We start from the raw sequence: 72,089 nt of genomic DNA, 5'->3' as shown, positions 1-72,089 counted from the left end.
GCTCAGGGGAAGTGAAATAGCAAAACACCTCCACAGCCACCTGGGAGATCCTGGGCCTGTGACACACACAGGGGGCTGCACAACCTTGGTTCCCCCAGACTTGGAAGGAAAATTGCTTTTGTGATGACAACAAAGACACAAGATTCAGAGCTTTGTCTTTTTCCTTACGGAAATTTAAATCAACGCTTCCTTAACCAGATAAAAATATTGCCAGTGGTGGAAAGGTGCATCTCAGCTGGAGGGTTTCTTCAGAATGTGAATATTTCCATCAAAGAGAACATGAGAAATACTTTTATCACAGTATTTTGGCTTTTTTTTTCTCTCTTTCAGTTGGGGTCAGAAAGGGAAAACACAAACAATGCTGTTGCTACTGAGAACCTGCTGTACTTGAAGGTGTTCATTGTAGAGGGGTTGGACTTGAGGGGTATAAAGGTCCTTTCTAACCCAAACTATTCTATAAAAAAAGCACAATGTGCTCTTGTAAATTAGTCCTCTTCATACACATTCTTGAAAAAGCCCAGAACAGCTTGCATGGCCCAAAACCACGACCAAACTCCTCAGCTTTTCATAGGCATGAGGCTGGAGTGAAATGATACCCTAGGAAGTGAAAAACTTATTTTATTCAGACACATCACCTGGCTATCAGCTTTTACCAGAGCTGACAGAAGGGTGAGAACAGCAGACTCAACATGATGACTCTGGAAAATCCAAATAATAATCAAAATCCATGAGAAGTAATAGTGCATTAAGTAATCTACTCCAGCAGACTTTGGAGCATGCCACTCTCTAATCTCCACAAAAATAAAACATCAGTATTTATCTGTCAACACTGCTTAATCCATAGTCAGCACCCTCAGAAATGAGCCCACATGAAATAAAATCTGGCACAGAAACAGAGCTGCTTTCCATCCACACTCCTCAAAACGCCACGGGGTGACGTATGATTGTATTTTGCTGCATAAACCACTGCTGTCCAAGCACTGGGATTTAAACAGACATATTTATGTGGTATTCCTCATCTGGCCCATCAGCTAATTAATTTTCTTTTTTTTCTATTTCTATTTTGGAAGAGTGTTATAAAACTTGGGAGAATATTGATGGGTTTGTCGTGATGTTTTTATCCACTGACTCCACTGTGCTTTAAGGAATCTTTTGGCTAAACAATGCAAGAGAATGGAGGCTTAAAACTTCAATCCTCTCCATGCACGAAGCACAGAAATTATTTGGAGCCCAAACATTGTCTCTGAGTGTAATAGATGCAAAGCCAGAGCCCTTTGGCATCTCTGGCACTCACCAAATTTGGGCTGGAGATTGCAGATCCCCCCACACAGTTCTGACAAACCTGATTACTAAAAATGATCAAATCTTTCCCTGTCATGTGCAGCACAGCTATCAAATGTGAGCCTACAACAGCTTATCTGGCAAACCCTATTTCTCACCCTTATTAGCAAAGGATAAACTGCTAAAACAAAGCCCACCCACTTTTTAAATTTTTTTTGCTTGCTCTGGGGTTTTTGGATAAGAAGTTTTTCTATATTATTTTCTATATTATTATTTTCTATATTATTATTTTCTATATTATTATTTTCTATATTATTATTTTCTATATTATTATTTTCTATAGATCTTTATTATACAGTTATTTAGAGGGACAATTTTGAGAGCATGGAGTGATAGGACAAGGGGGAATGTCTTCAAACAGAGACAAGAGGTTTGGATGGGATTTTAGGAAGAAATTCCTCCCTGTGAGGGTGGCACAGGGTACCCAGAGCAGCTGGGGCTGCTCCTGGATCCTTGGAAATGTCCAAAATGGAAATGGACATTGGGGTTGGGACAGTGGAAGTGTCCCTGCAAATGGATGGGGTGGCACTGGGTGATTTTTAAGGTCCTTTCCAACCCAAATAATTTCATGATTATCTGAAACAAGCATGACTGGGGAGAGGAAGGGAAAGGAGCAATTTTAAATATGAGATTTAAAAAACTACTCGGCAAAAACTTAGAGCTACCTAAATTAAAACTCAGTGCCTGCTGTTTCCAGCTCAGGGCCCTTCCTTCTCCTCCATCTCCAGCCCCATCTGTGCCTCCTCTTGGATCTGTGCATTTGATGAAGGGTGATGCTCAAAGCAGAGCTTCAGCACCATTTGCTCCCATTAAATCCCACTGGTGTCAGTGGTGAGTCAGGGCAGAGCCATGAACCAGGTAAATGGGTGGCAAATGTTCTGTCAGGGGCTGCAGTCACACCAGCTCACTTTGCCTCAGCACTCATTTTTTAAGGAGTGGAGCTGGAGGTGTTTCAGCAACGTTTTATCAAGACAAATGGGCACAGAAACAATTTTTAAATTACCGGTGTTCAGGAAAGCTGCTTGGAGATAAAAAGGTGAGATGCATTTGTGTACTCAGGAATCAGCAAGGAGGATACAACTGCTAGGAAAAGCAGAATGAAGAAAAACAAACCCAAACAGTCCTTTTATCCAGGATCTTCCTTATAAACAGTCCTAGGTACATTTTTAAAGTTGTTATGAGAAACACTGCATTGCTGGACAGCAAAGACACAACACAGCTGCACTTTTTCTTGTTGCTAACCATCCTTTAGTACCAAAAAAGCTGAATCTTTGTCTGTTCTTTATTTCCTGAAAGCAGGTAAAGGAAATGCTGGAAATTTCACCTAAGGAAAACATTTTCTATTCTCTAAGCATGTTACTTTTCTGTCCACACAGACTGGTAAATCATATCCATTGCTTATGCAAGGCACAACATATCCCCCACATTGCACTCCATAGATCAACACTGCACTGATTGTTTTATTAACATTAAAATCAAATTATTAATGAACAATATCAGCAGCTTCTTTATGTTAATAATGATTAATTGCACTTCTATTTTGGAAAACAGCCGACCTCCAGCAATGGATGAGAATAACATTTGGTGCTGGCGTCTCTCCTGCAAAGCTTACAAACAATTTGGTAGAGCAGCTAATTATCTGACAAAGCCAATCAGTCATTAATCTCTTAGGAGATTACATGAGACCAACCTTTATAGAAGTCAATCATTATTAATTTATTTTTTGCTGTTTTTCACTGGGCAGAGTGATGTCTCAAAATCTGGGGGTGCTAAATCACGAGTTCTCCTCAGTCTGCCTGGTTAAATCCACTGAAGCTGCACCATTTTTATTAAAATTAAACATTTCTTGAGTTCTGAAGTTCTTAAAGGGAAGTGTGTGCAGAAATTAATTAAAAAATAATGTATATTATATGGAAATGTTTTTCATAGGAATTTAATGCTTAGTACATAATCAAGTGGGTTTCAGCCCAAATACCAGAAATTTAGTTTGGATCTGAGGTACACAAAGAGATTCAAAATAAGAATTATCAAACACTCATCACAGAACTGGTCCATGAAATAGTGGATAAAACTTCACAAAAACTGCTCCTCTTCTCAGAAGAACGCTTCCATATTAATTTCCCTTCCAAAATAGGTCACTCTTTGTTATTAAATAACTATTGCTTGATTTCTTTTTTTAGAGGACAAACTACAAGGCTGACATGAAACTTGGGAGGTATTTTTGACTGGAATGTGCTTTTAAATGAGACCTACTTCTACTCCTTCTATTTCTTTTCTATTTCTTGCACCAGTTCCTCTTGTTGAACTTTAAATTCAGGAGGAGATTATGCCCTCATTTATTCCCTCTTGCTCTGGGTTGCTTGCAGAACCTGATTTTCCCCACTCTTCATTCCCATCACTTTTTCAAAAGGAGGTGGGATGAAAGGGGTGTATTTATGGAATCCTTTGTGATTTATTATATATTTTTAAAAACGTGTGGAATACTGGTTTAGATCCATAGGTGCACATCTGCAGATGAGGAGCAGGAGAAGGAAAACGAGGCTGGCAGGTGGACAGCTAAAAGATTTACAGCATCTCGAGGGCAGGGGTTGTTTTTTACCCAATAAATATGCAAGAAAAGAGCAAAACACTGAGTTGGATGCAATGGAACATAAAAAACTCACTGATTTTATGTGTGAATATATCAAAAGATGCTTGGATGGAGGTTATCCAGGCTGGGGCTGCTCTCCAAGGGACCTGCAGGAGATGCTCAATCTCCATGCAGATCCCAAATTTCAGCTCCTCCAATGGGCACAGTGACCCACAGGCAACATCCCTTGGGTGCTGTCCCCACCACCTGCACCCCAGAGATGCTGATTCTGCTCCATCACAGCTGTTTGGAGCTGAGGAATGAATTCCCCAAGGCAGCTCTCCTGCAGCCCAGAGCCAAGAACATCCCTGCAAAGTTGGTACCCAGGGAAGCCATGGAGCTGCAGAGCTTTACAGCCCACATTTCTGACAAAGTGGTGGCAAAGTGTTTCCCATATCTCTTCTAAAAGCAGCAGTTATGGTATCTCCTGCACTTCAGCTTGCAATAAAACACCTGATTGTGGAAGTTTTTGGGAATGCCTACACACAGCCGCTGCCACTCGGAGTTTTTGGCCTCATAAACCCTGTCACTGCTCACTTTGCTTTGCATAACTGCTGGCCAATTAATTTGCCTGAGCAGGAACACGCAGTCCCCAAGGGAGTGATGCATTGCCTGCCCTCCCTGTTTGCTTCCCCAAATGAGCTGTGGGCACTCCAGGCGCCCAGTGCAGCTCTAAATCTCCCAAGCTGTTCAGGAGAGGTGGGCTGCAGGTAGGATGCAATCCAAAATTTCTCCTAAATGCACTGGGATGGAGCCATGAGGGGGAACCCTGCAGAGAACTTGTGTTTGGAAAAGGGAACTCAACCACATTCCCTGGAGGAATTCCAGGAGGTTGGAATGAGATGATTTTTAAAGTCCCTTCCAACCCAAACCACTCCATGATTTCTTGATGTGTTCTCCACCAGAATCTGTATTAATTCCAAGTGTTGTCAGGTCACTTTTATAAACAGGGGACATATCAAGATATGAACAAGGAGTTATTTTCTTGTACCTCAGCCATGTAGAGGATGATTGCAGAGCATCCATATGGTTCCTCTTCTGTGCCTGGTACAACTACACCTGGCCCAAAACATTTATTGGATGTAGTATCCCAGGAATTATATGGCCCCTGAGGCAGTAGAGCTGGTGTTTCTGCCAGGGTAAGTTATGTTACAGCTAAATAATGCTACAACCCAAAGTTCATTGTGCTACAGGAAGTGTGGGAAAAGGTTTAAAGGGATCTTTGCTTTCCCAAAGGAACTATGTTTCTTCACCTTCCATCCTTGCAGTCTAAAAATGTTATCTCTATTACCTCAACAATCTTTTTTTAAGGCTTTGCTGGTTATTTCTGTGTGCTTGTAGTTTTGGTGGCTTTTTTCCCTCTTTACTGCCTTTTATGTGTGCATGAAAAATGAATAAAAGCTGTGCAATAAAAGATATTTCATTAATAAAAGCTTTTCAGATCTTTATTAACCACTAGTGCCATTAGTCAGGGAGAGGAGAAAATTCCTCACAGTCAGAATTCCCAAGCTGATCCTCTGAGACAGCAAAAAAGGGTAAAAAACTGTTGCAATAATTAAAAAAAAAAAAAAAAAAAAAAAAAAAAAAAAAAAAAGTGGAAAATTCCAAGCTGCTGCCTTCACTGCTTCATGATTGTGTTACTTACATTTATCTGATGAAAACAAACCCTGGCTGTGGATGTGAAACAACAGGATCTGAGGCAGTGCTGGTGCCTGGCCCTCAGTGGAAGCATTTCCACCTCACAGGTTGCAGTTATTGCAGCACACCCTGCTCTCCCCCTTATTTTGTGTTTTTGTGACTAACCCCACACAAATGCTTCATTAAGGAACTTTTGATTAGTCATGAATGCTTTACAGCCACCAAGAGATTTGCTGAATATTAAAAATTTCTTTTCCACCTCACCATGAAAAAGATTGACATATTTAATAGGAACAAACAGTCACATCATCGTTTTGGAATCTAAAATCCAATATCACACTAAGAAATATTGGAATTAATTTCCTAATTAATTTCCTCTTTTACATCCTCATTATTTACTTAAACATGATGTTTGTTTCCTAAACACAGGAAGACACAAAGCCATCTCTTCACTTGTGATCCCTGCACCAAACTCTTTTTGGGCAATTCCTGAAGCCCTGTGGAGGCTGTGCAGCAAAGCATTCTCATAAAAAATTTGCAACTGCCCTGCAAAATAATTTTTCTCTTCACAGGAACTCTTAGGATGCAGGGAAATTCCTGAAAATTCTTTCTCTAAAGGAAGAGAGATACCAAAGGTTGGCTGTTCCATGAGCTAAAGAAAATGTTTTTTATGAGCTGGTTAATGTGGCAAAGTTAACTACAGTTAATCAAACACAGGCATGAATGACCAAGGTTTTTTGGGGATAATTCTGAAGAAAATGAACTACAAGTTGTCAAAAATTTGGACTTAGGCTTCAACCTCTGGCACAGGATTTGGTTTTAGATGAAATGAGAGTCTTATGATGATTCTTGTCATGATAGTTGAAGTGTTAAGAGAAGAGCCATAGGAAAAATACTGTGAGGAAAATACTCTGGTGCTGTAAAAGTGAGGATTATATTGAGGTTCTGCAGGATGAAGAGAAGAGTTTTCGACAAATTATTCTGAATACTTCAAACAACCAATCTTGTAGGCACTGATCAAATTATAGTAAGGAAAGAAACCAAATATTTGATTTCTCTTGGCAGTTTCCCCTACTAGAAGACTTCAGACATCTCTGGTGGTGCTCCCTGACCTTTTGTACCATGGACAAAATGTTGTGTTGTGCTTCAGTGGAGGTGAACACACACATTGGAGACACCTCACTCTGCAGAAACAGGAGCTGATTTCCCACTAACTGGGATAATTCCCCCAGCTTCAGTGGAGACCCACAGTGTTTGCAACAAACTTTGCTTTTTGCCTGAAATAAAGCAGCCAGTGCTGCATTTGCAGCAGGAGCAGCCCCAGCCTCTGTCCCATTGATTTTCCATGCTGTTGCAGGTCAGGAATATTGCCTGCCCTGCTCAGCTGGAGGTGCTCACTGAATTTCCAAGATTTAAATATTTATTGCTCTTTCAGTAATTTCTCAAAGTTTCCCTGAGTGTTTTTTTTTTCAATTTGTCTGATCTCCTCCTATGGGGAAAAAAACTTTTAAAGCTGCCAAAAGCCAAAGTATTTTTAGGGAGGGCATCAGGTATTGATTATTGCCAAATCTCCATGGACTAAGACACTGTGTTATTGTCAGCATTTTTATTGCTGCCACTGCCTTTTCTTTTTTCCCCACTTTAATGGTTACAAGTGAGTCTAATATATTTTAGGTCAAACTCCTCTACCAGCTAGAAGCCACTGAGAACTTTCCATAAGAACCATATCCAGCTTCAAGAGGCAGAAAAATGAATATATGTGCTGTGTTTCTGTTTCTATCAGCCATTGCAGAGAAGAAGAAATGCTATTTCTGTTTGTTTTGACAAGCAAAGAGAATAATCTCGTTCCTCTCTTGATCTCAGTATCCCTTCACAGATTACAGTTATCTCATATGTAATGTAAAAATCTTATAGGAATTGAAATGCGTGAAGGGGAGACAGGAACAGGTCTCTCAGGATGCATGGAAACAGGAATTTGTCAGGGGAATTGGGCCCAGAAAACACAGGGATAATTTGTGAACAACCAAGAACCTGCCCATCTGGAAAATGCTACAGAAAGTTCAATTGGATGCAGATCAGAAAGGCAAAGCCCTCCTTGTTCTGCTCCCCTCTCTCTGCAGCTTGGTCAATATTTACCCTCTCAAAACCAGCCCTGCATGGAGCACAAAGACAAAAGAGACACCAGGTCTGGGGCTCTGGGGTCATTCATGGTGCCATGGGGTTGAGGGAGCTGGGATGGGGCTGGAGAATTCCTGAGGGAGCTGGGAAAGGGAATCAGCCTGGGGAAAAGGGGGATCAGGGGGCTCAGATTTGGGATTTTATCCCAGGGAATAGGGATAGGAGAGGGAACGGCCTCAGGGTGGGCTAGGGAGGCTCAGGGTGGAAATCAGAAGGAATTTCCCCATGGAAAGAGTGCTCAGGGATTGGACCTGCCCAGGGAGGGTTGGTGCGACCATCCCTGGAGGTGGCACTGAGAGCTCTGGGATGGGGACAAGGTGGGGATTGGGCACAGCTTGGGCTCCATGATCTTGGAGGGCATTTCCACCCTTAATGATTCTGTTATTTTATTATCTTCTTGGCCAGTAAAATTTTATTTCTGCATTTATCTTCATGAAGCAGCTTTTTATCTCTCCTGCATTAGTTTATTTTAAAAAAATAAAATCATATCAGAAATGTTCTCCTTTCTTCATGCCATAATTTGGCACAGACTCTGACATTAAGCAGACCTTCTTTTTTAGATGCTGATAGCACATTTCTGTTCCCAAACATCCCAGATAACCATGGCCACTGCTGATGAGAGGCTTATCTGTGGTGTTTCTGTCAGAGAAAGTGCAGTGTAACACAGGTCAAGCAAGCCAGGGTTTGTGTGAGAAAAAGGGAAAATTAATTGCAAAGCCCAGCTTACACCATCTCCAGTAATGAACTCCTTCAGCTCACTGTTCTCTCTGATGGTGAAATTCAGGAGGCTGGGGCTGAACCTGCTGTGCCCCAGCTGTGTGCACAGCATTCCTCCCCTCAGGAATAAATGGGATTTTTATTCCTTGCAGCCCTCCCTGCAGGTCAGAGCAGGGGATGTCAGTGGGGATGGTGTGACAGATCAAACAGCAGCCTCAGCACTCCCGGATTTCCTGCAGCTGGGACGTGCCATCCCTGTCCCATCAAACACCCTGGGACTCAGGGAGTCCCTGGGACAGGAGCAGGAATGCTCAGCTGCTTCCCAGGGCACGTGGAGGGAGCAGGAACCACCCCAGAAATGAGGTGTGAGGAGAACCCAGCGCCACTTGAAAGGACTGGGAGAAAACTCAGAGCTGCTCGAGTTACTGGAGCTGCTCCATGCCAAGGCAAATCCTTGGAAAATGGGGTGGGAATTGCCAGGCACACACGTTACCAGCACTGGAAAATATTTCTTCTCCCCTTCTCTGGTGTTTCCTAAGGCTTAAGAAAGGGGAAGCTTGGAGTGAGAGCTGGAGCTGTGCAAACTCCAGGGATTTTAAAGCCCATTTGCTGATGTGCTCTGGGAGCACCTTTCCAACACCTCAGCAATATCCAAACCTGGCACTGTCATCGTGCTCATCCCTGTAAATAACCCAGATTATTTTAACCAGCTGGGCAAAATCTAAACTCCTCCATGAATTTTACACACCCTGAGGGCAGTCCCAGAGCCAGTACCATGGCTCACATTGTGAGTGTCCTCACTAAACTCTGCCTTTTGCACAGCACAGGCCAGCAGGACAATTCTGAATTTACTCAGCAGAGTTCTCCTTTCTGCATTTGTTACGCACAAACCATGTACAAATAACATTATTTTATTTTTTTTCCCTTTGCTTGTTATTCCCAGCGGCTTTTTTAGTGCTATTTTGGCCATTTCTCACAAGTTTCTCTGTGCTGTAATTATGCCAGTCTGCTTTCCAAATATACTTTTTTTTTTGGTGCTGAAATAGAAAGTTTGGGACTGCACAAAAGAAGGGGGAATAATTTTCACAGAATTATTTCGGCGGCTTCAGGGACTGCACGCGACGTTTTTACAGCTTTCCATAGATTTCCCTTCTCCCTCCACTTGCACATGTTTGGAAATCACTCAGGCAGCACGACATCCTGACTATCCCAGCCCAGGCAAAGCAACTGCTGTGCCTGCAGGAGTGGATATTTTACATGAGACAAGTGGTTATTGTCAACGGGACTGGGAATAACTTGCCTGAACATTTCCAAGCTGGCTCCGGCTCTGTGTATGCAGCACGAGCAGTGATGGAGTAGCTGCAATATTTCTGCAGCAGCACAGCTCCCTGCAGACATCAGCAGGTTTTATCAGGCTCACAGGGAATGTTCCCACTGTTTATTGCACTGGGGAACTTCTGCCTCCAACAGCTCAGCCCAGATTAGGCTTTTCAAAAGCCCTGATTCTTAAATTTTGTATTTTAATGCTTTCTGACTGGAGGGGTTGAAGGGGTTTTTTGGTGGATTTTTATCTGAAGCAAACAAAGAGGCAAAATATTTCCCAGAGACTGCTAGAACATCCATAATTTGATATCATTTTGGGGCTGAAATGTGCACACAACATGATTAGGCAACATAAGAAATGCCACATAAGATAAAAAACCCAAGAACTAAGTTCCTAATATTCTGAGATGACTTTGGGGCTGGTGATATTTAAAGCTATGAACTCCAGCTCTCTTAAGATAACCAAGAGAAATCCACTGCAGCTGTCTGCACCAAGGTGGAGACTCAGGGATATCTCCTTTAAAATCTCTGTTCATCAGTATGGAGGCCAGCTCTCCTGCCTCAGCTTGGAACTCTCCTCCAGCAAGGTTAGAGAGTGGCATTACAATTTCATAATAAGCCACAGGATGAGCACAGCATTCCTGATATGTGCAGGGCTGCTTGGAACTGAAGGCACGAGGAGATGCCTCCAATTAAATGATGGCAAATTGCAGAGCCCAGTTAAAACACTGACTCAGAACTTTGTGCAGCAGAACTCCAGCTCAAGCCCAGCCTTTCCCAGCAAAGCACTTATTTCTGGGGGCAGCTCTCAGTTGATTTTAGGATGGCTTTGCTGCCTGGATGTTTGTTGAAACTAAAACCAGGGGAAGAGTTTAGCAAAGGCCACCCAGCTCTCCTGGCAGAGGGATCAGCTCTGACATTCACAGGGATGAGATTCTGCATCTCTGCCTCTCCCTGAGCTCTCAGCTCGTTTGCTGGCCGAGGGACAGGTCTGTCACCGTGCCAGCCTGGGGAGATGTTTGTGCCAGGGAAATTCTGTGCTACGTGACCTGAGCGTGGCATTTCTGCCATTCCCTTCCATTTCCCAGGATAACTCTGTCAGCACTCCTTGCAGCACAGCAGGGACAGAAATCAGATCTCTGACCTCATTTCCTTCCAGGCACCTGCTCGAAGCAGGATTAGAAGGATAACAAGCTAAACCTTCCCCTGCCAGGACAAATATTCTGTCCCACACACGGTCCAGGATTGCAGTGATCCTGCCCATGGCAATTAACTCGCACACATAAGATAATAAAATGACCCAATGAATAAACAAAAATCCATATTTTGAAGCCACAGCCCAGCAGGTGATGTCCCCAGTTGGCACACTGGGTTTGGCAGTGTCACACATCCCTGTTTGTGAGATGGGAGAAGTTTGGATTGTCCCACCCTGGGGTTTGTCACCTCCACTCCTCCTGACACAAATCCTCAGGAGAAGGATGGAACTGCTGAGGTCTCTCTGGTCTGTGAGACCCTTCTGCACCTTGTTATAATATATTATTAATGTCATAGAATGGTTTGGGTTGGAAGGGGTTTTAAAATTCATCTCATTCCATCCCCTTCCACCATCCCAGCCTGCTCCAAGCCCTTCCAGCCTGTTCTTGGACACTTCCAAGGATGGGGCATGAAGAATTTAATGTGTCTTTAAAAGCAGAAGACTCGCCCTTTTTAATAATAAACTGCTCCAAAACAAATGAAACCAATGAGAGGCAGATCTCAAGAGTGTTAAATCCAGATTATCCACCCCAGATGAGCACTGGAGTTGCTGATGGCAAAAGATTTTGGTCTCTGAGTTCTCAATTGGAATTCCCTGGCTGAGTTGGTGGCTGTATTAGAGCACCATTTACAGGCATGGTGTGGAATCAGGCATAATAAATCCAGAGAAAGAGCTCCCGAAATCGAGAGGGGAATTTGCACTTCATTGAATTCAGTGTCAGCTTCCATTAAATTCAAAGGGACAGGAGAGTCTTCACGGGGTTACTGAGCATCTGTAAACACTTCCAAGCATGCCCCAAGTTACAGGTTTATTTTTCAGTTCAAAAAAATTGTCCAGGCGAAGAACATTTATTCTTATTACAGAAATAGGACAGCAAAGAAGAACGAGCCAAGAGGCTTCATAAGTGAGCAAAGACATCCAAAAAATTCATCTAAATATTATTATATTTGGGGTGTTATGCAGTGTAGGAACTTCATTGGATGTGGGAACCTAATCTACTACAATTTGTTTTATTATTTGTCACTGCTCTTGGCAGTGCATTTTCATTCCAGGGTGGCCTCAGAAGCACTTGAATCCTCACATCTCGTGTCTGGTGTGCTTCACCTTGAGGCTCTGGATTAATTCACCAGGATGGTTCAGGTCCTCCTGATCACTTTGTGCAACCCTTCTGCTCAAGCAGGACCACCCAGAGCCAGCTGCCAAGGTCAGCTTGGATGGGACTTTAGGGAACTGGGTCTAGAGAGTGACACCCTGCCCAGGGCAGTGGGTCGGGACAAGATGGGCTTTGAGGTGCCTTCCAACCCAAAATATTCCATAATTCTGTGACTGTGTCCAGATTCCTTTGGAATGATTTCATGAACAGAGACTCCAGAACCTCCCTGGGCAGCTGGTTTGGCCATCCTCACAGAAAATATGTGTAAATTAGTGTAAATTAGTGTAAATTTGTGTTTGGTTATCCTCAGTGTAAATGTATGTAAATTTGATTTTGGTCACCCTCACTGTAAATGTGTGTTTGGCCATCCTCACTGTAAATTTGTGTAAATTTGTGTTTGGCCATCCTCACTGCAAATGTGTGTAAATTTGTGTTTGGTCACCTCACAGTAAATTTTGTGTAAATTTGTGTAAATTTGTGTAAATTTGTGTTTGGTTACCCTCACTGTAAATGTGTGTAAATTTGTGTTTGGCCACTCCCACAGTAAATTTGTGTTTGGTCACCTTCAGAGTAAATCTGTGTTTGGTCACCTTACTGTAAATGTGTATTTGGCCACTCCCATAGTAAATGTGTGTTTGGCCATCCTCACTGTAAATATGTGCAAAATTCGTGTTTGGTCACTCCAACAGTAAATTTGTGTTTGGTCACCTCACAGTAAATGTGTGTAAATTTGTGTAAATTTGTGTAAATTTGTGTAAATTTGTGTTTGGCCATTCCCACAGTAAATTTGTGTTTGGCCACCTTCAGACTAAATTTGGTTTTGGTCACCCTCACTGTAAATGTGTATTTGACCACTCCCACAGCAATTGTGTATTTGGCCATCCTCACTGTAAATATGTGCAAATTTGTGTTTGGTCACTCTAACAGTAAATGTGTGTTTTGTCACTGTCACAGTAAATTTGTGTTTGGTTACCTCACAGTAAATTTGTGGAAATTTGTGGAAATTTGTGGAAATTTGTGGAAATTTGTGGAAATTTGTGGAAATTTGTGGAAATATGTGTTTGGCCATCCTCACGGTAAATATGTGTAAATTCGTGTAAATTTGTGTAAATTTGTGTTTGGCCACTCCCACAGTAAATTCGTGTTTGGTCACCTTCAGACTAAATTTGTGTTTGGTCACCCTCACTGTAAATTTGTGTTTGGCCACTCCCATAGTAAATGTGTGTTTGGCCATCCTCACTGTAAATATGTGTAAATTTGTGTTTGGTCACCTCACAGTAAATGTGTGTTTTGTCACTCTCACAGTAAATTTGTGTTTCCTGTGTCCCTGGGTTTCAGGTTTTGCCCACTGCCAGGCTCTGCCACCTTTGCACCCTCCCTTCAGTGATTTACAAACTGATCCCACTCAGCCTTTCCTCCTCCAGGCTGAGCAGCCCCAGATTTGTTTGGACACTTCTTCCTCCTCATCAAAGGCAAAAACTGTCAGCTCCTCTCCAGGCAGGGGCAGCAGGATCACTGGGATTTGTATTAATTAATCACAACTTTGAAATGTGGGAAAAAACACTCTCCCTGTGATGAGGTTAAAGAGCTCTTGTTCAAATAAAGCTTCTTGCTTAAATATCACAGGGAGGAAAGAGGAGGGGGAAGGTAGGTAAATATTTCCGTGATAAACCAGGTTTAAAGGCTGTGCCTCTCCCAGCAGAAATGGGAGAGGCAAATGCTGCAAAAGGGAAGTTGGCAGCTCGCTCCTTCCTAAATCTTCCTGGGGAATGCTATGGCCAACAAAGCATTGCAATTCCTGAGCGTGTGGGACTTGCTCAAACATCCAACTTCAGCTATAAATAAATGCTTAATTGTTCTGGAGTCTGTGAGTGCCTCAGTCCCGCTGCTGAGAGGGCTGGGCTGGCTCAGCTGGTGAATCAGGGCTCGCTCCAACCCCAACTGCAAGGCTTGAGGGCTTCAACCACCTTTAGAGGAGGTTTTTAGTGCAAAATGTTGGGGTAGTTGGCAGCAAAAAAAAAATCTTAGATAGTGGCATCAGAAGGTGGTTGGAAATAAAACCATAAAGTTTTTCTTGAATCTTGGGGTTTCATTGCTATTGAGAGCTCAAAGGACCAAGACAGAGCTGGGGAAAGGGAAAGCTCTTCCAGGCTGAAGCTTGAAGAGTTATAAACTACTTGGAGTGGTAGGAGAGGCAGGATGAAGAAATTATTGCAGCTGAAGTCTGTTATGGGAACACCTTGGCTGGCAGCTCTATGGAAAATCACCTTGTCTTTTTTTCATCATAAAGGAAAAGGACAGAGAAGAATTGATTTTTCAAAATTCCCTAACGCTGAATAACAGTCCAGGCAACACAGAGAGGAGACAGAAAGGAAAGGGTAAAAAATAAATGAGTAACTGAAGCTTACCTGATGCAATTTACTACAGGGATTAAAAAGAAAATAGAGAGATTACTTAATGATTGGTGAGAGATATTAATTAGTGCAAAACAAATATTACCTAAGTGTTTTTATTATGTGAATTTGGATTGAAACTGAAAATTAAATTAAATAAACTCTGGATTCTGATGGTAGAAAATTTTGTATGTGTTCAGATTGTGTATCTTGCTGGATTTTAAAAATCTAAATATTGACCAGGATAAGTATTATACACACACATTCACAAAAGAAAGGCTGTTTGATCCGAGAGAATGGTTCTTCCCTCTGAAGATTTTCTTGATAAACGAATTTCTTCCTAATGCACATTGCATGTTGGTCACAAATTTCAGGTCTGGAGTTCAGGAGGGTTTTTGGTGTGGTTGCTGGGGATGGTGCAGCTCAGGTTGGGGTATTTGGGTTATTTCAGATTGGGATATTTGGGATATTTCAGGTTGGGATATTTGGGATATTTTAGATTGGGATATTTGGGTTATTTTCAGTTTGGGATATTTGGGATATTTCAGGTTGGGATGTTTGGGTTATTTCAGGTTGGATATTTGGGTTATTTCAGGTTGGGATATTTGGGATATTTCAGGTTGGGATATTTGGGATATTTCAGATTGGGATGCTTGGGTTATTTCAGGTTGGGATATTTGGGTTATTTCAGATTGGGATATTTGGATATTTCAGGTTGGGATGTTTGGGATATTTGGGATATTTCAGGTTGGGACCAGCCAAGGAAGCAGCAGAAAGGAGGTGGAAGAGAAGGAAAAAGCGAATTCCCTGAAGAGAGAAGGGAAGGTTGGTGTGAGCAGCTCTGTGGTGGTGCCATCAGTCAGGACTGAGCTCCTCCTGTGCCTTGGAGCCCTGGACACCACCAGGTGAAGCCAAGCAGCCCAGCCCTGATCCCCAAACAGCTCCTGGGAAGTTCCATAACTCACCCAGAAACACCCTTGGAGCAGCACTCGTATTTATTGCCAACCACAACTCATTTCTTTGTGTTTTATTTCACAAATTCTCCATTACTTGCTTCAGTTACGCTGAAATGGCCTCCTGTATTTCAAAGTATTTCAGGCTGATCCTGTACTTGGCTTTTCTGTGTCGAGAAATCTTCAGACAATTGAACAATCAGATTACTGAGAAGCTGTTAAGTGCCTCGTGATGCAAGGAAGTGTGAGCTATTTAAGAACTAATGTGAAAAATGGCAAATTATATCCTCCCAGCTAGGTCTGAAAGGGAAAAAAGGAGGAATAAGTCAATATGATTAGACAGGACTATATTCAATAAGCACAATTTTGGTTTGAAATTGTGCAAGAAGAATTTTATTCCTTTGCAGATTTTCCTTTGGATTATAAAAGATACCTCTGCTCTGCAAGACACATTTTGCTTTTCCATTCCTCATATTTATAAGATAACCTGATGGAAAAGAATTGGATGCACAGAAATGAGAATTTCTTGTTTTTCACCATGCAGATATTAAAATGGATTCTCTGTATTAAAAGCTGCAAAGATTATTTATACAAGAAGTGCCCAATCAATCATTTTCCAAGCAGAAAAGCTGTCAAAAAGAAAAATCCTGCATTAATGATCATTCCTTGGCAAGTCTGCACAGGTTTCTCTGGAATGAGAAGTTGTTGAGTTCATTTGAGTGGACACAGCACAAAGCCATTACTTTAAGCAGCTGGTAACTTTGGCCAAAGGACTGAGTGAGCATTTGCAGAGAAAAGCTGAATAAATTAACTGCAATGCCTGTGTTTTGCTGCATTTTATTGATGGGGATCTACCAAGTTCTGAACGAAATCTGTGGTTAAAAATGTAAATATTAACAGAATAATTCCCTCAGCATCAGGTGGAGGTTTAAATGAGAGTATTCTTCTTTTGCACAAACTCTGGAGAAACCCAACAGAGTCAGAGTCTCAGGGATATCCTGGTCGCAATAAATTAATTAAATTCAGCTTTCAAACACTGAGGTTCTGTTCCAGCTGCCAAACTTTTGCTCCCCAGTCCCAAAAATTCCCCCTTCCACAGCACCATCATTTCTGGGTTGTACAAGTAAAAAGCTCAGGTTTATCTTCCTAAAATTCTTCCACTCTAAAACTTATTCAGGTTGTCTGAATCTGGCTCAGAAGGGAGTGGGAAACTGGAAATGCAGAATATTCAGCAATTTGTGGGTCATGTGCTCATGAAGTGAGAAAAGCTTTATATCAGAAAATATTTTTGTAATATTTATATATAGATATTATTATATAATATAAATATAAATATATAAATATGTATAAATATTCATATATTTATATTTATATTTAAATATAGCAGAAACTCTGTTTTTAATAGAATTCCCAGCATAGAAATTCAATCAATGTTTAATATTGGAGGAAGAATTCCAAGTGTTTATGGTATTAAAGATGGAATCAAAACAATTTACCAGACTCCCCATTTCCATTGAAATGTAAGTCAATGACAAACTATTAAGACATTTTCATGAAGCCCAAAGGATTGCAAAGAAAATGTAAAAACACTTTTAATTACAGCATTTTATACCATTATCTATATATTTACAGAAGTAGCTGCGCCCTAGAGAAAGATGGCAAGTGTTTGTATGAAGGAAGGTGAAGAAGGTCACAAAAATTGCACATTCTGTGAAAATGGGGAATGTGGGCTCTGTAATTAATGGATCAAATTGCCAGGGAATTGTAGAGAGGATCAGAGGGTAAAAAGATAATTAGCAGATCAAAGGGTGAGAAGGAAAGTGTTGAAATAAAGTGTTGGTAATAGAAACAGCTAAAGAGGAATTATTGACCAATAATTGTATTGCTTTGGGCAATGTCTGCTGTGATAGAGCTGTTATTAAGGAGGTTTTTAATGCACTAATCTGCTTTTATAAAAGTGGAGTTCTGAGTGTCAAATGCCATGAATTCACTGCAGAGCTCTGACTGCAGCCTGGTTTTTAGGAGTTTGTACCCAATGCCAGTGGGAAGAAAAGGGATTCAGGCTGCAGGGGTTGGACTTGTGGTCAGGAATCTTCCTTTAAATGGAGAAATAACAGAGTGGGATTTTCAGGGATTTTGGCATTTTTCTTGAATCAACAGAACTTTCAGAGTTTATTCTGCAGTGGGGGAAATGTTGGCTGAAAGCCTCCACTGCTCTGAGTTTTATCCCTTTCATTCCCTTCCCTGCAGGCTGAGTTTTGTCTGAGATCCCTCTTTGCACCCTGGACTAACAAATCCCAGCCTTGGGACCACCTGGAGAGATTTGTTGTCAAGACCCCTCTCTAGAAAGGAATTTTTGGATGTGTTGGTCCTGATATTTGAGATGATTCCTGCTCTGAGTGTGGAGGAGGATGGGAAATGCCACAGAGGATCAGATTTATGTGACAATGACAAAAACCTGTGGAGAGCCTTGGTGAGCAGAGGATCCTCAGGTGGGCTGCAGACACTGCCAGTTTCTCCAGGGATTGGCAGAGGATAATTTTGGTTTCTGCTTCCATTTTTCAGAGTCTATTTACTCACAAATAACAGCAGCGTGGAATATGTAAAGGAAATGGCATTTGTAGGCAACGCCTAATGGATTTTCCTCTGCAAAGAGGAAATAAACACAATTTGTTCACATCTTTACTCTCCCGTTTAGCTCATCATTAAGAGAAATCTGGGGGGGCAAAAAATGTGCATTCTGAGGTGTGGAATTTCTTTTGTTAAATAGTAAATACCTCCCAGATTGTGAAGTGATAAGGAAGATTGAAAATGTCACTCAGAGGAGCTCTTGTGCTGCTGCTGAAGGCAATGACAAAATTTAATTAACTGAAAGTCACCCAATGATCAAGAATGGGAGTGCTGTGTCATTCCCAGAGATAAATGGATAGAGAAGTTTTATGGGATGGAGGCAGTTGTGAGTGTTTGTGGATAAAATTGTGATTTGGTTTGTAAAAATCATTTTTATAACCAGAATTGTACCTGCAGTGAGAGCTCCAGGGTCAAGATCTTTTTAAGAGCAGAGATGGGAAAATTCTAACTGGGCTCATCACTGTAGCACTGAAAATGAGACATGAAATGGGATGAGGGTCTGGATAAGAATATGCTGAAAAATAAAATGGGAGCTATTTCCTTTTTTTTCTGCAGTTATAACTTAATTAAAAAATAAAATAATTAAAATATATTTGCTTTAGGTCATGAAAAATGAGGCTCGGTTAGGGTTATTTAATGACTGGTGTAACTTCTGCTAACAGTACCTATAAAATTTATATCTCTGTAATTAGAGAGTGAGAAAAGTTTAATATTTCAGAAGTATCCCTTTGGATGTGTAATTTCAGCTGGTTCTCACAGTCCTGAATTATTCCTTTGAATTAATTTCTAAACAATTCTGGATAAATGATCACTCACATCTTTTGTTGCTTTCTCTGGGTTGAAACCTTAATTTTCTCACGTGTGAGATGATCAAATCAGATCAGGATTAAAATGCAGTTGAAATGGAGCAGCTCTGTAAGAAAAGGTGCTGCACAGGCTGTGCTGAGAGAGGCTGAGGAGCTGATTAAACATCCTGCAAGGAGGAATTTCATTTGGAAGATTGAGAGCTGTGGTGAGAACTCCTCTCTGCCTACACACTTGTACCACTTCTCACTCTAACTGAAGATTTATAAAGAGTTTATAAATTAAAAAAATTAACCCCAGAACTCCAGACTTGCACCTTTCACACATGGTTCTATTAATAGTGGATAAAAATTAAATCCTGCAACCAGGGCATATATTAAAATGGAACAGAGTTGGAATGATCAGGAGCTGGTGTTCTTTTCCAGGCAAATATACAGATTTGGAAGGAAAAGATGGATAATTTGCAGTACAATGATGATTTAGTACAATAATAATTTCCTGGCTAGCTCCAGATCTCTGAAGAGGATGCCAGGCTTTTAAAAAGTGATACATGTCATGACCAAATTCAGTAAAACCCAGAAAACAGCACCCACATCCTCTGGAAGTGTCCTCAAGCTGTCAGGGAGGGAACTTTTATCATTGTTCACTCTGTGTAGAAGACCTTGTGCAGGAATTAAACTCCTTTTATTTTTTTTCTCCTGATTCTCCCCGAACCAACCCAAACCACCACGAGCCTGAAGCCTCTTACAGCACGCCTGCAAGCCTTAGCTAATCTCACCTGCAATCCAATTAAAAGCCTCTCAAAACTCTGCACCTGCACTAATTGTAGATTCACATCATTGCTTTGCAGTCATTAAGTCCACGAGTTAAAGTTTTGATGAGTGCAGCTAATCTGGTTTATCAACAAAGTGCTGCGAGGTTCCTGTGCTAAACCAGGGTAATCAGCAGGGGTCAGGCAGGAATTATCTTGTCTCGCCAAGCATTTCAAAATGGCTAATTATGTTTGTTCATAAAAGTTGGACCCAAAACAGCTGAAATACGAGGGAAAAGCTTTGGATCTTTTAACTGCGAATAACTCATTTGGCTGAGGTGTTGATTTGTATCAGAAAGTTCTGTGAGGGTTTTATTCTTCAGCCAAACAAAGATCCTGGGGTTGTGTTTTCAAAGTGCAGCAGGTAAAACACCATCCCCATGCTGCTGGACCCACATTTCTGTGATGTCTGTGTGCATGGATGGATATTCCCCAAGAAACACACAGTGTGGTCCTCCCACCTCACAGAGTCAAATATGAACCCTGTTGCCAAATTCCTGCTGTGCATCCCAAAGCTGCAGCATCCAAACTTCCATATTTTACCAGAGATATTTTTTTTAAGAAGTTTCTTTATGCTCATCCAGCAGCAATGGAAAACCCACCTAGAGCTGTAGATGAGGATAAATCAAAACAGAGCATCGATAAATAAATACTTGTAATTCAGCCAGGAAGGTGTTTTTTGTTTGGGTTTTTTTTGTTTTGTTTTGTTTTTTTCTGAAGGATTCTTACTCCCAATTCACCTGGAGGAGAGCAGCACACCTGTGGCACGTGGAACAGATGGAGCAGGCACGGCCAACACCTCCAGCTGCACAGATCTGCTGCACAGGTGCTGGGTTCAGGCTCTGCCTGGCCAGGGGCACTGGGGCTTTGGCAAATGCCCAGGATTCCAGGGGCTGGAGGAGAAAAGACAGGGAGAAAGGAGCAGCTGGCAGCAGCATCTTCCAGAGCAGCCCCCAAGGCTGAGCCAAACCTGCCCTGCTCATTCCTCACCCCGTGCTCTGAATCACTGTCAAATTCCTAAACTTATTTGGCAGTTCAGGGGGAGGAATTTTTGGCTGGAGTTATTGGAACAGAGACTCTGGGATACTTAGTGCCTCAGTGGAGGGTGTTAAACCTTCCATGGTCGATAATTCTGGGGCAGATGCTCTTGTGTGAGGTCTTTTCATTCCTTCCCCCTTATTCATTTGGGTTCTTTTGACTTTTTTTTTAATCACTTCTGTTTTCTGCCACACTTATTCCCTCACCTTGCTTGTGGGACTTTTTCCTTCCTTCCTTCCTTCCTTCCTTCCTTCCTTCCTTCCTTCCTTCCTTCCTTCCTTCCTTCCTTCCTTCCTTCCTTCCTTCCTTCCTTCCTTCCTTCCTTCCTTCCTTCCTTCCTTCCTTCCTTCCTTCCTTCCTTCCTTCCTTCCTTCCTTCCTTCCTTCCTTCCTTCCTTCCTCCCTCCCTCCCTTTCTCTTTGGTGCATATATTTTTTTCCTTTGTGGATGTTTTTCTTCCTTTTGTTGTTTTTGGTTTTTTTGTTGTTGTTTTTTGTGGTTTTTTTTGCGGTGGGCTTTTTGGTTGGTTGGTTTGGTGTGGATTTTGTTCAGTTAATTTTTATTTTCTCCTTTTTTTTTTTTTTTCCCCTTCCTAATTTATTTTCCTCTCCTTGTTTTTGGGATGTTTATTTTCCCACTGGTGACATTCCCCCCTCCAGCTGACAGTGGCAGTGCCAGCCCAGGCTGCTCTCCCCTCTCTGGACACTGCAGGTGTAACTCAAGCATGGTGATGTTTGTTGTGTCCCTCTGAACAGCTCTGCTGATGGTGCAGAACTGGTGCTGAGCCAGGAGAAATGATAAAACATCATCAAATCCCAGAAGACGAGGTTGTGATGTTGATAGAGACAAATTTCTGTCCCTCCTCTGTTATGTTCAGATTAATCCATTTGGTCTCTGTGTGTTATAGAAACCAAACCACTTGGTAATGACCTGGGACAGGAACATTAAAGGGATGATTCTTTTATCAACTAATTTTCTCTCCAAACCTCTAATTCAAATAATATTTTTTCTGTTAAAAAAAAAACCAAAATCAACTTGAATTCCTTGTGTTGAGAAGACACCCTTCTGGCTGTGAGCTGTCTCTACATGAGGATTTAACTGGGTACATAAATCCCTGTGTTTATAGAGCAGAAATCTCTGCTGTGTAAACAGACTGAGCCTCTCCTGACCAAAGAAGGCCAAACCCCAGCCTTGCACTGCCATAGAATTTGCCTTTTTTAGTGTGATAACATCAGGGTGACAGCCAAGGTTTGGCATGGCAAAGCCTGAACTTCCATTCCAAAAACACCCAAGCTATGAGGGGTAAAAAACTGTGGGGGTTTACAAGTGATGAGAGTAATATCTGCAGCTGGGAGGAAGCCTGGGGATTTTGGGAGGTTCTAAGTTGTGTTAGAGATAATTTTGGGCTCTGTTGAAAGCCAGAAATCTTCAACATTGGTTGGTCCAGCTCTGCAGACCAGGCCTGGATCAGTTTGACACTTCAGCAGGAGAACAGATTGGATGTCACACAATTAATGCTTAAATTTACTGAAACCTCATCTAACAAACATTTCTTCAGACAAAACATTCAGAAAGTGAAAAAAAAAAAATGCTGGGTTTAATTGCTGGGAAATGTCTGACTTCAGTCCTCCAATATCTAAAATAAGTGTGAAATATCTGTCATAAAACCTGGGAGATTATAAACCCAATGACAACTGGTTTAATGCCAACGTTTTTGTTGGCACTGCAGTTCATTTTGTTCTGGTCTTTCATCAGCTCTGTGGCTGAATTCAGAATTCTTGCTTTGGGTATCAAGGATGGTAAGAAAGAATCAACACATTTTCTCAGGTTTCACAGAGAAACCAGAGTTTCTTGGCTGTCAGGAGCGAAAATAAAGCATCAATTAACAACACTCCATCTTCAGGAAGGCCTGGGTGAGATATCCCTCTAATATATAATCATCATTTTCAGCAATCACAGTCTTTTTTTTTTCCACTCTTCATTACCTTAACCATTTACATCCAAGCACTTCAGGCTTTTCTTGGGGTTTTTTTTGCAGTTTTGAGACATGAATGACTACATGATGTATTGAGAAATTATTTCCCAGCAGGTGAATAAACACAAAGCTGGCAAGTCACACCAAGAAAATCAGTAAAACCTTCAAAAAGTGGTTTAAACCTTTGTTTCACTCAAACAAAAACCACCTTTGCAGCCAAATATTTCATAAGCTCCTTCAGCACCTTTCCAAAGGTTATTTGACATTTTAATTGGCTCAGATATTTTTCCCCCATTGATTAGGCTGATCAGACAGATGGATAAGGAAATGTTGCTGTGAAGAGGATAAAAATTAAATCTGCTTTTGCTGGGGTTGTCAGGACTCACTGTGGCACAGCAGCACCCATACCCATGGAGAACAGCACAGAAATAAAATGGGGAGTGCCAGAACTGCTCAGGGATGGGCAAAAAGTTCACCCTTCTGTGTTTATTTTCAGTATTCCATTGTTAGCCTGAAGAATATTTGATAAATACTATGCTAATCTATGCAATGAGCTAATTACCTGGTGTATGAACATGCAGTGATGCTTAAAGAGGAATTTTGGATCCCAGACCATTTCAAGTTTTGATCTGCATGCTCAAAACTGATCAGATTTTTTTTTTCTCTGTGCAGGTTTGACTGCAGCCTTTGAAAATCCTGTGCTAAAAGGTGGTTTTCCGTAATGTAGTCAGGGAAATAATTTTGTTCTCTTAGAAATAACTGGAAAGATGATAAGCCATCCTCTCTTGCAGAATGTGTCCTTCATTTATAAATAAATCCTCTCAGTGCAGGGATCCTGTGTGGTCAAACTGATTGCCAGGAAGAGAACACTCTCAGTTCATTATCTGGAGTTCTTCAGCTCAATCCAAGGAGGCATTTTGCAATCACTAGCACAGAAAATAGATGCACTGAGATGCTATTGCATTTACAGAAAGCTTCAGGATAATTTATTTACGAGATGGCTTGTTGCTCTTACATACTACTTACATTCATCAAACTCTTGGCATTTATTCTTCCCAGTTGGGCCAGTGAAAAGCAACCAATTAAGGTGGTGCTCAGGCAGAAAAATTCCAGCCCCATCCAGAAGCAGGGAAGCAGGAAGAATTATCCGTGGGTTTCTTTAGAAGTTGTTAATAGGTTCAGCAGGTGGGAAGGAGTGTGGGAGATGCCAGCTCACAGGGCAGGGAGCTCAGCTGGCCATGGCAGAGTCCTTGGGGTCATTCCCAGCAGCATCCCTCCAAAAGGATCCCCCTGCCAGCCCTCCCTCCAGCAGGGTTCTGGCCAGCCCCACTCCCCAGGCAGGTTTTGGGGCTGGGGATCTGCTGGCACAGAGACTGAGGCTCTTCTGCAGGTGTCAAACCCTGCCCCTGTTGTTCCAGTCAATCTGGGCTGTCCCTCTACCAGGAGGCAACCAAAGGGACAAAAAAAAAAATCATAATTAAATCTTGCCTCCATAGGAAGGACATGCCTGAGCTGGAAAGGTGTGGGTTCATCATCTGTGAATCCATAATTCTTTACTCCTTTAAAAATTAGGGTAGTGGGAAAGGCGTTGGGTTTTCCAGCTTATTTCACTGTAGCACTTGATTTAGGCTTTAATACACAGCCCAAATCCTCTCCTACCATGGCTTGTCCTACAGAAAGAAGCACTGATTCACACTTTTATGGCAGTCTTAAAACTTTTTTTGGTCTAACAAGCAAATATTGCCTGGTGCCTCCAGCAAAGTTATTGTATCTTTATGTTTCTGTCGATGAAATTATGTCTGAATCAAGGCTTGAGTGCGGCGGCCTTGCAGTTGAAGATTAAATCTGATTGTGTTCTGCATGGCAATGCTGTAAAACTGCCATTTCTGTTTTGAAAAAATTCCATTTCCCTCTAACAGATTTCATTGTTTCTTTGAAGGGTGAATTTAAACAGCAAGTATTTATAATATGTACATCATTAATCTCCAGCCTTTAATCTCCACAGTCCTACTTAACCCAGGGAAGCTTCAAAGCGTGTGGGTGCCTTATATTATTTTATTGAGAAAGGAGGTAAAATATAAATGAAAGATCTGAAATCAGAATTGTGTCTGTAATATTTCCTTTTAATCTGTATAACATATTTAGTGCTCAACATGTTGGGAAGCTACCTGGACATTTGCCTGATGAACAGTTCTAGGGACAAACTGGAAAGAGTAAACATATTAATTAGAGACTGCACAGCTCCTTCTTGCTGGTGTAATCATTAAATTGATTTTTCCAGTCTGACATGTAATTGTTCCAGCGATGGAATCCTGCTTTCCACTCTCGTTCTGCTTCATCAATATTTCCTGTAAAACATGAAATGGGTTACATTAATCTAAATTTGAATCTCTTTGTATGCTAATTGGAAAATAATTTTGATTATCAATGTCATCTGCTCCAAATACGTTATGGGATGGTCTTTTGCTTCTTTTCTTAAACCTGGAATGACTGAAAATTCAGTGATTAGCATTTTTTCCTTGCATCAGACAGGAAGGAGTGCAAAGATATCATTCTGACACAGTAATAAAAATACTTTGGATTTTTTTTAGTATGTATATATTAATATACATTTTGGATAATTCTGTCCATCATAATCATCATTTTAAAGTAATTATTTTTTTCCTTTTCTTAACCTCAAAATATTCCTTTGGTTCAATGTACCCTGAATTGAATCCCACACACCCTGAAGACTAAATAATGCAAAAGGAGAGAGATGTCTGTAAAGATAAGGTGAAATCACAGCTCTGTTTAACAACAGGATTTCCATTGTTTTAATGGGTTTTAATGGATGTCCAGGATCTTGACCTGCCATGGAATAAATCCCCAAATTTAAAGTATAAAGGACACAGATTTGCAGTAGGACACTGCCAAATGTGCATATTGTCCACATGAAACCATCTTCCCTTTTCTTTTTCATCCCCACCCTTAAAGCATCCTGAGTAATCCTGAGTCCCAAGGAGATATTTATTGCCAAATTTGTTATAAGCATGGGAGCAGAGGATGAGGATGAGAAGAGTCATAAAAACACAGAATTTCACAGGATTCCAAGAATATTTTATGGACAGGGATCCCTTCCTGCAGCCCCTCTGTGGCCCTGCAGGAACATCCCAGACACCACCAAAAATGTGATTAAACCTGCAGGCTCTATCAATCACTGATTGCTTCATTTTGTATCAGCTGCAGACTTTAGGAAAAAAAGTTCAGAACCACTGATGATGTGTGAATGCTTTATTCACTCTGGTGTCCCACCCTGGCACAGCTTAGCTCCAGAAAATCTTGGTGATGCTGTAACAGCTCCGTGGTCTCTTTCTGCTCCTTTGGTTATTATGTTCTGCTGCAGAAGAGCCTCTCCCTCCATAAATACACCCCTTCCCCCTTTTTCACAGTGCTGGTGATGTGAAAATGAAATACTTCTGTGTTTTACACATCGCTGGAGAAAATATTCGGGAGAGAGAGTTCACTGACTCCGAGATTTAGCTTGGAGAAGCATCCAGTAATTTGGTCGCTTATCTGCAGTTTAGCTCAACGTTTCCAAACCTTTTTGGTCTGGAAATCCAGATGGCAATTTAATGAGACTTTGAAATGAGATTTACTTCTTGGTTCCAGTGAGACCAGAAATAAAACCAAGATGCTTTATCTCCGGGAAGTCCTGTACTTTTACATGCAGTCAAAAAGAAAATTGTGAAGAGCAAATATGGGGAAAAATGTCAATAAATTAACCACATCCTTCTCCCTCAGCTCGAAGTTGTAAATAAGCTTGGTTGCAGCAGAGATTAAATGAAAGTTCAGATACTTTAAAAGTTTTTTTTCTGCAGGCCACAACTGCCATTAACTCAGAGATGATTTGGAAGTGCTGGTAACAATAAAATCTCATTTTCATTGCTAAGCTATGCAGATTGAACTCAGAAACATGGGGACAAAACATGCACAACATTCTGCTTTCCTGAGTCTAGGAACTCTCCTTTGCACATATTTAATTCAAAGATGCAGTCGAGGTCTCAGGCAAAGCCAAATTTTTCCCATTAAGTCAAATGGATTGGTAATTTAGTGTATGAAGCAGTAGCAGTATTATTTGGAGAAAACTGCCTGAACTGTATTTCTCATTCTATCCCTGATTTTGGGTGTTCAGTTTAATTTATTCAGGTAAAGCCTCCACTGATGAATTTAAAAGGACTCAAAAACCTCTCTTCTTCAATTATTCAGGCGTAGAGGTGTTTAAAGTCTGTCCAAAGACATTGGAAAATCTCTACCATAGACACATCTTGAATTAAAAGTCACCATTCTGGAGTATAAATTATGAGGCTTTTCAGTCCTTTTTAAAGATTATGGTGAACAAGTGAGCCAGCTAGAGGAAGAAGACATCAAAAAAATTCAGAGCAGCCACCATTATGAATCTAAAAGACAAAAGGGGATGGAAAACACTGAAATAAGAACTTGGATTCCCATTTGTTTGCTTTTCTTCCCCCCAGTGATAAGATCCAAATTGAAGTCACAAGTCAATGCATCCCATTATCACCAACATCATCAATCTCTGGGAGGCAACCACCCATGACTTGGATGAGCTGACAGCTGGGAGGCAGCAAAAAAAAAAAAAGATTAGAGAGTCCAAGCTGACCAATAATTGCAGCTCAGAGCCCTGGGTGCCTGCAGAGCCAGCTGACAGTGACAACAGGGAATTTTAGTGACAACAGGGAATTTTCTGTCAGCCACTGGGGCAATCCCAAACTTTACCTTAATTCCTGTGAGCCCCATGCAAAACCCAGTGAGGCTGACAGGGAGAAAATGGGAGATTCTGTAGGTGATGAATCAGTGCTCTGAAAGGTTCCAGTTTAACAGAACAAAATTTTAAAAAGGTTTTTTTTTTGATTCTTCAGCAATGCCAGCACAATCAGCTGGAATTTCCTCTCATTCCATCTATCCCTTGCTTTAATGGTGCTACAGCAAAGTTAAATTTATCACCAACCCATCCTTTGAACTGCTGGATGTGCCAATAAAGTGCTAATCTTGATGTTAACACCCAAAACTACATTTAGCATTGGGATAAAGGCCATATAGCTGTTAATTAATAAGGGATGACAAGTTAGAATTAATTTTTCCATCCTCAACAGCTCCTGATTGCAGGTACCTGCAAGGTTCAATAGTATGATAAAATACACAGATTTAGGCTGTAGATTCTCATGGTGAAAGTTTCTTCCCAAGTGTCCAGAAAAGAGGAAAAAAAATATATCTATGTTGAATGTTCTTTAATCACACTCTCTGGATATCAAAGCTCTGTTAGCCACAGCAGTATATTCATTTTCACATGTTTTTAAGGACTGCAAAATCCTTTCATTTGTTTTTTCAGTTCTTCCAGAAGTCAGCAGAGCTCTCTGGGAGATGAATTATTCTAAGGGTCATTATCTTTCCAATGACATGGAATGAAATGTTGGATAAAAATCAGATGGTTTAGGTACAAAAACTTCCTGCTCATGGGTGCAATGACTAAAGTCTTTGTTTGGAGGTGTGGTAGTATTGATGAGGTTACTTGTGATTAATTCACATTTCCAGCTCTGTGGAAATTTAATTTAATTCTGATGGTGAATTTTCTATTTAGTCAATTTTTAAATATTCTTACCACCCTGTGTATTTATCTCTGCAGAATCCAGATATTGGTTGGAGGATCACAGCAAATACAATAATTTTTGTTGCTTTTTGGTCGAGAGGTTGAACATTTCTCTGCCTCCACATTAAAAAATCTTTTTAGGGTGATTTTAAAATGTAATATATTTATATGACCAATCTTGATTTCTTCACAGATGATACATGATTCAGTAATATCAAATAAAATAGGAAAATGTGTATTAGGCACACTAAAATAGTAATGGAAGAGTAAATGGAAAGTTTGGCTGCCTGCAGCGTTCAATCAAGAGGAAACGGGCTGATATAAATAGGAAGGGCTTTAGATCCATTAAAGGTTGTGTTGAGGAGGTAAAGTCAAACACTGAGGCTTTTATAATTAACATATGATTGCTCTAAAAGCCACTTAAAAGCCACTTACTGTTTACTGTCCCTGCAGTGTCATTCTCTCAGCAGAAACTCTTCTGGTTTCAAAATGCAATGGGAAATGCTGAGTGCTCCCAGCTTGTCCTGGGCTGGGCAGGGTGCAGGAATTGGGGAAAAATCCCTGCAGGAATTGTGTCTGGTTGCAACTGAACTGGGGTAAAATTCCTGCAGGAATTGTGTGTGGTTGGAACTGAACTGGGGTAAAATCCCTGCAGGAATTGTGTCTGGTTGGAACTGAACTGGGGTAAAATCCCTGCAGGAATTGTGTCTGGTTGGAACTGAACTGGGGTAAAATCCCTGCAGGAATTGTGTCTGGTTGGAACTGAATTGGGGTAAAATCCCTGCAGGAATTGTCTGGTTGGAACTGAGAGCCAGGTCTGCTTGTCCAGTGTTTGTTATCAAGCTGGACACAAAACTTCAGGTTCTGACTCGTGTCTCTATTTATGGATTTATGAGTTGGAACTTGAGGAGGAGACATTGAGAAACCTTCTAAAATCACACAAACTACTCTAGAGGTATCAGAGGTATATTTTATATATGGTTGTTGCTCTTGGGTTACTGGGAGAGCCTTATTTTTTCCTTATTATTTTCCTACACCACAACCATAATAATTTTTAAAAAAATATCTATATGTTGCTTGAGGAAAATGTGACTTATCTAACAGTAAAGATATATGTTTGTAATATATTTAACTGCCTCAGGGGACTTGTCTTACCCAGCCTGTGATGGGAACAGGCTGGTTCAGATCCAGGACACATTTGGAGCTGGCCTTTAAAGGCTTTAAAATCCCTGTGTGGGTGGCAAGGCTTGGGCTAGGGGTGGGACAGGAATTAAACAAGGGGTTACCAAGCACATCCATGGCAAATCCTGATCACTGGAGGCTGAAAAATCATAATTTCTGCAAAATAAGTCGTTTTGATTGTCCTCTTTGGATTCTGATTCTGACAGAATTCTGCTTTGCCTATCTGAACCCTGCTTGAACTTGTAACAATGAGAACATAAAAATTCCTTACTTGTTCCCTGTCATCTTATATCACCTCATGTTAAAGCAACCTTCCTTTCCTGAGAATATTTCATGAAAGGAGTAATAGAAATGAGAGAACCTCAGAACAAGAGGAAATCTCTGCATTAATGGTGAGCACTGTCCTTTGGGCATAAAAGCAGAGAGAAAATGCAAAAGAATATTTCAGTGAAGAGAATTATTGTAACATAAGCTATTATATCACACTTGTACACAGGATTTTAAAGGGTTTTCTGTCAGAATTGGATAATATTGTGAAGGGAACATAATGGAAATACTCTGCTTTTATTATTGCAATGTTTCAGGGACTGACAGATGATCCAAAACAAGGCAGTGCCACTTGTTGACAGCATTCTTACCTCAGTTCTATATTTGGACCCAGACACGACGATTCTTCTCTTTTTGCTAAGAATACACCCATGAATTTCTTTTAATTAAATTATGCAAATTTATGTTGTGAATTACCAAATGTGGCACAGTGATGCATTTATGTCTGCTGGCACATCCTGAGTGTTGCTCCATCATCCCTCACCCCACAGCACCAGGCAGAGCAGCTCTGCTCTCCTCCAGGATCTGCTGAACTCTGATAATCTGCTCCCTCCTGCCCCACACGGGCTTAGTTAAGCTCAGCCCATTTGTAGGATCCACATTTTCCCCAAGGGTTTCCCAACCAGGTTAAAGGAATATGTAAAAGAGCTCAGTTCTCCCGGCTCAGCACAAAGTTGTCACAATCTTTGAAACCTCCCTGAAATCCACCCGTAATTGGGAACGCTGTGATTTTAAAATCACACAGTAGGCTTCATAAATTATTCATTTTACCTACTGATTCCACGTCTCCTGATTTAATTGAAAAGCATCTGTTGAACTGAGAGGGGATAAAAGTTGAGCCATAATACAGTCACAGACTCAAATGAGGAAGGAATAAATTATTTCAGAAGGAATCATCTGTGCACCATGACAGTTTACATATTTTTAAGGCTTACGTGTTTTTTAAGATGAGCACTCAAACTGAGTCTTAGAGAAAGATTTTAAATTACTAATTAACATCTTAAAAGTGTATCTCATTTTTGAAATGAGACTTTCCCTCTGTCAAGCTGCAGAATGTGATTCCAGAGCTGCAAAATCACTTTATAAAATCAATTCCTTTTGAAATCCAGAGCACAGAGGCTTCATCTGTTGCTGGTCTTTGGTAAAACAATGCCATTGGTCCTCAACAAATTTGGGTCTTTTGTGCTCAACTGACCTTAAAGTTTCACACAATTATACTTTTCTTGGCAGTGAAATCTGATAAATCCATTGTATCTATGGCCAGACACAAATCAATTCTGTTTTCTATAGGTAAATCCTGCAACTCTGGGCTGTCAGCAGTGACACTCCAGAAATAAAACACAGAGCTCTCACGTGAGCTGGAAACCAGAATCCCCTCTTGGCAGTGGCAGTGCACTTCATATCCTCAGGGGATCAGTTGCATAAAATAGAATCTCATAAATAACAGATAATATAAGCCAAATAAAACATCCTGTAACATCCCACAGTTTATACAGAACATCTAAATCCTCCAGAATTCCCAGTGCCAACTCTCCTTTAGCACTGATTTTCCTGCTCTCTCCAGCACCCAGGAACCCTGGTGGCACCAAGATTATTTCAGGGGGTACCAAAGAACTGATATTTCAGCACTCAGAGTCTCACATTGTGTCTGCATCTGAATTTTGGGATGAAAAACTCCACATCACAAAGTCCTGGCCCTTGGTGTGTCCCCAGGTTTTGTCCTGGTACAAAAGAGGGTGGTGACCCCAAAGCCAGAAGCACAGGTCACGTTCTGGGGTGCACCCTCAGCACATCATGGACAGTTTTATCCAGCACAAATTCAGTTTTACTCAACACCAATTCAGTTTTACCCAACATAATTCAGTTTTATCCAACAACAATTCAGTTTTACCCAACACCAATTCAGTTTTATCCAACACCAATTCAGTTTTACCTAACATCAATTCGGTTTTACCCAACACCAATTCAGTTTTATCCTACACCAATTCAGTTTTATCCAACACCAATTGGTTTTATCCAACACCAGTTTGGTTTTACCCAACACCAATTCAGTTTTACCCAACATAATTCAGTTTTATCCAACACCAATTCAGTTTTATCCAACACCAATTCAGTTTTACCCAACACCAATTCAGTTTTACCTAACATCAATTCACTTTTACCCAACACCAATTCACTTTTACCCAACATAATTCAGTTTTATCCAACACCAATTCAGTTTTACCCAACATAATTCAGTTTTATCCAACACCAATTCAGTTTTATCCAACATAATTCAGTTTTATCCAACACCAATTCAGTTTTATCCAACACCAATTCAGTTTTAGCCAACATAATTCAGCTTTACCCAAAATCAATTCAGTTTTATCCAACATAATTCAGTTTTATCCAACACCAATTCAGTTTTACCCAACATAATTCAATGTTACCCAACATAATTCAGTTTTATCCAACACCAGTTCAGTTTTATCCAACACCAATTCAGTTTTATCCAACACCAATTCAGTTTTATCCAACAACACCAATTCAGTTTTACCCAACATAATTCAGCTTTACCCAAAATCAATTCAGTTTTATCCAACACCAATTCGGTTTTACCCAACATAATTCAATGTTACCCAACATAATTCAGTTTTATCCAACACCAGTTCAGTTTCATCCAACACCATTTCAGTTTTATCCAACACCAATTCAGTTTTATCCTATACCAATTCAGTTTTACCCAACACCAATTCAGTTTTACCCAACACCAATTCAGTTTTATCCAACATGATTCAGCTTTACCCAAAACCAATTCAATTTTATCCAACATAATTCAGTTTTACCCAACTGGACATCTCAGTTACAAACAGGAAGGTAAACATCTGAACTCAATTATCACACTAACATCCAGCAAATGATCCTTGCATAAAAGTTTTATTGTAAAAGCATCTAGGAAAGAGTTGTTACCTGTCATTTCCACGACTTTGGGGAAAAAGTGTTTCCAGAATCGACACTGCTGAGCTTGTAGTTTTGTCAGTACCACAGAAGTGTTGGTGTTCAGGGTCAAATATTTTTGTTCAGTACTAGTGAAGATTGGCCATCTTATTCCATTAGTCAGGGTCCCATTTGGAGCTCTAAAGGAGAAAAAAATCACTTTGTTTAGAACAAGAAACCACCTCAGCACACAATAAAGCATGATTTGGGTTTATTTATTAAATAAATCCCAAGTGTGGAATGACTGATGTGTCCTTTTGGAAGTAACAGGGGAAAAAAGCCAGATAAATTTCATTTACCCTCATTTGAAGAAAAAAATATCCACTTTTGAGGTGTTCTGGGTTCATCAAAGGGAAAAACTTAATAAATGATCGTGTTCAAACAACTTTTTGAATCTGGAGATTCTCAGAGAAGCTGTGAATTATTAGGGATGACTCTAGAACCAACCAGCCTGCCAGTCTGAGAGGTTGGGTGGTTTGTGTTTTACTTTGAATGTCTTTGATCCCTTTAGATGGACAAACAGATTGGAATAAATTACTGGAATGAACCTGCAAGTAAAGGCAGAAATAAAGTCTGAACTGGGATAAGATCTGCACTGGGAAAGAGAACAATTATTCCTCATTAAGAAGGAGCTGTCATCCTGGAGTCCTGTTTGTGGAGGGTCAAATGGGAACAATCTGAAATCTTGTGGAAACTGGGAAGAGGTACAGAGGGCTTGACCCTTTATAAAACCAGCTCTGCATGTGAAAGGAGCACAGCTGTTGGTATTAAAGGAGTTGTGATAAATATTTATAACATAACAGAATTCATAAAGCTCAAAGGACAGGCATCCAGATTTCACCTCCAGAAATGACAGTATCTGTATGAGGGGGAAAAAATGGTTTAAATGTGTAAGAGAACAACAAAATGGGCAGTGTTACATTAGGGAACAAAAAACAGAACATGGATTTGGGGGGAAATTCGTAGATTTGTATTTTAAACAGTCACAGATCACCATTAGCTCAGAAGAGGTTAGGAATAGAAATTAAACATTTTATTTCAGTGCAAGCACAGGGAGCTGTTCTCTTTCCTGGAAGCTGATATCAAGGAATGTGGGATTTAGGGCAGAGCAACAGCAACTGATGATTCTTGGTGGGATAAATTAACTCTGAGCTGAGTTCATTTGGTTCTCTCTGCTTTGCTTCTCACCAGGACTTTTCCTGGAAGGCAGAAGCCAAAGAGGAGTCCTGGGAGTCGGGTTCTGCTTCCCAAGAGGGGGAACAAGGCAGGAGTTGTGGTGGGAGCACTCAGAGCACAGGATGCTGACCAATACCTCTCGGTTAATTCCAAATTAAGTTTTCAGCCCATGTTTTTGTGCTCTGGGGTCTTTAGCACTGGAAGCTTCAAGAAGAAGTGTTGGAATAAGAACTTCAGGCAGTCATTTCCTGGACTGCTCCCCTCTTCACTGATTTTTCCTGCCTAATTCAGCTCCAGTTAACCCATGGCACCTTTTTAAAGTGCACATTTACTTGTGGCCCCTGAGAATGACGACTTAAGCAGAGCTGACTTGCACTTCAGTTCAAGATCAGGACGCTAATGGTGCTGTCAGTATTCATTTAACAGCTTTTATGCTATGAAATAAATCATGACATCCCACATTATAATTTACAGGTGTGTGGGGGGATTACACAATGCCTCGATGGCGACAGATGTATTTTACTGAAAAATGATTGAAAGAACTGTCAGGTGAACACAGCACTTTGAAGCCCATGAACCTGCTGATTATGACAATCTCTGCATTTCTAGGAAGTTTACTGTTCAAAGAAATGCCCAGTAATTTCCTCCTTGGCTTATTATTGAAAATTTCCCAAGTTAAAAAGCAGCTCCCAGTCGGAGCAGAAGGGAGATCACAGGAGCATAATTTGGAACAAGTTATGATTATAACCTTGTTGTTCCCTCACAATTACTGTGAATTCCTTCTTACTAATAACTTCATGATGAGAATTGCAGTGCCCAGAATAGGCTGTAAAATTCCCTGTTCTTTGCACCAATATCAAAGTCTAATAATATCCAGAGCAGTGGAAGTATGGTGGGAATATCTTCAGTGGGCAGACAGGAATCCAACTCCCTGCACAAACTTGTCGCTGCCCATTCAGGTCTGGATGGAAAAATGTTGGTGATCAATTACAGAAAGTTGTTTGTACTGAAAATTAAATGTTCCATTTGCATGGAGACCTCCATTTTATCATCTTTTATCAATTCTTGAAATCCCTGTTCTTTCATCTTCTGGTATTGCTTAATGATCTCTGCTTCAGTAATTCCAGTTTGCCACTTCAGTGCTGGCATTGGGGCCGGATGGTGTGTCAGGACAGGCTTCCAACTGTGGTTTTATCTTGCCAAATCACCTTTCTTGGACAAGATTTATTCAGAGAACACCTTAGTTTTGTTTGGAGAAAATCATCAAATAGTATGGCTTGGAAGGGAAGATCCAACCTCCTGATATGAGCAGTGAAATCTTCAGCTCTACCAGGAATATGAGCTCTGAAGATCTTAAAAAGAATCTTTTTCCTTTTCTACCCTTTTTGCCATTTGCAGCAGTTCTGAAGGCAATGAAGAAATACAATTCTTTGAATTCTCCCAGAAAAGAAATGCCAGACAGAAAAACAAAACAGAAACAAAAACAAACTCAAACCACCTGTGTTTAAACTCTGGTGTAAATAGAATTTGTCTCATTCCTGCAGCTATGTTTTCTCTTTGCATATGCCCTGAAATTATGGGCTGGATTCTCTCTATTCTGCTAGTGGCACAGCAGCTCATTCATAGTAAATTATTTTGTTAAGATAGGTCTTTAAGTGGAAATTTCTTGGTTGTGCTTGTTGTTACTTAGATCATGTTCTTGCCCCTTTGGGTTTTTCCATCCACAATTGCCAATTACTTTTAGTTTTCAAGATTAATTTATAGCAAGTGTACTAAATTTGATATAGGCGTGAAGAGGGTTTTGGAAGAGCTCATTCACCAATTATTTCTCTGTATTTAATATTCATCTTCAGCAACTTCAGAAAGAGAAAGTTAATTTCATTCAAATGGAAAATGCAACACGAACAGAGCTCTGTTAATCATAATAAACATACATACATTACCATTCTCATTAATATGATCAATATAGCCTGAGAAACAATAGCAGCTCACTGCATTTTTATTAATATTCACACAGCATTACCTTTACAAATGGTTTATCACACAGATACACAAAAAAATATGTAATTCATCATCTGAGTGGTTTTGGTAAACATTCAGGATTTAAAGTACCTTGAAAATATTCTCTTTATTTTTGTGAGCAAGTTCTGAATAGCAGAGTGAAAACTCATAGAGTGAATTCCATCATTACCACTGAGGTTATTCTTTTGTAGTGTTAAATTGTACTTTGAAGAAGACCAGAATGGGAAATATTTTCTGCTAACCCTCTTGAAAACGTATTTAGGTGCTTTAGGATTTACCTTTGTAAAACAGGTGTCCTACAGCCTAGCTTAGACTGTCCCAAGCTTTCTCCACCCTCCTGCTCAGCTGCTCTGCTTGTAACTCAGGTTGTGTTTCTCCAGAGGACAAGAAAAGCAATCCCACATCTCAGTGCCCACTCAGATGAATGAAAATTAATGAAAATTAATATTAATGATAATTCTGCTGCACCCTCTGCTTCCCCTGTGCAGGAGGAATTTAAATCCAAGAAAGATCTGTGAGTGGATTGGCATCACCCTGCTTGGAACTGCTGATGTTGATCTCCAATTTGGCCCCTTTTCTTTTAAAAGCTGTTTAAAGGCAGGGGAGAGGGAGTGAGAATCCCTTTTATTGGTTTTTGTGATTCCTGGTGGCTGCTGGGCAGCACTGGCATCAGCTGGGTTCCATGGGCTGGTGTTTTATGGAGCGCTACCATGGGCACAAGGAAACCAGGAGGGGGAATGGCAACAGCAAAAATAACCCCAACTCTTGCAGACTTCCTGCAACTGCAGCACAAAACCTCTGAGAATTATGGAAACAATCAGCTCAGCATCAAACAAGAAGGAAAACCTCAAAGTTTCACCCTAAGGGTAGCTCTGGGAGTCAGGGGTTCCTCTGCACATCTGAAGGTTGGATGATCTTAAAGGTCTCAACCAAACAAGTGAAGCTTTTCTCTTTCATTTTTTCCCCCTCACATTTTGGAAGAAAACATTTTGTTGTTTTTCCTCTTTCCCACTTGGACAGGAGGATGCTCCTAATTAGCAGGAATGTTGATGGGGAGCTCCAGGCTGTCCTGTGCTGTCCCAGCCCCACTCTGGAGGGATGGGAAGTGCTTGTGGCATTAGTCAGGACAGCACAGCAGATGTCTCACATGGTTCCTGAAGGCCAGCATGGGTGATATTTATATCTGTGCTCGTTTTCCCATTGCTGGCTGCCAGGTTAATCTGAATTTGGGGGGCTGGTGTGGTCCCTGGGGGGATGATGGGGCAGTGACAGCAGAAGGTTTTGTAAGGCTTTGCTGGGATGGCACCATGGACGAGATAAAATAGTGACCACTTTCTGAAAATATAGGTAATTAAACATTTTTCTTCTAATTGATTTAAATTATCATATTACTGAAATTTAAAAATAAAATCTCATATAATTGTTCCATAAAAAAGTACCAAAATCCTGATTTTGTGGCATTTGAGCCACGCTGGGGCTCCCACAGTAAGGCAGGAAAGGGCTGCTCTGATGAGCACTACGAGTGTGAGGGATGTGCAGCCTCCAATCCTTCAAACTCCTTTTTAATCAGCTCTGGGAAGTTCATTACAGCCTGCTGTGCTCAGCTCTCACTCCAGATCACACACACGAGTCCATAATCCAGTGAGTGCAGAGTGTCCCTGAGCCAGAGCGGAGGGAAACTGCTCTGCAAGTCCTAGCCTGGGTAAATATTATTCCTTCTGCTGATCCCTGAAGAAAGCAGCAGGATCCAGCTGGCAAAGTCCTTAACTGAGAGAAACTGGAGAAGAACCTTTGCAGCCAGGCTTTCTTACACCTGCACTAAATAAAGCTCAGGATATTCCTTCCAGATTCCAGCCTGGACACAGCAGCTGCCTGTTGAGATGCCTTTAACTATAAATTATCATGGGATGTGCTATTATGACCAATATCAGTTTCAGGAAATGAAGCAACAAGCTGTTACTCCTTTTTTTTGTTGCTATTATTTATGCTCTTTGTTATTGTGTTTTTTTATTTGGTGTTCTGCTCCAAAGAGCCTCGTGGAGCACCCATTGAGCTGAAACAATTCTTGCTCGTCCATGTCATAAATCCCTGCTGTGCACAAGCCAGGCCTCAAGGAATTGGCCATAAATAATGGAGCATTTGGGACATTTAGATGCAGGATGCTCTGCCTCAGCTCTTTGCTGAGCACTGAGGAGCTGGGTGCTCCTGGACAGGAGCCTGCTCTGGTACCAGGAGAAATAATGAGTTTGAGCCAGAGCTTCAACCCCTGCCTGCATTTCTGACCCTCCTTCACTCTGAAATGTTCCAGCCAAGTTTGGGGCTCCTTCATGAACCCCAAACTCCACACAGAGCATGGATGAGATGGGATTTCATCACACCAGGCTGTCAGAGCCACAGGGATCATTTCACACCTTCTCCAGGACTGGTGTGAATATTCACATTTCACATTTACATCACTTTTTGGACAGACATGAGGCAACCCTGCAGCTTAGTCCTTCTTGATGCTGAAGGAACAATTTTACCTTTACTTTTTCCAATGTCCCTGTAAAATTTTTTGTAAGATCCTTCTGCCCTTTTGTGTGGTATCAATTTCAGCTTTCAAGGGCCACTTTTCAAAGCTGTTATTTCTTAGCAGTCTTGGCTGCAGGAAGAAATCAAATGGAACTATAGCTTTTAGTCTTAACTTGTTGAAGGGGGATATTTGGAAATGGGAGAAGGTCCTGAACCCCACAGAGACCTTGAAGGAGGAAGAACCTCCCATAACAGGTAAGTAAAAGGATAAGTAGACAGGAAGGCATGTGGCACTTGGCCTTTTTGTCATCCTCTGAGGCTGTTTTATCTCCTCTGAAACCCCTCTTCCTCCTCTTGACCTGGAAAAATACAAACTTACACACCAGAACTACTCCCTGGAACAAACCAGGGTTTCATCAGAAACAAAAAAGAGGGTGTGAAGGGAGAGAAAAATATTTTTATAGCCATAAAACTATTAATACTCTGTTTTAAATTCCCAGTGTCTTTGGTAAAATTTGTCAGCCCAGCTGGTTCTGAGAAAGAGTAAATACTGTGCTCATGGATATTATTGCTGGTTCCATTCCTTCCCCGCTCTGCCATTAATAAAGTTCATCCCAGGCACTCAGAAATTGTTGGATAAATGTGTTTTCAATGCTTTTCTTATCTCTAGAGACTAAATTTGCAATTGAGGCTGGGTAGTTGATACTACGCCAGGAGATGATATTTGAGATTTGTTTTCAATGGAAATTGCCCTAATCATGATTTATTTTCAGGATGGATGCTCCACAGAGCCCTGCACCAACCAAAATCCTCTGGATTCGTCGTGTCCTGATGGATTTCATCACAGTGGCATTTTTCTTTATATTTTCTACTACTGTTTTATTTCTGTGAGTGGGAGGAAGTGCATGAGTCACAAACTTTCACGACCATGTAATCTAGGCCAAATTGAGCAGTCCTAAAAATGAAACTATTGGGTAGCTTTCAGGAGGGGGAATTTGTGTTACTGCTTCATCAGAAACAGAACCACTGCAGCTTCATGCTGGGAAATGTAAACAAGAAGATAGAGTGCTCTTAACCCCCTCCCCAAATATATAATAATAAGAATAAATAAATAAATAAATAAATAAATAAATAAATAATAATAATAGTAAAAATACATTTCTTACAGTATAAATTCATTGTAGGTTTGACATTTACAAGTTACACATGACTATATAAAGATAAAGAAATTTTAATTATGTCCCATTCTTGTAAATTCTTCTGAGTCTGTTTTGAGCTGCAGCAAGGGGGAGATCTCCAAATAGCAGCAGGTAGGCTGGGAGCCAGGGAAAGGCTGCTCTTAAAAAGAAACAATATGAAAAGAGAGGAGTAACCTGTTTAAAATTATTTTCTTTCAGAATTGAGGGGGGTTTTGTGGAAATTATGGTATGCAAATTACTTTACTACTAGGAAAAAAACTACTGTTAAACATCCAGCATTTCCAGAAAATTCACTTGGAGGTTGCACCATGAATAAGATCCATGAGAGGCAGATATTCAAAAGTTCATTTAAATAAAAACTTCATTAGAATTTTTTAAAAATTCACTGTATTTAAACAGCTGTTCCTGCAGGAAAAGGATCTCTCAGGTGTAAATTTGAGGCAATGCTCTTTAGGTTTGCATTTTATGAAATTTAGAAGTTCCCTTGTGTTCCCACAAGGAAAGGTAGAGGACACAGATGGTGGCCAGAGGTGCCTGGGAAGGCAGAGAATGGCAGCTTTCAATTTTATATTTTTATAGAATTGTATAACATCACCAACTGTGAGCACAGAATGCCCAATTTCTACCATGGCTTCACATTCCTGGGGACAGAATCTCCCAAATCCCAACTCTGAATCTCTAACTGCATTTCCCCACCCCTGCCCTCCCCTGAGCTGATTGGAAACAGAATTAAACACCACATTGAGCTCCCTCCAAAAATGTGGTGTTAGGCACCCTCTGCTGCTCCTCATTTCTTCTTTTTCTACTTCCCTGGAACAGCCAATCTCTGGAGTTGGGCAGGGAATTAAAATGTGCACTGGAAGGTTTCCATTCCTCCCACAAAAACTCTCAGCATCACTCCAGATTAGTGTTCCAGAGCCTCCTGGAAAAATGGGGTTTGCAGCCCTTTCAAACTTCCATTTCTGCCTTCTGATGGTGAAACAAGGTCTGAGCTGCAGAAAGGCAGCAGGGAAGAAGAGTGGCTCTTCAAAAGGGGATTAACATTAATTAATTAATTAATTAACATTAATTAATTTCTCGGTGCCTTCTGGAAGCATGTGTTTGTAAAATACATTCTCTCTGAAGTGCCTGGCTTTATATGTGGACCTGCCTCAGACACAACTCATAATATAAATTCATATGTGCCCTTCCTTCATTTCTCTGTTCTCAGATTTGTTCTCCCCCTCAAACAGTTTGCAAGTCTTTCAGGCATTTTCTGCTTTCATATTTCAATCTCTTTTTTGTTCTTTTTTTTGGCATTTTTTTGGTCACCTGATGTCTTGCAGCAGTCACATTTCCCTCTCTTGCTTTTTCATTTTCCTTACTGCCCACCAAACACTAAATTGTTTCCATCCAGGCTTCTTACACCCACTCCCAAATTCGAGGTGGCAATCACACCATGGTTTTACTTCCCTCTTGAAACCTTTATTTCTCTCCATGCCTCTCCTTTCCCCAGAATGTGTCTGTGTAGACTCTTTGCTGTCGCTTGGGACAGCAGGGAACTGCCCAGCACAGGCTCTTCAGCCTGTCTCAGTTATGAGGAAAGGTGGATTTGGATCCACAGAATCACTGAATTAGGTTGGAAAAGTCCTCCAGGATCTCAAGTCCAACTGCTGACCCAGCTCTGCCAAGGCCACCACTGTCCCATGTCCCCAAGTGCCACATCCAGGAGGGTTTTAAATCCCTCCAGGGATGGGACTGCACCACAGTCCTGGGCAGATTTTACTGGGGCAGGACATCCCTTTACAGGAGAAATTTCTCCTAATATCCAACCTTGGTGCAACTTGAGTTCAATCAATCCCAAATCCCCCTGGCTGTCCCCTCCTGTCAGGGAGTTGTGCAGAGCCACAAGGGCCCCCCTGATCCCCCTTTTCTCCAGGCTGAGCCCCTTCCCCAGCCCCATTTCTTTCTCCAGCCCCTCTGATCTCCCTCTCTTCCAGGGCTCAGCAGTTCACCTTGCTCACCCCACGTGGGTTTGCTCAAGGACAATTGAATTTGAGCACTGCCAGCGCTCTCTTCCAGTCAATCCTCTGCATTTCAGCTCTAGGTTTTAGTTTTATTCTCACTCAAAGACTCCTACAATATTTGGACATTTCCTTAATAGATGTTCTCATCTCCTGTTTGAAAATAATGGTTTGACTCATCTGTTGGAGGGAGTGAAATCCGTGTGGACAGAATTGTGTTTGCTGCACATATGGAAAGGAACGAGACATCTTCTTGTAATCTGCAATGTTTGTAATAAAATTAAACCAATCTCAACAATTTGTATCCCAGGCTTATTTTCAAAGGACATCTGAATCAAATACTCCTGTTTTCAGTTTTGAAATTCAATGACAGCTTGTTAGCTTGCAAGCTGGGGAGAGGGAGATGCCTGCCAAGGTGAGTCTCTGGTTACTGATATTTTCCATGATCTGCTGTTTCCTATTACTTTGCTAAAAAGGTGTTTCCATTACTGTTCCTGAATATAACAATGGATATAAACTCTGGTAAAGATGATGAGTCACTTTTAAGAACTCAAAACTGAGGGTGGAAAAATAGCAGCAAATTTTCTTAATTTTTTTTTTTCTTTTTTATCCAAGACTACAATTTCTGCAATTTCTTTGCATGGCTCAAAAATTGCTCACATGAAAGACAATGAATAAGAGAGCAAACGTGTCCTTCTGGGTCAAAATGAAAACTCTGATTTTTCCTAACATGCTGAAGAAAGACTTTCCATATACATTTTTTTTTATTTTTGGGAACCTCTCTCCTGCTTTGTTCATACTCATTTTTTTTTTTAAATCCAGAAATATTTTCCTCTGCATTCTTGAACTGATCAGAAAAAAATCACTTGAAAAGATGAAAAATTAATTTTTCTGGAAGGGTGTGAGATCTCAGGAGCAGCAGCCTCAGGGAAAGGCTCCTCTTGGTCCCCCTGAGCTCTGGATTGTTTGAAGACCCTGTGAGGATCAAAGTGACTCCAACCCAAAAACTTTCCTCTATCCCTGAGAACACGAGCGAATCTCTGACAGAAATACAGCTCACAGTAAATCCCTTCCCTTAAAATGGCTCAGAGGGACATAAAACTTCCAACTTCCTGAAGTATAGGGAAATTAAAAGTGGTTGGAGTTTTTTATTTTTATTTTTTCCCCACTATATTCAGTCCTTCCCATAGCCAGAGTATATAGGTCCCCAGTTCAAGTGCTGCCTGGACTCTATATGAGGCTGTTGGTTTTGTTCTCACTGCTCTGAAACTACTCTCTATAAACAGGTTGTGATAAGTTGGTAACAAAAGCACTGAAATTTATTATGTGTCTAGCAGTGGAACATCAGGGAAAGGAAATAATAACCAGACAAAGTGCTTCACAGCTTTAGTGGGACAATCAAAGCCTCACAAATTCCCCTAAAACATAGGAGGGAATATTTCAAAGGCTTCACTTTATAGAAAAAGCTGCAAAGATTTGTTTCAGCAGTTGTAAAACTGGCATGGAGACAAGTTTTGCCCGTTTCCTTTTATCCAAAGCATTTTTCACAAAGCCTTAAAAATATTATCTTTGTGTGCTCCGTTGTCTTCTTGAGTTTCCAGCTCATCTGATTTGTCTGGCTCTTGTCACTTTGCATCTCTCATGACTAAAGAGCACAGTTACCAAATCTAATGGATAAAGGAACGGAAAAGGCACCCATGGACTTGGGATCCCATCTAGTTTTTCAGGATAAATAAAATTCCCCCTTCCTAGAGCATCCCAGGGTTGGGAATTGTAGGACCTGTTAGTGTCACCTGCCTGCTTCCAAAGGCTCTCTGAAAAATAGCAAAAGTGTGGCAGAAAAAGGAACTTTAAAAATGTTTAAAAAGAGATATTTACATCTTTTCATTAGTGTGGCTTAAAAGCAAGTGTGCTGAGAAGAATTTAGAGGGCCACTGAAATTTAACAGTATTGTTAAAATAAATGATATTTCAACATAATCATGCCAGACCAGATCCAGCACTTTTTGTGACACCACACTGCAGTTTTCTGCTGAATCCAAGCTGCCCAACTCTCTTTGTCTAACTGTGATGATATCTGGTATTTTATCAAATGATTTGGAGGCTATGAACTGATATTCAACTGCCAATACTCTTAAATGCAAGAATAAGCACAGGAGACTCCAGGTAAGCTGAAGAGAGGAATTTAACCTCAAAGTGTAAATCAAGATCTTCGATTTTGGAATTTGTTCTTTCTTATAACCCAAATATTTTATTAGGTTTGATTTCTTGAGACAGCAGGAGTAATAAGTCTCTTTCTTTCTTTGCTGGTAGAACAAGGATTTTTCAAGGCTCAAATGTATGAAAAAATAAAAGTATTTTATGGGATATCTTAATAGAACTAGGAATGGCTGGAATATTGGGTCACACTTACTTGATACCCAAATTCAGCCATGAAAAAGAATTTCAGCAGGATATTCACAGACTATGTAAATGTACATGGCAGATTCCTAAAAATGACACAATTCCCTGGGATCCAGAAGAGAAATTGGAGTCCAGCAGCAGCTCCAAGGCTCACAGCAGAAATGTGTGTTCCTGTCTGCTACTGAATCCTCTACATCTCCATTCCCTGTTTCTATTCAAAAACAGAAATGCCTGCAATTTTCCAGGAAAAAATGGTCAGTAATCACTGATGTTTATTTCTAGGCAGGATGTGAAATAGGAAGTGATTTGGAAAATTGCATCCACTGCTGCTGGGGGTGGTGGCAGACTGGGAAACCCCTGGGCTGGCTGGCAGTGCCCTTTTGGGTACTGAGAAATGCAGAAATCAAGGGTTTCACACTCTTGGGATGCTGTGAAGGAGTCACTTTCTGTCCCTAACATATTTTCTTTTGTCCTTATGTGACATTAAGGATTTCCCACATTTTTTCTTTGCTTTTATCCCCCCAGTTCTGTCTCCCATCCCTCTGTGTGGGGGAAGAGGGCAGCAGCTTTGTGGGGTTTAACTGCTTGGCTGGGGTTAAACCATGACAGAAACAGAAAATGCTCCTAACTGCATATTTTTAATTTTCCTATCAGTATTTTTATTCCTCACATGAAAATAAAACCCAAAGACCCCTAAAGTCAAAATTTATGCTTGAAGGCTCCTCATGAGAAGCAGCTCTGGCACCTCTCAGTGCCTCCCAGTCAGAAAACACCAGGAAAAAACAAGATTTCTTCCAGTTTTGTTGACTCTGCTTCATCTCCTTTCCTCTGCAGGCTGCTCTCCCCTCCCTTGTGCTTTTGTACTTCAGCACATTAGAATATTAGGTCAAACACCCTCACTAAAAAATATGCTGTACAATATTTCTCATTTTTGCTTGATTTTCTCTTCATCTGCTGGAGACATCAATGGTAATTTCCCCCTCAGAGGTTTGCCCTTTGATCATGCCAGAGTTTCCTATAAATATTATGTCAAAACAGGGCTTCCCCAGCTCCTTAAAATGTGCTCAAATGCACCATGAAAAAAAAAAAAATCCCTTATTAATCTTGGAATTATTAGGAATTTTTATAATTTCCCCACTCCTTGCACATTCTGAATAATGGGATACAGAGCTTTAGGTGTCTCTGCTCTGGATAGTGAGCAAAGGATCACATAATGATTTTTTACTAACACAGAAATTGCTGGATTGCATTGTTTTTCCCAACAGTGATGGTTTGAATCCTCGTGGTGGGAGCAGAGGGAGGGATTATTTGCTGTTTGCTGTGGAAACCATTTCAAATCCAATCTGTGGGGTAATCTAATTAGAGTGTGAATGATGATCACAGTAGGTGACAGGACTGTCTTCCACAAACTTAAACCTGAATGTACCTTATGTTGTCTAATTTTAGGGGCTGCAGTGACAGGAAGAGTGTTTTGCAGAGCAGGTTATTGAAATTTATATATATACACACACACATAAAACTTATATACATGAAAATTAAATATATACATAATCCAGTGGAAATGAATAGTTCAAAGAAATGTAAATATCGCTCTGCAAAATTAAATATCGACCTGGATTTCTCTTTTTTATTTTTTTTCTCTTTCTGGTGGAAGGCGCTGGATGCAAGCTCCTTTAGGGCAGGATGGGGAACAAAGAAGCAGTCCCCAAGGAAAGGTGTCCCAGAACAACTTCCTGGGGCAGGAAGGGTTCCCAAGCCTTTCCCAACATCAGAATTCATCTTGGGCATCTATCAGATGCATTTTTGGCATTGATAGATCAACCTCACAGCTCAATTCCAGACTGTGAGCCCCACTGAAAGCTTTGCTCTGCATCACAGCCCTCCCCACCAAGCTCACACCGAGGGGTGTGCTCAGGCTCTGAGCAGGAAGAGCTCGTGGATTAAATCTGAGATTAAATTTTACAATAATTAAACATGAAAGCATTATGCAGTGATGAGTGCAGCAATTGGTACAGTTGTTTTCTGGTTTTATATGCTCATCTCCTCTGGTAAAAGAAATATTACAAGCTCCAGAATATAAAGAGTATGGGGATTGTTGAGGTAATTATAAATCAAGGCAATCCATGCATCCTTCCATCCATCCTTCCATCCATCCATCCATCCATCCATCCATCCATCCATCTATCCATCCATCATCCATCCATCCATCATCCATCCATCCATCCATCATCCATCCATCCATCATCCATCCATCCATCCATCCATCCATCCATCCATCCATCCTTCCATCATCCATCCCTGTCCATCCATCCATCATCCATCATCCATCCATCATCCATCCATCCATCCATCATCCATCCATCATCCATCCATCCATCCATCCATCCATCCATCCATCATCCATCCATCCATGCATCCATCATCCATCCATCATCCATCCATCCACCATCCATCATCCATCCATCCATCCATCATCCATCCATCCATCATCCATCCATCCATCCATCCATCCATCCATCCATCCATCCATCATCCATCCATCCATCCATCATCCATCCATCCACCATCCATCCATCCATCATCCATCCATCATCCATCCATCCATCCATCATCCATCCATCATCCATCCATCCATCCATCCATGCATCCATCATCCATCATCCATCCATCATCCATCCATCCATCCATCCATCCATCCATCCATCCATCCATCCATCATCCATCCATCCATCCATCCATCCATCTATCCCTCCATCCATCCATCATCCGTCCCACCCATAGATAAGTAAATCTGTTAAGAAAGGGATGCACACAAAAATTAGCAGTGAGTTCACTGTGGAGGATGAGGTGAAGGGTAACACAGGGCTGGGGGCTGGCAGCCACAAAGTTTGGGGTGTCCTGGAGGTGGAGAGAGCCCAGGCAGGGGGGAACATGGATTTGGGATGGAAGGTGGAGCCTTTGACAGAGGGCACTGCCAAGATAACCCCACCAAGCACAAACAGCGCCTGTCTGGGGTGGATAAACAGGGAATATCAGGTTGGACTGGAGGGAGAGGTGACACCTGGAATTACAGCTCCATGGGGATGACACTGTTTAGTTCTGGCAGGGAAACTTCCAACCAGGTGTGGATGAATTACAGGTTTAAAGGTGGAGAGTCATTGTTTGAGAAAAAGCACATTAGTACAAATCTCAGGGGTACACCTTGCTTGTTTAACAAACAATTAAAAAAAGATTATGGATTATTTTAATACATCCTTAATGATCAAACTCTATATGGAACAAAAATCATAAAATGAATCTTACAAATTGTCAAATAAAATGTAAAACCTGGAAAATGCAGAGGTAGAATAGGCAAATTCAGTCTAGAAACACTTACTTTTACAATGTAACATTTTAACTGGAATTAAGATTTAAAACAACCTAACAATGTTCGTTCTGGATTTTTAATCAGTGGAAACATTTTTAATCAGTGGGAACATTTCAGTCTTACCTGTTTTGTGTTATGTGCAAGGTTGGGTAGACTAAATGAACACAGTGGTCCCCTCTGGTTTCTAATCTATTCAAAAAATTAATTAGATCCTGTTCCAATGTTGATTTCAGCTTTTACAAATCTATATATCCCTGACAAATCAAACAAAAGGTCCACCTTAGAAACAGAATTAATGCAGGATTTTAACATTAAAGTTAAAGAAATATTTTTTGAGTGTGAATTGACTGTTTGGTTGTGTGTTCTCCTAGGCACAGATTTTTGTATATATAATTTTCTCAGGAGAGAGCACAAACCAAACTTCTGGAAAGTGACACCTCCCCTCCCCACCATTGGGACTAATCCTACATGGTTGTTTTGGTGGGGGCTGTTTTTGTTACTGCTCTGAAATGTTTTAATTTCAAACTGAGAGTCTCATTGGGAGCCCCCAGCCATGCTGAGAGCAGCAAGGGCTGCCTCATTTCTACTAACTCCAGCTGGAGAAGGGTTGGATTTAATCCATTCCACACACCCCAATGAAGTATTCTTATTTTCTCCTTGTGCAGGCTGGGCCATATTTCACTTCAAGATGAGTGGACTGGAACTGGAGAGCGATTTGTCGTGGGTTTGCACTCACAGCACACAGGAGGAGAGGCTTTGTGAAATCCCAGTCTCTCCATCATGTGAACATAACACACCTCCCTCTTATACACCTGAATGTTCTGAGAAAATTACATCCTCAAGGAAATTGCGCTTTTTTCCTCCTACTTCTACTGCTGGAAGTCCTTTCTAGTGTTTGAAATATTTTGTTTCTAACACTTGAAACCATTACCTGCCTTTGGAACAACCGCTGCCCTGGCAAAGAAATGTTTTGTATTTGCTTTTATGGGTGGATAAACACTGTTCCCTTAAGCTTGTCCAATATAGGGAGCAACACATCAACTGTTTATTCTATTAAAACAGTGGTTTTGTCAGAACTGAAATAGAATTCTGGATAACTGTTGAAGTCAGTGAGTCGGGGGTCTCTTTGAATTCTTCAAGGAAAAATCAGAGTACAAGGATTGAATTAAAGTTAACCCCACAGATAACTGAACAATTAATCCCTTCCCATCATTCCAGTCAGGCTCCAAAGCAGCCTTGGAACAGTCAAGCTTTTTCCCCTGGTGAAACAACAACCAACCAACCAAACTTGCAGAGTAAACTCACCCAGTTTTGGCGAAAGTCGCCCAGTATCTCATCATGGAGCGGCTCAGGAGCTCCTCAGCCTTGGTGTAATTCACCCTCCTCTCCAGGGGCAGCCCGAACACAAACTCGATCTCGTAGCCGTGCATGACCCCCATCCACTCGGGCCAGGGCAGCTTGGAGGAGCGATGCTCAAAGAAATAAAAGAACACGTGGTGGCCCAGGCGGGCGAAGCTGGTGCTGAACTCCAGCGCGGGACAGATGATGTTGTAGTCGCCGACAGCGTCATCGATGGCATCCCGGTAGTGCTCCGGCTTTGCCACGTTCTCCCAGTCCGTGTACTGGAAGATGATGGATTCTATCGCCAGTTTGCTCACTCCTGGGAAGGCCAGAGCTAAAGCTGCTTCAAACTGGGTTTTATTGATCAAGCCATCGCTGTCCTTGTCGAGGCCAGGGACTCCATATGCCAGAAATGACAACCCTTCATCTTTATTGACGCCCACCAAGACCTGGGTCTGTTTGAAAAGACCTTTCTCCATCAATACTTCTGGCATGTCCTCCAGAAAATCCCCATCCACGCTCGGACAGAAATGTATTTGTAAAAGAGAAGCATATGGAACAGCAAAAATTTCATTTTCCAGTATTTCCTTTGGGTCCTTGCCTTGGAGGCAGACAATGAGCTCTGACTCGTTGCTGGTGGGACACTGGAGCTGTTTGGCCAAAGCCACTGCTCTGTTCCTGGCCTCAGAAGAGGTAATTGCAGCCCAGGGGGCATTGGGAGACCCGCTCTGCAGGATGGCCCTGGTGAATAAAGGGTGGCTTCCAGGAGAAAGGAGGTGATAGGCGACAGAGGCCGAGCCAGCGCTCTCTCCAAACAGAGTCACGCTTTTGGGATTGCCTCCAAAGGCTGCTATGTTCTCCTGGACCCACTGAAGTGCCAACCTTTGATCAAATAAACCTGCATTTCCAGGAGCTTTCTGGTTTCCTGGCAAGGACAGAAATCCCAATGCACCAACCCTGTAGTTCATGGAAACCACAACCACTCTTTCCACCCTGGCCAGAAACTTCCCATCGTAGACAGGCAGGGAAGTGGACCCAGACTCGAAGCCACCACCATAAATCCACACCATGACAGTGGCGTTCTTGGGCTTGGGAGAAGGAATCCACACATTCAGGTACAAGCAGTCCTCACTCAGGTTGGTTTTTGGGTTCCACATCTCCGACCCAGCAAAGCCCGGGTACGTTGTGTCTACGTGCTGGTAACAGGAGTTTGCGTGTTTGGTGGCATCCCAAACATCCGCCCATTCCTCCCGAGGTTCTGGCTTTTGGAACCGCAGCCTCCCAACGGGGGGCTGTGCATAAGGGATTCCCAGGAAGGCTGTGACTGTCCCCCCCAGCACCTGCAGGCTGGTCCCTCTGACTTTGCCCTTCTTGGTTTCAATGATGTCCTCAGGCACCACCTTCCTGGCGAACATGGACAGCAGGAGAAACCCCATCAGGAACAAGGTGGAGAGACTTAAATAATTTGCCCAGATCATGATGCCTGGAACACAGGACAAAAAATAAATTTAAAATTAGTGTTGCAATATATTAGCACCCAAATGGTCTGTTAAATAAGAGTGTAGGTCATCCCAGGGGCATTGAAAATAAGAAGGTGCTGCACAGAAAGCACAGAAGTTTTTAACTTATTGGTAAGTTCTTCTTGATTATTTGTGCTACAGAAACTCTGTTCAGTATTTGGCCAGTACTTCAGAAAAATTCTCTTGCTAAAACTGTAGAACTGAGGAAGACAAACAAGGAAAAGGTGAAATCATAAAACAGGCTCTGACCACTGCAGATGATTTACCCACCAACCAAAGCCTAAAAATAATTTCTTCTAAGATCTTGTTTTTCTAGAGCATCTTAATCAAGTTTACAACCAGCAGAGTCAACAAAGCAGTCACACTTCCATTATTTAGAATCAATATTAAGATACTAAAACATCAAGGATTTTTGAATGTATGAAGATGGTGCCTTGGGTACGATCTGCTCTTTCCTTCCTGAGAATTTTTCTGAGTGATAATCAGTATTACCTTAAAGCTAAGTATATAAACATTGATTATGTATCACATTTAAGCACCCTAATAATCGTATTTACCCCAGCCTTTTCAGCACCATCCCCTTGAAACTGAAAATTCACAAAAAGCCTATTTGCATAAATCTATTTCTGTGGTTTACATATCTGAAAATGCTCAACAAAGCTCCCTTCTTTTTTTTTTTTTGCCTGTTTCCCTGTCACACATTGCATGCTCTGTCCTGTCCCTTTAAACAGGCCATTCTTTGTTAATGAGGAGCACTCATGTCCTTAAAAGGAATGAGGATAATTTCTCTGGAAAATACAGCTGTGGCCTAATTTGAGCTCCTCCTGCTTGTGTGCCTGTTCTTGGAAAGAAAATGCAGCAGAGGGGAGGAAAGGAAGATTTTGTGCAATGGGGTTCCTAACTTTGAGACAGCATCAAAGAAGCAGGGAGGAATCTTTCAGGGACAATATTTTCAGCATTCATCTGAATAGACAGAAAATAGATAAATTTTAGAAAACATTAACATTTATGCTCTGGTTGTTTTGTTAGAATAAAATAGATGAGGTGGTGAATGAGATCGATAGCCTTCAGAGTTGGTCTTACACTCCACCAAGTCTTCATTTTGACTGACAGAAACCTGCAATTGTTCCCTTTTTTTGTTAAATATTAGAGATGTGATTTGTCAGCTCACGGGGTCTAGCAGCTCCCAAGGAGTTTGGGTCAGCACAACTCGCCATGGCACAGGCATGAGGCTCAGTCACACGTTCACTGGATTTTGGCTCCCCTCCCTCTGTGCCAGGCATAATCATGGAATATTCGAGTGTGAAAGAACTCCCAAGGATCATGCAGTGCAGCTCCTGTCCCTGCACAGATGCAGGATGTGGGGTTATGGTTGTTAAACTGGAGAAGGGTTATGCCCAGCAGAAGGCCCTGTGGGAATGGCACAGCTGCAGGAGGGACGGTTGGAATTCGGCTGGGGGTGAGAGGGTGTGAGTGAGCAGAGAGCCAATTAGTGACAGTTGGGGGAGATTGTGATTGGCTGGAGGAATGCGTGGACAGTGTGTGAACAGGAAGCTGATTGGCTGGAGGAACCCATGGACAGCATGTGAGCAGGAAGCTGATTGGCTGGAGGAAAGCATGAACAGTGTGTGAGCAGGAAGCTGATTGGCTGGAGGAGCATGTGAGCAGGAAGCTGATTGGCTGGAGAAATGCGCGGACAGCGTGTGAGCAGGAAGCTGATTGGCTGGAGGAACACCTGGACAATGTGTGAGCAGGAAGCTGATTGGCTGGAGGAACACCTGGACAGTGTGTGAGCAGGAAGCTGATTGGTTGGAGGAACACATGGATAGTGCGTGGACAGGAAGCTGATTGGCTGGAGGAATGCATTGAGAGCGTGTGAGCAGGAAGCTGATTGGCTGGAGGAATGCATGGACAGTGTGTGAACAGGAAGCTCATTGGATGGTAGAACGTGTAGACAGCAGCACAACAGCCGAGCCAACCAATGGGTTTCTTTTCTGTTAAATTCTGTTAGGTTCAGTTTGGTTTCAGTTATGTCGGGTAGAGTTTAAAGGTATAAAAGGGTGTGATTTCTACAACAGAAGAATCTCTTTGGTGCACAGGGGGGTCTGTGTCACTTTGTTCCCCATTGCTACACATGGCTGGCCCCATTTTGGACCTATAAGGCAGAGCAGAGTGTGCAGATTGCTCCAGTAGTAACTCTCACTGGGTCAAGGAACCAGCTGGAAAAGGATCTGGGGAATGATCCAGGAGGAGTTCGGGAAGGGACTCAGGAATCCAAAAGTGCACGCACCTCACTCAGAGGGTGATTAGACCAGTGGGAGCAAATATAGGAGGCGGAATATCCCTGGAATAGCACAGGAGCTTGGGCCAGGTACGGTGACTCCCACATCAGCAATCTATTCTGATAGATTTCTGATATGAAACTGAGCGCCTTGCTGCACTGGGTGTCTAATCAAGTTAAAGATTTTCCCCTTAGTGGGCCCCTTCAATCAGAAGCCTGGCAAGAGGTAGGGTAGAGCCTTTTTGATATCACCAGAGTTTCAAGGTTTTTGGGGGACAATTAAAGGAGGTTGTGTGAATGTTGGCCATTTTGTGGCTTTGTGAGTTAATTCCCCAAACCCTCAGCACCACCAGAACCCATATAAAACCCCAAAACTGACCCTAACCCCATGGAATTGCCCTATCCCGAGATTACCCCAAGCCCTGCAGAACTGCCTTACCCTGATACAAATCCCTGCTTGGGGGGGACCCCTCTGCGCTCCCTGCCCAAAATGACAGCACAATAGTCCAGCATTGCCAAAAGTGCCAGGAGGCCACCATCAAGGAGGGTGACTTCGTGGTTGTTACAGCCTGCCCAGTAATGTATGTGCCAAACCAACAGCTGGTGTGCAGAGAATTAGACTATAAAGTAATTAAAGAGCTGAGGATGCTAGTTTAAGAAATAGAAATCCTCCCGTCATACCCTAAGCTACCTAGAATCTATCAGTACCGTGTACATCCTCTCACGCCAAGACAAAAAAGCATAATGGAAATGGTTCTAACAGCAGTGCAGTTTGCAGTCTAACCAAGTACTGTGTACAGTCCAGGTGGATGCTCTGCAGGACAGAGATCCAGCAATCATCATTGCACGGCTGAGGGTGGCCAAGATGCACACACCATTCACTTACCTACAAGTAAAGGTCCAACTTTAAGCATGGACAGAGGATGAGCAGGAAGCTGTTTGGGTGGAAGGGCGCGTGGAGAGCAGCACTGCAGCTGTGCCAGCCAGTGGGTGCCCTTCTGTTAAGTTTTGTTAGGTCTTGGTTTGGTTTCAGTTATGTTGGGTGGAGATTAAAGTATGAAAGGGCGTGATTCCTACAACAGGGATCTCCTTTGGATTCTCAGGGTGGGTCGGTGTCACTTTGTTTTTCATTGCTGCACACAGGCCCCCAACAATCCCACCCTGGGCATCCCTGGAGCTCTGTCCAACCACTCTGGAGCTCTGTCCAAACCCTCTTGGAGCCCTGGAGCTCTGTCCAACCCCTCTGGAGCTCTGTCCAAACCCCCCTGGAGCTCTGTCCAACCCTCTTGGAGCTCTGTCCAACCCCTCTGGAGCTCTGTCCAAATCCTCCTGGAGCCCTGGAGCTCTGTCCAAACCCTCTGGAGCTCTGTCCAACCCTCCTGGACCTCTGGTAGCCTCAGGGCTGTGCCCATTCCCTGGGGAGCCTGAGCAGTGCCCAGCACACTCTGGGGGAAGAACCTTTCCTGATCTCCACCCCAAACCTCCACAGAGACCAAAGCAAGAGCCTGTATTTACCCCAGCTTGCTAAAGCACCCAAGCTTAAATCCGCTATTTTTGAGAGAAACTGGGCATAACTTACGCAGTTTGCTGAATATTTCCAGCCTGCTAAACCAACACAGATTTGGGATTTTTTTTTTTACACAGCACCTTTCATTTTAAAACTTTAAAACTTTAAGGTGATTTAAGACAGGCAGTGGAAGGAGAAATGAGAAGCATGATTTGGGTTGCTCTGTAAATCTTTCCTTAACAATTCATTAGTGCTGAGAATCCCAGGGCTTCTCTCAGCCCCTATGCAAAACCAAACCCAAAATCCTGAAAAACCACCAGAGCTGGGAGAAGGATAATGATGAAAAAAGGGTCCACTTGGGTTTTGGAGCACACAGTAACGCTATGAGATTGTAGAAGTTATTTTTCTAAGTCTGTTGTTGTGACACTGAATTTGATCATGACCAACCACAAGCTGGAAATAATAAGATATTTAAAATATTGTCATTATGAAGAGAGAATGACTCTAAGAAAAGCAGGAGACTTTAAAGTTCCTCAAGATTAATCCATCTAAATAGTAATTAAAATTACTTCTCCTCCTGCACTTTTCTGTTAATTAAAAAGAGATGGCAGGAAAACAATGTAGCTTTGCAAAATATAACTTTGCAAAGCAATAGTTTTAGATTATAATATCAATGAGGAAAATAAAAACCAAAAATTCAGTTCTGTATCTTTAAAATTAGCTCTGTCATCAAAGAAAAAATTGGATCAAGCTTGGAAAGCACAGAAGTTTTGTGCTGCTGAATGAGAGAGCTCATCTACTCTCAGGTCACTCTGCTAATATTAACAAAAGTAGCAAGTGACAGAAGATTATTATTACACCTTGAATGCCTGGCAAATATTACATTTAATAAGGATTTTAATCCTGCTTTAAACCAATCTCAGCAGCGTGAAGCACACCGAGCAAAACAAACATTACTTGATTATTACAACGAGAGTAAAAGGGTCAGAAGATTGCTTTAGCTCATCAACACCCACCCAGCAGAGTTTTATCATGCACCGTATTTGCACATTTTAAAAAGCTGCTGCTGTAGTAGTTTTCCCCCAGCAAAAGTTAAACAGAATCTACTTTTGCATTCTTATTCAGCGAGGAACACCATTTATTTCAATGCCTGTTTCCTCCCCCTTTGCAAATCTTTACCCAGCCAAAAAAAAAAAAAAAAAATCTATACACCGAACTACACAATCGCTATTTAAACAGGAAAGATGGTTGAATTAATAAGTGATTTCTAGCTCAGCTTAATTTACTTAGCCCAGGACCCCTTGAATAATGCCAAGGTCTGCTACACACGCTGCTCACTGGTTCCATTTGCAGAGCAGAGGCAGCTTCCCCCGGAGAGCAACAAATGGGCAGAGCAGAGCATTTCCAGAGATCCCAATCCCCGCGCAAATCAAGCTGAACTGCAAATTATCCTGGCAGGCAGAGACGTGCAAAGAGAGAATCACTTACCCCACTTCTGTTCCAAGAAACCAGAAGTTTTTAAGAGTCAGGCTCTTGGGATCCCTCGGGGGAGATGCAGCGGTGCAGCTGCTGCTTTAAGCCTGTAAATTGGCCAGTGCTGACATTATAATCAACTCTTTCTGACATGGAGCTCGCGAGAGTTGGCAGCAGCCACTTGATCTGCAGGCAGCCTCTGCCTCCCATCCCACATCTGCTCCCAGAGCAGCCGTGGAAATGCTCCAGGGACACCCCCAGGCTGGGCAAAACCAGGCACACAGGGGTTTGTTCCATGCATGGGGCATCTATTTTATAAGAATAAATAGAAATGTAAATATAATCATTCACGCCTCTCTTTCGTCTTGCTTAGAGCACTCTCTCACCTGTAATTTTTAAAATTTATTTCTTCTTTTTTTTTTTTCTGTACTGAAACCTCCTATTTTCGTTGCAAATAAGTATTTATTTTTGGTTTTAACGAGTGTGGCGGATAAAACAGGAATGTGCCCTGCCTGGACATGTCAAACACCAGCTGCATCACTTGGCTCCTGCCCATCCAGGCCATGGCACAGATCTGCATTGTGCCCTTCTGATTTTAGGGTTTAAAATGAGCTGTCACACGCTGCTGCTCTCTTTTCTTAGGCTTCAGACAGGAAAACACCCCTGGTGCTGAGCACACCTGATATCCTCCTGCCTCACAACAGCATCTGCTCTGTAGCTCTGCTCTGAAAAAATTGAAAAAAACCCATTTTTTCCACAATTTAAGTTTTTTTTCCTACTGTCCACATTTGCTTCCCCCTTTAGAGCTGAGCACAATCACCTTCCCTGTTTAATAATGAAACTACAGCTCTGTTTCAATTACACAAAAGCAATATTTGGCAACGCAAAGAACAGGAATAAAGCAGAAATAAAAAGTTAAGGATGAAGTTTATAGACCTTAATATGGAGATTACATTGGGGTTTTTAAAGCCAGCATGGGAATTAGTGTTTTAACAGAGGGAAGTTCAAGAAAGCAGGATTATTTCATTTCTCCTAGTTATTTTACTACATCCTTTAATATCAGAGCTTCCACAGGTATTTACATGGCTATGTTCACTGGACAGAATATGTCCCACTCCAAACCTAAACCACCATGGCAGGGGCTGGAACTGGCTGATTTTTAGGATCCCTTCAACCCAAGCCTTTAGAGGATTCCATAATTCTATGAAAAAACTCCCTAAACTTTCAGCACAGAGCTGTGAGATTTCAGAATTCTTCACCAAAACTGTTAACTCAGAGTAACAGAAATAATTAATAATAAAATAGGATTAATTCAGAGTTATTTCTGGCTGATGAAAACCTTGCAGGTGCAGGGAGCACTGGAAGGTGCCACTCAGGCTGAGGCAGTTCTCAAGGTTTCAGCATTCTCTGCCTTCCTCTGCTGCCTCCTCAGCCCATCTGGGGACGTGCCCAGGTGACACACGCTCCCTTCATTTCTGTGACATCACAGGGATGAATCATGACCCCCAAATCTTGTTAGAGGCCACTTTAGAGCAAATTTCAGATGATTATGGCCATGCTCATGCTCTCAACCTCTTTGCCTTGAGCAGTAGAGAAGCAGCAGGAGACTCAAACACTAAAAATGCTGCTCTGCCTTCATCTGTTTTCAAACATTGTCGTTTTTGTCCTTCATTTGCTGTCAGGGCTGTGCCTTCCCCTCCCTGCTCCTCTTCAGAGAGCCCAAGGCACCCTGAGCTGCCTCCTGCTCCTAGGAACTGCTTTGCTAAATGCAAAATGTGGAGTTTTCTGACAAGGTGACCCTGGGAGAAGTGAATCCACTGTCTCAGGCTGTTTCCAAGGCACCAGGAAATGCCAAGTTCAGCCTTGGGGTTACCTGGATATCTTCAGGTAACTGTCAGACCTCTCCACTACTGCCCTTCAGCCTGACATTACACTATCATGCTGTACTTTTAAAGAAAACTAAGCCAAATTCTGTATTTTTTTCCCTTTAATTAAAAAAATTAACATATAAATTAAAGTTTCACAACTGTGTGCTGTGAGAGGAAACACTTCTTTTAGTTATTACTTAGCTTGCTAAAAATACCTGTGCGAAAATGAGAGATTAAATACATTTAATGCCCTCAGTAATTGTGTGGAGAGTCATCATTTTCTCAGTGATCCTATGGGAGAGTGGAAGAAAAGGAGGTGCAAACCTGTGGGTGAAATATTTTTAAATATACATATATATATATATATATATGCTGTACACCTACATACATATATGTATTTAAACTCCCACTTTTATGGATTTTGCCTTCTTTTTAAAAATATCTCTATTCATCTATCTAATGAGGTTTTATAAGGTTATGTCATATTTTAAATTTAGGGCAAGGTTCTTAAAAATCACCACAAAATATAGAAGTGTCTTTTTGTCATTTCATGTGTACTTGTGAAATCATTGCCACATGGACATAAGGAGTTTGATCAAAGAAATGTCCAAGTGTCTGAAGAAATGCAAGCAAAGTTCAGCTGTAGGGAAAATTAATATTTGTTAGTCTAAGAATCTTAGAGAACAATAGGTATCATACATAAATATATATAGAAATGCATAAAATGTGTATTATAAAAATATAATATTTTATTAGGATTTAGCTTATTATTAACTGCCCTTCAGGATGTTACCTAGGTATTATTAATATCCTAAGTCACACACATCCCATATTATCACAGAATCATGGAATCACAGAGTGGTTTGGGTTGGAAGGGACCTTAAAGCCCACCCAGTGCCACCCCTGCCATGGCAGGGACACCTCCACTGTCCCCAAACCCCATCCATTCTGGCCTGGGACACTGCCAGGGATCCAGGGGCAGCCACAGCTGCTCTGGGAATCCCATCCCAGCCCTTCCCACCTTCCCAGGGAACAATTCCTTCCCAATATCCCATCTAAACCTGCTGTCTCTCACTTTTAAGCCATCTCCTCTTGTCTTGTCACTCTGTGCTCTTGCAAATTCTTTCCATTTATCTTCAGGACTTAGCAGAGCTGAGAAATCTTTGAGAGAGAAAAATATTTGGAAGAATACATATCTCATTCGTGGTGGAAAACACAAGCCTCCTTCCCAAGGTGTTCTCTGAACCTTGCACATTAAGAATCCCAATCACCAGATTTGGTCCTGCCCTTCCAAACCAGCACCTGGGCTCCTGCCAGGATAACTGGGCTGAAAATCTTTGCAGGTGTCACCTCAAAGTACAGAATGTCACACACCAAGAGTGGGCATGTCTGAGGAAATACATGAAAGCAAGAAGCATCCTTATTTTTTTAAAGGCTGAGAGGGAAATCAAAAGGCAAATTATATCCAAACAATATTTGATGTCGTTTCTGTGAAGATGTGGGGGGGCTGTTTTAAACTTGAGCCTTGCTAAACTCCCCTGGGAGGGCTCAGCTCTGTCTCTGATCCCTGGATTTCCACACCGAGCATCTGCGTGACCTTGGCTCGGACCTCTGAGCAAACCAGAACATTGTGAGAAAAATCTGTGAGGGAAACAAGTAAACTGGAGCTGCAGAAGGTCAGGCTGCAGGCAGGGGGAGATTGCTGAGAAGGGGACAGTTAGCAGCTCAAGGACTCGTGGGGAAACACATCAAAGCTGCGAGCTGGGAAATTTTCAGGTTTAAAAAAAAAGCCCACAGAAGGTGGGAGCTCAGCAGCAGCAGCAGCAGGAGAAGGAATTTCTGATGCTCAGCTCTGCAGCCACGTTATTCTACTGTGAATATTAGGAAATAAATCATTGCCTTGTCCTTTGAGCATATCCTGCTTGCAGAGCATCTTTTCATGCCCAAACACACTGACCCCAAAAGGTTACACCTCTCTACCATTTCTGTATTTCTGTTTCCAAATCTCACCTGCATATCCGTGGGTTTAAACCCTAAATAACACCCTAAATAACCCTGGACAGGAAGTGTTGGTACAGATGACTGTAGCTGATGGTCATACCCAGCTGAAATTCTGATATTATTCTGCTTATTCCAAAAGGCCTCACCCCAGAGGGGCTTCCAGGACCAGCAGAAATATCCAACAACAGATCTGAAGGGTAATGTGAAAATATCAGGAAAGCTGTTTCAGATACACACCATGAAAATGGGTACCTATTTATTAAGTATACAGAAGACACTAAAACTCATGTAAGCCATTAAACATGATTATATTTCCCCCTTATTGGTTCAATTATGATCTGCTGTACCTTTCTGCTTATTGCTCTAATTATAGATCAGTATAATTTCCTCTTTATTAGAACAATTATGGTCTGTACCTGTACAAATGTCTTAGAGAAATCACAGCCACTGAGAAAATACAGCCAGTGAAGAGATAAAGCCATTATTATTATTATTATTATTATTATTATTATTATTATTAGTGTTCACATATTCTTAGTCCCTTGTGCTATTACATAGTTCCCTATTTGTCTCATATCGGGATCAGGTTCAATAAAGAAAATAAAAAATTATTAATGTGTACTCAATATGACTTGCACATCATTATTGCAGCCTGGTGTTTAGCTTGCAAGAAAAAAACTAATTAAATTTTAAGTTAGGTTTCACAGATTTCTGCAGACAATTAATTAATTGACTGTATAACTTTTTTCCCTTTCTGTTTCCTGTTTTTTTTTTTTTAACCTATACATAGTAGAGCTCTAATTGTTCAAAATAAAGATATCTGAATTCCATGATCACCTAACCACAGGAGCTTCAAATTCACCATTTTATGTCCTCCCATACCAAAACTCTGTGAATAACTCAGAAGTTTGGTGGATCAACGAGCTCATTTGAATCTCTTAAGTAAAATTTGCAGCTGAAAAGTTGGAATCCTTCAAATTCCCATTTCAGGCTTTGTCTAACATGATCCTCTGCACCCACAAAAGAGACATCTCTGATGGAAATGCCATAAGGATGTTCAAAAGTTCAGCCTAAGCCACTGCAGTTTTCAGATTCCCATTTCATCCAACATGGTGAAAATAGGAATGAAAAATTTGATGCTGACACCAGGACCTGCTGGGAACTGTGGGTGGGAAGTTACAGAGGGAACAAGTTCAGTCTGTCCCAGTCTGTCATCCCATAAAAGGGCTCCTGAGTGTGGCACTTGGGGGTGGTTTATTGGGGGGCTTGGCAATGCTGGGTTTGTGGTTGGACTTGATCTTACAGGGCTTTTCCAGCCTGAATGATTCTCTGATGTGCTGGCCAACCTCAGCACACGCTTTATTTTTCCTCTTCATTTCAAATAAATATTCCAGAGCCGTTTTCCCTTTGTTTTCCAGCAGATTTGTTCTTTTTGGCTGTTCTGTTTCATGAAAGAAATATAACTTTGGGTGTAAGAGATGACCCTGGAAGAGGTTGTGCTTATTTTGTTATCTCTGGAGCACCACATGCTGACCTCTTCCAAAGGATCCCAGTGGGAAATGGGCTTGGGAAAGCTCTTTCCCAGCAGAGAAACAAACTTCTCAGGCTGGGTGACTTTTCAGCAGAAGGCCACATCGTCCTGTGGATGTGCAAGTGTTGTGTAAGCAGGAAAATCTCATTATAAACATCTGTGCAAATTGTTTGGGATGGGCCAGGAGCAGATAATCCATCATGGGGCCATCTGCTTGAAAAAACAGCCCTGTCAGAACAGGTGGATTCCTGCTGAAGTACAGCAGGCTCCCTCAGGTGCTGCTGTGTGTTTATTTATTAAGTACATAACATTAAGTGAAAGATAAGATGATGTGCAAAATATGTCCCTCAGCATGGATTTTGAGGGTACAAATCAAAATATTGAGGCCACATTGATCCCAAAGCTTATCCATGGAGAGCTATTAGGAAATATTTTATTTTAGAGGAGTTAGAATTATCTTTTATCAGTTTAATAACAACACATTCTGTTCATGACCATCCTGCCCTATGCAGATCCCTGATGGTTCACACACCCCATAAACTTCTCTTTCCTTCCTCCCACTTTTATTTGCACTATGGAAACTGTACAAGCCTAAAACACCAACTTTTCCAATCATTTGCCCTCTATCATGTCAGAGCATTTTAACTCCAAAAATGATCCTTGAGTGTTTTTCCCTCAGCAGGAGTTGCAAGAGGTCAAAACAGGAAAGGAAAACTTCAGTGCAGGGCTGGAGAAGCTGGCAGAGCTCACAGACCTCGGCTGGGGAGAGGAGTTTTAGTGGCTGCAGGAATGTTCTGATCCTCTGCTCATTTTCTCCCTTTTGCCTGGAGGCAGGTTCAGTACAAAATGCATGAAGAGAGTCCAGGGCCTGAAAGAATTTCTGTTTAAGTTGTCAGACCAAGGAGCCTGGGAAATTGAAGGATGTGCCTGAGACCATAAGAAAAGGCTGGATTGCATTCAGACACCCAGAACTTCAGGACATTACCATCTTTTTTGGTTTGTTTTAAATACCCCACTTTTATAGAGGCAGTTTTCTAGATTTCCTCTCAATATGTCACCAAAAAAAGGACCTTGGGATGGTAATCTTGAATAAAAGCATCATTTCCATCTATTCCCCTCAGTACACAGAAGTCAGCCCTTGGGATTCAGATTTCCTAGAAATCACTACAGGCACTAACCAAAAGATGTTATCCAGAATATTCCTCAGCTGGCAGCCACCCCCTGGGGAAGGAAATTCCCTTGGGATCACCCTGCCAGGACCTGCCAGTGCTTCTGGAGCCACCAGCACAACTGTGAATCCTGTGTGCACAATAATCCATCCCAGCCAAGGTGGCAGTGAGGATTCTGCCTGGAAATGGATTTGGAAAGCACAGAGGGAACCTCATGGCTCAAACCCCCATCCCTTCATTTTTGCCAAAGCAACAACTCGCTGACGCTGGAGGAAGCCCACAGGTGGGTGGGTGGTGCTGGGCTTCACGTGGATTGCCTTCCCACAGCTTCCATAAAACAGAACCACAGCATCATCAAGGCTGGAAAAGACTCTCAGCCTCTTTCCCAGTGCCCCTGGAGGAATAAAGCACGAGGGTGAGGGCTTGCTCAGTGAAAGCATTCGAGTGATTTTAATTTTCGTGTTCGTGCAAAAGGAAAAAAAAAAATAAAATAAAGAATAAATCCTATCACCAGCTGCTGGAAACACTGGCGGTTTTGAATGTCACACGAAGAATTGGAAGTGCCTGTGGGGTTGCTCCTCTGATTGAGCCCATTTGTACCTGTGTCACAAATGAGCTGCCCTCCCCACTGGAAGGACATTAACCAGTGGCTAGGATTTAACCACTGAAAAGGGAAAAGTAATTTTCTCACCCTCCTGGGCTGCCTTTCCTCTTCTCCTCCTCCTCCTCCTCTTTTATTCTCCACTCCCCTCCTAAAATTTTACTCACTATTCATGTTGCCAGAATATCTGCAGTGATGTTATTCCATGCAGAGTGTAAAACAATTCCTCTAGTAAATGTTAACAGCAGCTGTAAAACAGCAAAATAGCACCAAGAAAAGCAATCAATAAAAATCCGTACAAAAATTAAATATTGGTGCATGAGCTAGGAAAGGGCCTGAATCTGAGTGTTTTATAGAGAAACCTGGAAGCTGTTCCAGAGAAGATGGGCAAGGAGTAAAATTTATCAAATGTTGCTGGGATAATTAAACCAGAAGAGACAGGAAACAAGATGTGACCAAAGGGAATGTAAGGGAATGGATCCAGCTCTTTCCATGCTTCCCAAATCATGGCCCCTCTGGGCTTAGGTGATCCCAGAGTGTCACCATGCAAATGATTTTCAGCTAAAGCTGAGACAGGTGTTTCCATGGCAGGTGCCTGGGAGGGGGAATTTCGTTTGTGCTGAGCATCTGGTGCATGGGAAATGGGGATTCAGTCTTTGGGATCAGCTCTCCAGAGTGGGAAGGGAAAAAAAAATACAAATTAAAAAATATATATAAATAAATAAAAAGAAAGCAGAAGGCCTGCAGTGCTAACAGCAGCATAACATTTTGCTTGGAAAGCTGTGCTGGGCCACTCCATCAGCTGGCAGCAGCTTCAGTGGAAAAATCCTTTCCATTTATGACAAGTGGCCTCTGGTGGGAGCAGAAAGGTGGGACCCACACACAGGGCACCCCCACGGGGATGTCAGGGGCTGACAGAGCTCTGTGGAAATGTTCATGGGAAGCACTGAGGAGCAGAGAGGTGGGACAGAACCAGCCAGAAACGGGACTGGAGATTTTGGCAGCAGCTGGAATCTCACAGCAGTGAAAGGAAGAGGTGGGGTGAGGGCAGACCTTGAGGAGGAATCTTTGCAAAGGCACAGGAAGGGCTCTGGCACCACCAGGATGAAATGAACCCATCCTAACCCAGTTATTAGCATTGTGTCCCTTTGACACCATGCCTGGAGTGTTTCTCCACGGGGCAGCTGCTGGGCTGCATCATGTCAGAGCTATTAATGGCTTTTAATGTGATCCCCTGGATCCTGACAATACCTGCCATCAGGCAGGCCTTAATCACAGATATTGATATGCTTAAACCATTAAGCAAAGACTCAAAATATTCTTCATTCACAGGAAAATTATGAAACTTCAAACTAGAGCACAGATCTAGTGCATGCTGGAAGAAATCTGAATTTTTATTCTCCATGTGTCCACTTTTCTTGGGTTAATGACTGAGAGCTGCAACCAGCTTTTCAAAAATATAACCAATAAATATTGCCTCTCATTTCCCTGGCAGACTGCTTGCATCACTTTAATTTAGGAAGCAAACCGTGTTACAACAACCACAGACATGCAAATCAGGCAAAAAATGGTACTCGTTTTGTTGCTTTCCAAATTTAAGCTGACCTAAATAACTTAATACAAAATTTACAGCAGCAAGAACGCAATTTGGGGGACAAATATGGGAACACAGTGAATTTGTAGGGCAGAATTTGGAAAATATGTGTACTGCAAGCAGCTTTCACTCTGGGGGCAAACACAGTGCAGACCTTCTCCATTATCCCTTAATTTAGTGAGGAAAAAGGAGAATTTTCTTTTATCCCAGCAGGAAAACGGGTTGTTTTCTGAGTGGGTGTCTGACACTCATTTGTCAGCATTTTGCTCTCTACAAATACCTGAAAGGGGGGAGTCACACCCAAGTGGGTCTTCAGGTGAGAGGTGACAGGACCAGAGGGAATTTTGACGGGAAAAAAGGGAAGATTTCCTCACTGGGAGGGTGAAAGGCAATGGAAATGTTCACTGGAAATGTTCAGAAATTCTGGGGACATGGTTTGGTGGTGGCCTTGGCAGTGCTGAGGGAATGGCTGGACTCCAGCATCTGGAAGGATTTTTCCAACCTTAGTGATTCCATGATAGGAAGATGTCCCTGGTAGCGCCTGAAATTATTGCTGAAAAATCCTTTGTGCTATGAAAATACGGAATAACTTTGTGGAGAATTAACCCTGTCAGTGCTGCCCCAGGCAGGAGGAGATGTCAGCCCAACCCAGCTGATCTGAGCTTCTCCACCCAGGCATCAGCACTGTCTCCTGCTCCTGAGCAAAGCACAAACCAGTGTCTGAGTGATGGGTGATGATTATAGAGAGATCAAAGCAGTCAGGCAGGGAGAACTGACATGCCTGTGCTTGCCAAGGATTTTTGGAGATCTGGAAAGTACTCTGGTTCCTCCAGTCAGAAGCAGGGTGTGCGGGAAGCTGAGACAGCTTCCATCTCAGGGGTTTGGTTTCTGTCCATGGTTATGGTTGGCACAGCTCAACATCCTCCCCATGGCTGCTCCAGAGCTGCATCAGCTCCCTGTGCCTCACTGGGATGCAGGGAAGGGCTGTGAACAGCAGCATTTGGTCTTTGATCATCTGGTCCTCTAATTCAGCACTTAAGGAAAAGAATACAATTCTTTCTTTTCTTTTCTTTCTTTCTTTCTTTCTTTCTTTCTTTCTTTCTTTCTTTCTTTCTTTCTTTCTTTCTTTCTTTCTTTCTTTCTTTCTTTCTTTCTTTCTTTCTTTCTTTCTTTCTTTCTTTCTTTCTTTCTTTCTCCTTCCTTCCTTCCTTCCTTCCTTCCTTCCTTCCTTCCTTCCTTCCTTCCTTCCTTCCTTCCTTCCTTCCTTCCTTCCTTCCTTCCTTCCTTCCTTCCTTCCTTCCTTCCTTCCCTTTTTTTCCCCCATTATACATTTTTCCAAAGCTCTTTGTACAATTTTTCAGAAATACCCTCACTGGTGCTCAGAGTGCTTTGTCCTATTTATGTAACAATGCTTTTCTTCTGTAATAAACCAAAGCAGAATAATAAGTATTTTCAAAGTATTTTCATGAATTTCAGCAGAATTCATATGCATTGGGTCAGAATAACAAAAGTGAAACCTAAGAGAAAGCTTAAGAGTCAGTTTAAATGCATGAGTCACACCTCCAGTGGACTCCAGTGCTTTCTTGAGAATGATTGTGAGTCATTCCTCAGCCATGCACTGGGCTAAAGGACACAGAGGAAGCAATGAGGCACTCAGCATTCCCGTGGGGAGACAATCCTATAGGAATACTCACTGCATAAAAATAATGAGCCTTTCACCCCAAAGCGCTTCAATCCTCCAGTGGCTTTGAGAATCCCTTTGCTCTCAGCTCCAAAGGTGAAATCCAAGGTTCTTTGTGGCAGGTTGAGCAGGACTGAGCAGCCTCTGGTTTGGATGAATAACCCAGACAGGTGTGTGTGGATGATACAGTTCCTCCAAAGCCATCTTCCCCTGGCCCCTGGAACTTAAGAATTTGGTCACTCTCTGACACTTTGGAAGATAATTGGTTAGAAAATTAATCTGTGTAATTGGTCAGTTCACCTTTAGAACTTCTCACTTAGATTGGATGCTGTTCTTTGGATAAACTTTTATTGGTTGTAGTTTGAATCCTCCCTGAACCTATAAATGTGACTGTGTGCCCTTTGTTCTGAGAGATCCCTGCTTGACCACCCTTCCCATGAAATAAAGGTTCTTGTGGAACTCGTCAAGTAAGGCCTCCAGTCTTTCTCTGCTGGCTAAATGTGAGTTTTTCTGAGATAGCTAAATGATTTTAGCACTCTCTGGTCCTGATAAATACCACCATGGACCAAAAAGGAAAGCCACAGGTGTGGGCTCCCAGCCCCTGGCAGTGTCCAAGGCCAGGATGGGATGGTGGAAGGTGTCCCTGCCCATGGCAAGGGAGGAACTGGATGAAACTGAAGGTGCCTTCCAACCCAAAATATTCTATAACTCTGTTATTCCATGGAAAAGCCTTGCCCAGTGTCAGGATGGAAACCCCTCTCTAGTCCCAGTCCCACCCTACAGGACCACAAAACGAACTCAATATGTAGTTTACAGCTATTCTGTCCAGCACCCACATCTGCATTGCTGGCAATCACACAGCCTGCGCTTCACAACCAAGCAAAACAGAAAATGTAATTAATTTTATCTGAGAATTCTCTCTGAGCACATTTGCCCCCCCGTTTCATTTCACTGCCACCTCAGAAGTTGCACTCTGACCAAATCACTTACCCTGAAGACACACGAGAAAGAGAATAAAGATTATTATTGTTGTCTGAATATTCAGTCTATGTAAATGCATTACATACTTTGCTTGGCTTTGTCATAATAGAAAGAGCAAGGCAAACTTCCAATTTTTTCTGCTCACACTTTCCTTTTGTCCTTTTTTTTTTTTCTCCAAAAATTTTGCATTGTACATATTGCAAGATGTTTTTCCTCAGTTAAATCCCTCTAGTTATTATCTTGAAAGCAAAATTCAAACATATCCAGCGCCTTGAGGTTTCAGAATCAGGGATGTCGGGAAGCACCTGTTACTTCATCTCTTTTGCATATGCCCTTGCAGTCTGCTGTTTTCTATTTATTCTGAAAACCTCGGGTAAAATGGAATCTTACAAATGAATTCATGAGAACAGGCTTTGCAGGCAACGAGCTGGGTTCTGGGGAAGGGAAATTCCCGTGCAGATCCCGATGCACTGGGATGAGCAGGAACCACCAGGTTGTGCTGTTGCCCTTAAGCAATGCTGTGCTCAGCTCCTGGCTGCAGTTTGTCTGGGAAGACCCTGAAATCCTGGAAAACCAATTCTCAGACTCATTTTCACTTGTGATTATGCAGCTCAGTGTTTTCCCCCGGATTTTGGCTCGCTTTGAAAGCCACCGGCAGTGTTTGCTGGCCATGAAATTTGGGTAGGAGAAAGAATAAAAATAAACAGTAAAATTAAAAATATTAAAACAACGAAAATAAAACAATAAAAATAAAATAATTGAAAATAAATCATCCATCAGCGTAGCCTTAGGATGTAAACACTGCACAGCCCACCCAAAAACTGGCAGGTTTTTTGATAGTTTATACACAACCTATTTATTTTTCATGCAAACTTCTAAACAAAATCAATCTTCTGAGTTTCCCATTGCACGTTTTCTAACTAAACTGAGCAGATTTGTTTCTGCAGGACTGAGCACCTCAGGCAGTGGAGTGACCCAGAGTTATTTTCCCACTCTGACTGAGGAGATGTGTTAATTGCAGAGGAGTAAAACCAGTTTTCATTAAATATTCAGGAATGGTCATGCAGAATCTGAACAAAGGTAAATCAACAAATCATAAAATCATGGAATGGTTTGGGTTGGAAGGGACCTTAAACCCATCCAGTTCCATCCCCTGCCATGGCAGGGACACTTCCACTGTCCCCAATGTCCAGCCTGGCCTTGGGCACTGCCAGGGATCCAGGGGCAGCCACAGCTGCTCTGGGCACCCTGTGCCAGCCCTGCCCACCCTCACAGAGAACAATTCCTTCCAATATCCCATCTAAACCTCTTGGTTTAAAGCTATTCCCTTGTGGGAACCCAGCACATCCCTCTGGGTGCCCTGGACAGCTCCAGACCCAGGCAGGGGTTCAGGAGCCTGGGCACAGAGCCCAAACCCCTGTGCCTTGGATTTCTCTCCCTGGGAAAAATTACCACTCCTACATGAAGAATTACAGGTCACAAAAAACAAGTACAGTGCAAGTTAGACTATTACAAGGTGAAAAAGTAGGTTTTTAAGATTGTTTATAATGAGGGTCTGGGGTCAGGATGGAGGAACCTGGGCGTGTTCTGTCCTTCTTTCTCCTTCTTCCTGCATCCATCTTCTGGGTGATGTTGGCACTTTTAGATTGGTTTGGAGCAGAACCAGACTGTACAATATCAGTGATAGGTGTTGGAAGATAACTGTAAATAATGTTGATGTAGTTTATAGTATAAAAAGATAATCCCAGCCCAGGGTGGGCAGTGTGCCTGGGGCTGAGCTGCTGAACGGACCTGGGCTGGGCAGGGAAAGAACTTTGAGATGAGATAAAATAAACAGCTCTGGGAACAACAGAAGAGTCTCCTGACTCTTGGGCTGGGACACAGAGACTCTAAAACAACACAGGGGGTTGGTTCAGGCTCCACAGACACCACTGACCACATTTCCCTTTGTCCTGTCACTCCACAAAAATTCCCTCTCCACCCTATTTTAGGCCCTTCTTTAGATACTGAAAAGCCACAGAAAGTGTCCCCAGAGCCTTCTCTTTTCCAGGCTGAACAACCCCAACTCTCCCAGCCCTTCCTCCCAGCAGAGCTGCTCCATCCCTCTGATCATCCTGGGCTCTCTCCAGATATTGGGGAACTTTGCAGAAGTAAAGTGGAAGAGCAGGCCAAGCACAGAATTACACAAATAAAACTTTCTAGCCAGCAAAAAACCTACATCTCAGTAAGAGGTGATGTTTTTGTCTCCTATTGCCACTCAGAGGTTTTTCTTCTTTGTGTAAAAAACACGTTTTACTGTTTTGGTAAAATTTAAAAGGTTTAATAAAAAGATAATAGGAGACACACATAAAGCAAAGGGTTAAAACAGCTGGGGGCTTGGCAAGCTGCCAAGAGTACATTTAAATACATTTTACAATACATTAACTTGTTGCATATTTATAATTTTTTATGCATAGTTTAGCTAGTTTAACTTTTTTTGAGAACTATTTAGCATGACTACTTTTTGGGTTTGCTTTTTTAGAGCATGTATGTTTTTTGGCTCGTGGTTTTAAATTTTTTAAAATTATTTTTAAATTTTTAATGATTAATTTTTAATTATTTTTAAATTATTTTTTAATGGTTTTGGATTTTTGTAGCTGGTGTGTTGATAATTGTTGTGGTAGCTGTAGGTTTTTATTACATGTTTACGGGCTGTTATTTTAACTAAGTGGGTAGTTTAAGCATATTATTTTAAAAAAACATATGTTTAACTTTTGCTATTAGAAAAAAAAACTATATTTATAACATTTGAATTCATCTGAGCACTTTTTGCAACCTTGTAAACATTCAGTCAGCATCAGGCACATCTGGCACCAGAGCCATTGCATTAGTGAGAAATGCCGGGTGAAAAACTTCCTCTTTTTTTGCTTTTGAACCCCCCACCTGCCAGCCTGCCCTGTGACAAAGGAAAAAGCAAACCTGGCAAAGACTTGAGGCTGGATCCCCATTCTCTCCCTCAGAAATGCTGGAGATGGGATAAAAGCAGTTTCATGGGTTTGTGATGTGACAGATGAGACCATCCCACCACACAAACCCAAACCAGGACCTCAAATCTTACAGCAAATAAAGAGGCACATTTGGAGATGATTTAGTTGAATTTACACCACTCAGCATCTGATTGTTTATTCTCCTGTTGATATTCCCAAAGATTTTAGGATTCTTCCCCAACCAGCCTTGAACTTTTTCCCTGCTGCTGAGCATTTTTTCCACTTGTGTGTTTTCCTCCTCAACACCCACATCTCCTACCTTCCCCCAAAGCACTCCAAGGAATAAAAAAAGCTTTTAGTTCAGCTTGAAAAGAAGAAAGGGGAAGAATCCTTTTCTGTGTGCAGGTGGGAATACAGCAGCTCAGGAGTTGTTAGAACACAAGGAACACAGCTCAGGTTATTCAGGTGGGAGCTGGGGCTGTCCTGCCTTGTAGAGCACATCTCCAGCAGCAGATTATGTGCTGCACGGGGGTTTTCTCTCCTAAAACAGCCTCCCAAAGGATACAACCACATTTTTAGCTGCTGCAATTCACTGTCAGAGCCTGCTCCTGTCCATCCACTTCACCGAGGTGTGAATCTGTCCTTTCACAAAGAGGGTAATTATATGTTGGGCGCGCTCAGATTTCCTCCTGTCTAAATTATTGACAAGCAGCTCCTGCTCTGTCTGAGCTCAGAGTCTCAGATGGGCTGACAAATGTGAATATTAAACTGCAGAATATCTACAGACTGGGGATAGAGAGGGAAATCCTCGCTCTCCCTTTGGATTTATTAAAAATCTTGCCCCACAGACCTCTTGAGTGCTGTCAGGAAGATCCACAGAGTAAAATCAATCTGAAGGAGATCATCCAGTGGTGGGTATGGAAGGCTTTTGACCTAATCCATCCCCAAAGCCTGTTAGGGAAAATTTGAAAACTGCAGAGTAAAATGTAAATTTCTTCCATGGATTAAAACACATGGGTGAGATAGCAAAAACAAAGCAGAAGAAAAAAAAAGATCTAATTCTTGACCTACAGAGAGGTTAATGTGCAGTGCCCTGAGATTTGCTGCTGGGACAGAATTTTTGTCCCTTTAAATCCCTGGCATAATGCAAGAAGTCCTGGCTTACTCAGCAAATATTCTGCACTTCCCCTGTGCAATAAATCCTTGTGCTTGCTTTAGCTCAGGCTCCCGAGCTGCTGTGCCTCAGATTGTGCCAGCACCCACAAGCCAGGCAGGGCACACGAGGAGGGAGCTCCATCTCCACGTGGTTCCACTTCATTAGAGAGGGGATTCTGTATTACTTGTGATTTCTCAAAAATCACAGCAATTTTTATTTTTCTCTTTTAAACATCCTGCTAGCCTGAAGCTCTGCAAGGTAGATAAAACATATTTTCCCCTTGTATATATATTTTTTAAAAATTGGGAGCTGTGCTGGTGCTGGGGAAAATGTTGCTGCTCTGTGTGAATGAATGGCATCAAAAAGATTCTTTAAATCTAAAGTAAATTTTGTCTTGAAGGTTTAAATGATAACACACGTGTGCAGATGTTCAGCATGGAAACAAGCCAGAAAGTGGAGCCAACTGGAAAAAACAGTGGAGGAACTTTCATGCAGATGAAGATTTATGGGTCTACCATACTAATGGATTCAGAGGTGGATGTTTGATTATTAAAAAAAAAAATAAAATTAAACAACTCAGTAAAAGTGTCTGCTTATTCTTCCAAACTAGTCCAAAAAGTGTTTCATGGCAAAAAACAAAGCTAAAACCCCAAATAATTGTTTGGTGTTGTTACACATCCTCTTGATTTTGAATTGTTTCAGTCATGAGACAGAAAATACAGAAAACAATCTGAAGGAGCAGACAGGGAGAGCAGACAGGAATGTCTTCAGG

At 41.8% G+C, this 72,089-nt stretch overlaps 1 protein-coding gene across 1 annotated transcript; it reads right to left on the bottom strand.

Annotated features, from left to right (window-relative positions):
• Positions 1 to 24,940: 24,940 nt before the first annotated feature.
• On the bottom strand, positions 24,941 to 55,975 carry BCHE (butyrylcholinesterase). Its single transcript, XM_033069280.2, has 4 exons — positions 55,785 to 55,975; positions 48,953 to 50,471; positions 32,941 to 33,107; positions 24,941 to 25,186 (listed from the first exon to the last, which is right to left on the bottom strand). The coding sequence occupies exons 2-4, from the start codon at positions 50,464 to 50,466 to the stop codon at positions 25,065 to 25,067; spliced, it is 1,803 nt and encodes a 600-aa protein (XP_032925171.1). The 5' UTR covers positions 50,467 to 50,471; positions 55,785 to 55,975; the 3' UTR covers positions 24,941 to 25,064.
• Positions 55,976 to 72,089: the final 16,114 nt, after the last annotated feature.

Source organism: Catharus ustulatus, chromosome 10, assembly GCF_009819885.2.
Source record: "Catharus ustulatus isolate bCatUst1 chromosome 10, bCatUst1.pri.v2, whole genome shotgun sequence".
Classification (NCBI taxonomy): domain Eukaryota; kingdom Metazoa; phylum Chordata; class Aves; order Passeriformes; family Turdidae; genus Catharus; species Catharus ustulatus.
This window is presented reverse-complemented; position numbering and strand designations above follow the sequence as displayed.

What these genes read in the sequence shown, in the direction of transcription:
- BCHE (XM_033069280.2), bottom strand. Translation starts at nt 50,466, where the DNA reads ATGATCTGGGCAAATTATTTAAGTCTCTCCACCTTGTTCCTGATGGGG. An exon ending in GCGACTTTCGCCAAAACTGG is followed by an intron (nt 33,108 to 48,952) that starts GTGAGTTTACTC and finishes TTTCTCCTTTAG; the next exon opens with AGCTCCAAATGGGACCCTGA. An exon ending in CAAAGTCGTGGAAATGACAG is followed by an intron (nt 25,187 to 32,940) that starts GTAACAACTCTT and finishes CATGTTTTACAG; the next exon opens with GAAATATTGATGAAGCAGAA.